The 72089-nt window shown below is 38.6% G+C and overlaps 3 protein-coding genes across 6 annotated transcripts; 1 reads left to right on the top strand and 2 right to left on the bottom strand.

Annotated features, from left to right (window-relative positions):
• The first annotated feature begins 32419 nt into the window (after positions 1 to 32419).
• LOC113298842 (L-type lectin-domain containing receptor kinase S.4-like) lies at positions 32420 to 35032 on the top strand. Its single transcript, XM_026547705.1, has one exon. The coding sequence runs from the start codon at positions 32570 to 32572 to the stop codon at positions 34649 to 34651; it is 2082 nt and encodes a 693-aa protein (XP_026403490.1). The 5' UTR covers positions 32420 to 32569; the 3' UTR covers positions 34652 to 35032.
• A 210-nt stretch (positions 35033 to 35242) lies between these two features.
• Positions 35243 to 36228, bottom strand: LOC113298841 (subtilisin inhibitor CLSI-I-like). Its single transcript, XM_026547704.1, has 2 exons — positions 35827 to 36228; positions 35243 to 35660 (listed from the first exon to the last, which is right to left on the bottom strand). The coding sequence occupies exons 1-2, from the start codon at positions 35876 to 35878 to the stop codon at positions 35464 to 35466; spliced, it is 249 nt and encodes an 82-aa protein (XP_026403489.1). The 5' UTR covers positions 35879 to 36228; the 3' UTR covers positions 35243 to 35463.
• A 139-nt stretch (positions 36229 to 36367) lies between these two features.
• Positions 36368 to 45182, bottom strand: LOC113298840. Of its 4 annotated transcripts, none has more exons than XM_026547700.1 (12): positions 44329 to 45182; positions 43336 to 43685; positions 43033 to 43133; positions 42849 to 42920; positions 42197 to 42269; positions 40782 to 41020; positions 40138 to 40193; positions 39476 to 39585; positions 37472 to 38745; positions 37164 to 37365; positions 36845 to 37068; positions 36368 to 36670 (listed from the first exon to the last, which is right to left on the bottom strand). In XM_026547700.1, the coding sequence occupies exons 9-12, from the start codon at positions 38169 to 38171 to the stop codon at positions 36609 to 36611; spliced, it is 1188 nt and encodes a 395-aa protein (XP_026403485.1). In that variant the 5' UTR covers positions 38172 to 38745; positions 39476 to 39585; positions 40138 to 40193; positions 40782 to 41020; positions 42197 to 42269; positions 42849 to 42920; positions 43033 to 43133; positions 43336 to 43685; positions 44329 to 45182; the 3' UTR covers positions 36368 to 36608. The 4 variants fall into 4 exon arrangements, with proteins under 4 accessions (XP_026403485.1, XP_026403487.1, XP_026403488.1 ...); XM_026547702.1 differs by having other exon boundaries at positions 37472 to 37801; XM_026547703.1 differs by lacking the exon at positions 40138 to 40193 and having other exon boundaries at positions 37472 to 37801.
• Between the last annotated feature and the right edge of the window lie 26907 nt (positions 45183 to 72089).

Raw genomic sequence — 72089 nt, 5'->3', positions numbered from 1 at the left:
AACAGTTGTGAGGTGTATGAAGCAATCCATTGTTAATAGAATTATTAACTGAAAACTCATTCCTTATATGATTACATATTTTCCAAAGTCGCATCCTAGACGGTGATACATTGACAGTCTTTGCTCTGAAAATGTACATATATATACTTTGGTAGTTTATCCAAAATATATTTAAGATTCCAGATTTTTCTAGAACATAATAGCCATGGTTCATATAATGAAAAATTCTGAGAGGAATCTTATGCATTTTCGAGATACAATCTGTCTCATAGAATATTGTACCATTGCTACTAAGCATGTTAGTATCCAGGACAATGATATACAATTATATGATATCCCACTGATTATGTAAGCCTCTCAAGACATACATGGACATAATTCCAATCCCTAAAACATTTAGGAACAAGAGTATTACATATTTCATCCGTGTCTTCCACCACAAATTTTTGAAGTAGTCAAATCCTGCCGTTGCGTTAACTGAATCGACCATTAGATTCAATTATAGGTTGGATCCCACCAAACACAGATTGTTAGATCTTTTCGTGTCTGCCTGCTCTGATACCAATTGAAAATACGATTAAGCTGCTATACAAAATCAAACCAACTTCGTATAGTTGATACCAAGCAAGTAAACCTATAGTTCACCTAGTTCCGTCTGTATTTCCACACCTCCAACTTGTAATAAGTCAATACTTTGAACAATTCCTTTGGTTCGTATTCAAAACAGTAAAGGAACAACAAATCTGTTTCGTAATGTTGATGGTGGTTTTTAGTTCAGGGCTAAATTTGTAAAACCTTGCATTTAATGTGCCGTCACTCTGCAAAGAAACAGAGCCATGCAAAAGTGATGAGTGTTCAACCTCTCCATTGGCGCATTTATTGAGAAACTCAATATATTCACATGAAATTTATTTAGAATGGTGCATGTAGAAACAATCCCAGATATTCTGTAAATTTCGGCACCTTGCCTATATTATCCAATTAATATGAGTTTCTTTGAATGCTTTCTGTGCTATGTTCCCCGGCTGAACCCTTAATATTGATATGGAATGACAATTGTGTTCACTCGCAGCAGAGTAGCACGAATTTCCCAAAAATATCAAGGTTAAGGTCCTTGCATAAAAGTATCCAATCGGAAAGCATACTGCTCTCTGGAAATAAACTTAAACAACTTTGTGTCAACACACATAATTCAATCAATTTTGTGATAATTCACAAGATTCAAATATTAACCTGATTTTCAAAAATTAGGGTTTTGCGCCCTGCGCAGTATATTAGACCCCATTGGTCGAAACTATGCTTAGCCAAACTAGGAAATTAATCCGTCATGGATTAGTAGGTGCAAAATCCTACCCAAAATCAGAAAACAAGGAATAAAAGGAGCCGCGGAATAGGATCAGCAACAAAGAGAGGTGTGGCCATGCTATAGGCCAGTCGGCACCACTTGCAAGTGGCCACACCCCATGTTGCCCGACGGACCCCTATTTCCCATCGACCAATCAGGTCGCTTTTATCCGCCATACGCACTGGAAGTGTGGCCACGCCCATGTTTGTCCGGCCCTTTTTCTATTGACCAATCAGGTCGCTCTAAACCTGCCACAGTATTAAAAGAGGCAAATTGCGCCAGATGGTCACAATGCCAATTGGCTTTCCGAAACTGCGCCAACATGCTAATGGCATGCCAAACGTGCCATACCGCTCCAGCGTGCTAATGGAATGCCAAACATGCCATGACGCGCCAATGTGCTAATCAACATGCCAAACATGCCAAACGTGCCACTTGCCGCAGTAACTTGCCAAACATGCCACTTTGCCGCAGTAGCATGCTGAACGTGTCAACGTCCCATAAATAGCGCGCCTACGTGCTAACCCACCTCCTGTTCGTGGCCAACGCCATGACAAATTCCAATTAGGGTATTCTAATCAAAAACACGACTTTGATTTAGTGGCATTAGTCGAAACCCTAATTTCCAATCGTGGCCCAAATTACGCCACTTTGGGCCCCACAACATACCACGAGCCATGCGGGACCCAGAAAACCCTAAGAATGGCGCCACGCTATGGACACTCATAGCCTCCCTTGCTCCTGTGGCCATCCTCATGTTATGGATCTAATATAATTCCTTTGGAGTGGCCATGGCGCCGTTTGCACAAAAAACGTCACTGTGCGGCAACCACATGCCACACGCGCAAATTAGGGTTTTGATATGCCAAACCCTAATTTAGCTCAGGTTGTCACACCAACCAAGCCAAGTAATGCTTCATAGGTCATTAAGTTTGATATGGCAGTTGAAGCCAATGTTGCCAAAGCCATATTTGGGGCTAACACCAATATGCCAAAATCCTAGCCTTGGCCATGACGCCATGCCCTAACTTTGTCCACGAAACCAAATCCTAGCCTTGGACATGCCGTCAAGCCCTAAATTTGGCCACGATGCCAAATCCTAGCCTTTGACATGCCGTCAAGCCCTTAACTTTGTCAACGACTCCAAATCTTAGCTTTGGCCATGCCACCATGCCACGGGTGCGGCTATGCCACCATGCCACCGACATGTGCCAATGGCTCCACTATGCTATTAAAAGATGCCAACGGAATGTGTCCATAATCAATGTCCACCCTCTCGCATGAATTACAATCTCAGCCATCCAAATTCACCACAGAATTAACAGGCCTTTGGAAAGTTTTAGGCGACCAGCCAAGACAAGCCTATTAGAATCACATGTTATTCTCCTGTGGCAAGTCTCATGACTTTGACTTGCCACGCATGGCTATGTGCTACTTAGTTGGCACACAATTAATAAGAATAGCCAGGTCTTGCATATAAAACCCATTCAGCAATTTGCTGCATATTTTCCACGAAAATACTCGAGACATCAAACATATCACAAACTGGGGGATGTTTATCAGGGTATTGGTCTGGCGGTTTACAACGTGCGGCGTGCAACACGTCCATTATAAGAAAATGTCAGAAAGCAGGGCAGTTAGTGGCGGCAAGAAGTAGTGGGTGTAAACTAATCAGTTTCCTTCATAGTGGGAACGTGGTCTCTAGTATTTACACATTACCCCACTTCTCCATCACTCAATCACTCCCACTTTCTACGAGATCAGGGTGCATTCAATTATGACTTGTATAAATAGGTTTTACTTATTTGACCAGACGGCAACAGTTTGGTTAACAACAACACAGTATCCAGAAAAATACAAAGAACTGATAACTTACATTCTGCAAGCCAGTTCCATATTCTGATACAAGTCATAAAATAGCCACACCTTCAGAATTAACCATTATGGTCTCAACACCTTCTTCGCTTCCCTCCCTAAGACCAACCCTTCTCCTTCACTTTGTGACGGAAGCAAGACTGGAACGACCATTTCTTGGTTTAGGCCAGGATTGTACAGATTGATCTCTCGAATCTAAAGTACTCCCGTGCATTGCATTTGTTTAAGGTTTAGGCTCGTTTCTCATCAACCCACCCAAATTTACCAAAACCAGCAGAAACAATTTTCACCCCAAAACAATTGGCAACCACAGTGGGAGATTATTCTCTCGGTTGCGAAGCCAATTTCTCAATTTTCATTCCAATTTTCCCAAACTCAAGATGGTGGATCTTAGGTCTAAATTCAATCGTTAACCAAATTCACTTCAATCACCAATTCAAACTTTCCGCTTCATGAGGTACCTCGGCCATCCCAAACACTTCCAAAGACGCTGATGCTCGAAATCCAATCACCATGGAAGGTATGGAAAAAATATTAGAAGATGTTGTCGCAAATCAATCTGATATTGTCAAGCTGCAAAATGAGATGTTTTGTCTCTTAAAGAGTATGGAAAACCGGCTGTAGCAAGATCCATCAAACATTTGCTCGGAGAACGCCACCAATTTTAGAGATGGCACAAAAATGTTGAATCCTTGTCTGAGGCCTGTGCCCTCACCAACGACGATGCAGATAGAGTATGTGGACGTATCCAATGAGAGAAAAAGGGAATGACCAACAACAATGTACCGTCCGCAAGCGCAGTCAACACATCCCATGGTGTTACACCCTCTAGCACCAACACCAGCAGCACCAGAAGCATCCCCTCTGGCGTGACGCCTCCTATTACTAGAGCAAGAGCCGCCGCTACTCCTAATATTCCTTCGTGAATGACGCCTCCAATCATCACCAGGGCTACTACCACTTCTTCTTCAAGACGAGAGACTGGAGGAGCTAGAGGAAATCAACCTCCCATTACCATTGTCGATTTAATGGAGAGACAAGAAGTTCTTGCCAAAACTCATATGGAAATGGCCACAACTCAAAGGGAGTGAAACAATGAACATACGAAAGATTATGTCAAGGGATTCGGAATTCGGGCGTTAGATTGTCATGATCCAAATGTGATTGAACATTAATTGGTGGAGTTGTGCATTAATGCTTTCAGGGGACTCTATTCACAAAACCGTGTAATTTATGATGAAGCATATATTTTCAGCCCTCAATCGTGTTTTGTCGGGCAGGCGATTGTCTTCGACTTGTCGACCAACATTATTTGTGTGCTGTCTTCCCATCTGCCATATCGTATCAACTCATTTTTCGAAGTCAAGGGTTAATGGCGCCTTCAATGGAGTTTTCTCCAGGAGCAACTTCGACGTTCTCTCCAGGAGTCACTTCAACGTTTCGCTCCAGGAGCCGCTCCGCTTAAATGCTTCTCTCCAGGAGTCACTCCGCTTCAACGTTCTCTCCAGGAGCCGCTTCAAACGTTTCGCTCCAGGAGCCGCTCCGCTTAAGCGTTCTCTCCAGAAGCCGCTTCAACGTTTCTCTCCAGGAGCCGCTCCGCTTCAACGTTCTCTCCAGGAGACGCTTTAACATTTCGCTACAGGAGACGCTCCGCTTCAACGTTCTCTCCAGAAGCTACTTCAACGTTTCTCTTCAGGATCCGCTCCGCTTCAATGTTTCGCTCCAGAAACCGCTTCAATGTTCGCTTCATAAGCCGCTTTAACGTTTCTCTCCAGAAGCCGCTCCGCTTCAACGTTTCGCTCCAGGCTCCGCTTCAACGTTTCGCTTAAGTATCCACTTCAACGTTCTCTCTCCAAGATGTCGCTTCACCAAAAAAAAAGGGATAAACTCACATATGTGAGTTATCAAATCCCGTCAATGTTTATGGCCGTGGTCAGATACCACTCTTCCCTGCCAGGATTTGTGCCCGTAGTCACCACTACTCCCTGACAAGGATCGTGACCGTAACCATCCAAGCACCAACCAGCTTGTTTTTGTTCCCAAGAAAACGCAGTCTCTTTTGATCACAGTTGCTGCAAAGAATCGTTGCTGCTCGTTTGTTGATACCAGCCAGAGCTTCATCATAACAACAACCATTATACAAAAAGGTAATCCGAACTTGTTCACATTTTAGTTTCCCATGGAGGAAGTAATGGAGCCACCAATGCGGAGGCAAGATGGTGACATCCTTATCATGGTTAACCCACCGACCATACAAGATAGAACCACGAAAACCACACTTGGGGACTGAGGCTCAACGCGGAATCCCTTCACTGTCGAGAACCTTTCAACTCAGAAGGGACAACCAACCAAGAAGTCATAACCGTGACAAGGTCACCACTCTTCAAAGATGTAGCGCAAGGATATCACCACCTCCTTGTCTGGAAGGCGCCTGACCAACAAGCAGTATTTGGCTCAGCCATTCATAAGCGTTGTTGTTAGTGAAGAATCAAAGAGGAAAGTCACACCTCAGCAAGCCATACATACCAACTACACCATGTCTGCCACATCACCTACTCAGAACTCAGCACCGCCTACCCAAGGTCGGCATGAAGCCGCACATCGCCGACAAAGCCAAATTCGGTGTTTATAGATTTCCAATTTCCTATGGAAGGGGTGCATGGGCTGCCAGAAGTTAGATACAATGCAGCGCTGTCAAGTGCGACTCCCGCCCAGTGATCAACAAATGACGAATCCAAAAGATTGTCGCCTTCATCAATTCGTCAACCACCTTACCAACAAATACAATACAAGTACGTCTTTCAAGAGAAAATAGGCTTAGGATAATTACACTAGGGGACTGCCAGTACAGGATGTCCTCACGTCCCTCAACCAGGTTATCTCTGATATCATCATCATCGTCACTGTCAAAGCTTTATGAGCCGCAGGAATTTCTCAACATGAAGTCCGTACACGTGCATCAAAGACTCGAAAGTACGTTGCAGAAATATTTTCACGTAAAAGTACGCTGCAGAGATATATTCACATATCCAGCCACGTCGTCGGATCTACTCTGGTGACCAGACAAAAGTGTAATTGGGGACTTCTCATCGCATCCCATTTCATACAACAGTTCAAGATTCAGAAGATGGTTCAAAGTATGTCTTTTGGAACTAAGTCTTTGAAGACTTGATAGCCGCATGTCGACAACAGAACGCCTCTCATCTCGTCTTCTTCACCCAACGGCTCTGGAAGATTTCAACCATACAAGCATCCATAACATATCATCATCGCAATCAGAAAGGAAAGAATAAGCATGTAAGCAAAAGAGCCAGAATAAACACAATTTCATTCCGGTCAGTGCTCGGGAGTTTAAAGAACATTTTAATTGCGGCTCAGCAGTCCAGGCGCCAAATAACTTAAAGACAGATCAATAAAGCAGCTACACTCCCCAAGATTAGCCCTGACATGATCATTGCCGCACATATATTTCATCCATCCCTTCCAGGAGTGAAATGGAGTTTGGTAAAGTTTGAAACCCACTGGAAAGGTTAGATACTCATTCTCCTGGAGACAGAGCCTTATTACACATTATGGAGAAGATCGATGGTACTGTTGGGTGGATGCATGCACAAAAGAGAAAAGAGTACCTACCTTGAGTTCTACTGGATCACCTTGCTGCTGATTATAACTATTGGATATTGCTTTATTGCTATTTATGCCGATGCTGACAAAGACCGTCATTCACACCGATCTAAATGTCCAAGTTTGATCAACTACTCACGGATATTACACTCACAGCTTAAATACGGAGACAAGACGAATGTACCTTACCGCTGACGATTGGCACGCTTGCAATGGAGCTGCTAACAGTGACGCAGAGGAGCCGATTGATGCATACGAAAGCACATAGCTGGACGAGCATCAAAATCAGAAGAGGGTCGATACCCCTTTTCATACGAATGGAGTTTCTAGAGTTTGAACAGAAAAAGGATTCCTTATTGCTCCATGAACGGGAATAGATGGTTGGGTGCACCGCACTCATACTCCATAGCCGAATAAGCAGCATGCAAATATCACCAACCACTCAGACCTGCAATGCTCCATGACTGAACTAGCAGCGCGCCAATACGAGGATCACCGGCAAAAGGAAAACAGTTGTACCCGTGGCGCCAACACTCCATGGCACCAGAATTCCGTGGTCAAGAGAGAAACACGACAGCACAAAGATCGCAGACCGCTCATGCCTCTTACCAAAGATCAATCAAACTTTTCCTGGTAACCTCTACATGCCTCGCCTTTTCAGTTTACTCTCGCCTGTCACCATCTCATGCTTACCCCACAACAACGCCACTGTTACGTGCTAAGCAGGGGACTTAATGTTGATGGTGGTTTTTATTTCAGGGCTAAATTTGTAAAACCTTGCATTTAATGTGTCGTCACTCTGCAAAGAAACAGATCCATGTAAAAGTGATGAGTGTTCAACCTCTCCACTGGTGCATTTATTGAGCAAATCAATATATTCACATGAAATTTATCCAGAATGGTACACGTAGCAACAATCCCAGATATTCTGTAAATTTCTTCACCTTGCCTATATTATCCAATTAATATGAGTTTCTTTGAATGCTTTCTGTACTATGTTCCCCGGCTGAACCCTTAATATTGATATGGCATGACAATTGTGTTCACTCGCAGCAGAGTAGCACGAATTTCCCGAAAATATCAAGGTCCTTTCATAAAAGTATTCAATCGGAAAGCATACTACTCTCTGGCAATAAACTTAAAGAACTCTGTGTTAACACACAGAGTTCAATCAATTTTGTGATAATTTACAAGATTCAAATATTAACCTGATTTGAAAAAAATTAGGGTTTTGCTCCCTGCGCAGTATATTAAACCCCGTTGGTCGAAACTATGCGTAGCCAAACTAGGAAATTAATCCGCCATAGATTAGTAGGTGCAAAATCCTACCCAAAATCAGAAAACAAGGAATAAAAGGAGCAGCGGAATAGGAGCAGCAACAAAGAGAGGTGTGGCCATGCCATAGGCCAGCCGACGCCACTTGCAAGTGGACACACCCCATGTTGCCCGACCGACCCCTATTTCCCATCGACCAATCAGGTCGCTTTAAATCCCCCACGTGCACTGGAAGTGTGGCCACGCCCATGTTTGGCCGACCCCTTTTCTATTGACCAATCAGGTCGCTCTAAACCTGCCACATTTTTAAAAGAAGCAAATTGCGCCAGATGGTCACAATGCCAATTGGCTTTCCGAAACCGCGCCAACATGCTAACGGCATGCCAAACGTGCCATTCTCTTACAGCGTGCTAATGGAATGTCAAACATGCCATTTCGTGCCAATGCGCTAATCAGCATGCCAAACATGCCAAACGTGCCACTGAACGTGTCAACGTTCCATAAATAGCGCGCCTACGTGCTAACCCACCTCTTGTTCGTGGCCAACGCCATGACAAATTCCAATTAGGGTATTCTAATTAAAAACCTGACTTTGCTTTAGTGGCATTAGTCGAAACCCTAATTTCTAGTCGTGGCCCAAATTACGCCACTTTGGGCCACACAATATGCCACGAGCCATACGAGACCCAGGAAACCCTAAGAATGGCGCCATGATATGGCTACTCATAGCCGCCCTTGCTCATGTGGCCATCCTCATGTTATGGCTCTACTATAATTCCTTTGGCATGGCCATGGCGCCGTTTGTACAAAAACGTCATCATGCCGCAGCCACATGCCACACGCGCAAATTAGGGTTTCTATATGCCAAACCCTAATTTATCTAAGGTTGCCACGCCAACCAAGCCAAGTAATGCTCCCTAGGGCATTAAGTTTGATATGGAAACTTAAGCTAATGTTGTCGAAGCCATATTTGGGTCTAACACCAATATGCCAAAATCCTAGCCTTGGCCATGCCGCCAAGCCCTAACTTTGGCCACGACGCCAAATCCTAGCCTTTGCCATGCCGCCAAGCCCTAACTCTGGCCACGACGCCAAATCCTAGCCTTAGCCATGCCGCCAAGCCCTTAACTTTGCCCACGACGCCAAATCTTAGCTTTGGCCATGTCACCATGCCACAGGTGCGGCTATGCCACCATGCCATCGACATGTGCCAATGGCTCCACTATGCTATTAAAATATGCCAACTGAATGTGGCCATAATCAATGGCCACCCTCTCGCATGAATTACAATCTCAACTGTCCAAATTCGCCATAGAATTAACAGGCCTATGGCAATTTTAGGCGACCAACCAAGACAAGCCTAATAGCATCACATGTTATTCTCCTGCGGTAACTCTCCTGACTTTGACTTTCCACGCATGGCTATCTGATACTTAGTTGACACACAATTAATCAGAATAGACAGGTCTTGCATACAAGACCCATTCAGCAATCTGCTGCATATTTTCCACGAAATACTCGAGACATCAAACATGTCACAAACACGTCCATTATAAGAAAGTGTCAGAAAGCAGGGTAGTTAGTGGCGGCAAGAAGTAGTGGGTGTAAACTAATCTGTTTCCTTCATAGTGGGAAGGTGGTCTCTGGAATTTACACATTACCCCACGTATCCATCACTCAATCACTCCCACTTTCTACGAGATCAGGGTGCGTTCAATTATGACTTGTATAAATAGGTTTTACTTATTTCGACCAAACGGCAACAGTTTGGTTAACAACAACAGAGTATCCAGAAAAATACCAAAGAACTGATAGCTTACATTCTGCAAGCCAGTTCCATATTCTGATACAAGTCATAAAATAGCCACACCTTCAGAATTAACCATCATGGTCTCAACACCTTCTTCACTTCCCTCCTTAAGACCAACCCTTCTCCTTCACTTTGTGACGGAAGCAATACTGGAACGACCATTTCTTGGTTTAGGCCAGAATTGTACAGATTGATCTCTTGAATCTAAAGTACTCCCGTGCAGTGCATTTGTTTAAGGTCTAGGCTCGTTTCTCATCAACCCACCCAAATTTACCAAAACCAGCAGAAACAGTTTTCACCACAAAATAGGTAACAACTCTTTTCAACCAAGTGATGTGAGTTCGACAAAAGGCTCTTCCGTTTATCCCAAGAAACTCCTTTTTCAGGTCCTTAGATCTATCTAATAACAACTACCAAAGTAATTGTCAAGATTTTGCAATCAATACTTTGAATCACAAAGAATTTTATTGATGCCGATATACTCAACTAATCAATCTAATCTACCACAAGGATAAACCGATTATAGTTGGATCCTCTTTAAACGAAACAAGTATTGTGCACACCAAAGATTGTGAATCCAAATCAGAAATCTTCTTCGTCTTCAAATCTTCTTAGATCTTCAATAAACACCTGCACACAATCAACTTGAATCTCTTGTGATCAATCATACACAGAACAGAGTCTGTTAACAATGGATTATCACAAGACGTCTTTTAGATCTACAAACAGTCTAAATATCCCCGTCAAAACTTCGATCTAGTTTGAGTGAATCTTATATCAGAAGAGAAGATTCTCAAGCATAAACAAACTAGGTGCAATCAAAGTTCAACAACCGTTAGTCAATAAATCAATCGAAAACTAATAATAAACCGCAATTATCTAGTTTCCCACCAACGGTACTAATAGAGCTTCTCAACTCCAAAGAAGTCTTTAAACCGAGCGACCGTAAGAGATTTCGCCTAATTAGGTTACTTTCCTTTCCGATAGGCGGCTCCACCAGTAACAGCACAACCAGGTAGTTTTGCTGGCTCTGAAGATTAGTTTGCTCGAAATGCAAACTTTGATATTTCTAGAACAAGGAAGTTTGGACACCAAGGAATTTCCAAAACCGAAAACATTCTCAAGATATGCAATATATTTCCAAATTCGGTTTCCACAATTCCTGGAAATGCTTTGTCCAAACATTGACCGAAAATCTCTTAGAAAATCTCCAACTAGTAAATGCACATTACTAATTTTCATTATCCAAAAATAAAATTATAATCCTTAATTAAAAAGATTCTCAATTTATTTTTCGGTCCGGGATTTTGCTTTAGCTATTAAGGAATATCTTTGAACAATAAAAGATAAGCGTTACTGCACATGTTCAAAGTATGTTGACATCTTTACTTTGTAAGTCCTCTTTCATAATTACAATCTTGAAACCGATTTTCCACACTTCCAAACAAGTTTAGAATCGGTTCATCTGGCTTTCAAGAACTATGTGATTGATTAATAGCACTCAATCACCAAACATGGGTTTCACGGTTCTACCAAAACAAGTTTCGGTTCTACCTCCATGTGGGTACTGGATTTAGTCACACTAGTTTTCCAAAAATTTGGTTGACTAGGTACTAGGATCGGTTCCCACATATATATGGTATCTAACTTGTATTTGTTGCACATGTTCATAGGATTGGTTCCCAATGTTTAAAAATGTGTTGCACATGTTCATAGGATCAGTTCCCAATATCTAGAAACTTGATGCACCTCTTACAAGGATCAATTCCCCTTTGTGATCGGTTGCACCTCTTACTAGGATCGGTTCCCCTTTGCCTGGAGTTGGTCATGCCAATTACAACAAATGGATCATACCATCTCAGATGATTACTTAAGATTGGTTTCACTAATAAAAGTCATACCAATACAAAAGTCAGGCCTTGTGAATAGTTTTACCAAGAACATAAAAAGGTTATGAGCGGTTATACTAATCACACATATTGGTAATTAAAAAGATATGCAATGAATAACGATACCAATAAGCCTAGCGATTTCCCTTTCGATTCACGAAACAAGTTCATGAATTTACTTCCTTTAAACGAATGTAAAACATTGTTTCCTAGGATGAAATCTTCACCTCATACCCATACATAATCACAATAGCATTCAAACGATCATGTCGATGTATTATATACAAAGTTTAACGGTTAAGCAATAAACCTCGTATTGTATTCCTTAATACTATGTCTAACTAGACTATAATCATTCATGCTTCAAAGTTATGTTTTAAATATGCACGAATTGAAAGATACGTTAGGGAATGAAACAGTTCAAGTCAAATATCACTAAACTCAAGTGGAAGGATGATGTTGTCGTTGTATCTCCTTACTTCTTCACTTCTTCAAGTATCCGTAATACTTGTAATGTCTCATATCCTAATAGTTTCAAGCTAACATATACGAAGTTGACTCTAGTTCATAATCAAGCGACTCTTTAAATGATTTTTGTCTCACTAAAATATGACAAACAAACTTGACATACCAACGCTTGGTGGATTCAACCGAGCTATGCTCTAACACCTTTCTCAGTTATAAATTCCCTCCTCATCTTTTTACATCAATGAAAATTATGTTCTCTAGTTATCCTTTGTAGACTGTTGAATAACCTCCTTCACTTAAGTTGTTTAGGGATATAAAGTTGTTTGTTGGTATCCACAACTCTTGAATTGAATATGTGCCGGCTTCAGCAACATGTATGTCATCATAACCTGAGTTTGGTTTTTTCATGCGGAGACATAAACAAATTTTTCTTGGTAACATAAATATGAAAAATCCCCCCAATAAACCAACCATAATTGTTATTGAGATTGATGACTTATCTAATTGCTACAAATAAGTGAAAGGTTTTCTTGGTAATATCTCAGTGGATTACAATCTAATATATGAATGTTATGGAATGTGGGTATTGTATAATGATCTTGAAATCACCTTTAATCACTCAATAGAGAACTTCACAATACAGTTGGTATCACAAGTTAAAAAAAGACTTTCTTGCTAATTAGAACTTGTCCAGAAAAAAACTACGAAAACAAAGGCTTTTTTGTGGTCAACTTTCAATTCTATTTATACAGGAGAATTAACCACAACTCATCAGTCTCCACTACGTATGTGAACTTCACTTTAGTAGCTTTAATAGGTTGTGACCCATGTCATAACGACATGGGATTTGTTTTATTCATACTATTGATGAAACAGTAGGTTCTTAATGTATTCGACGTTTGTCCTATTAAGATAAGTGCTCAAAATATATACATTGAGAAATACATTGTTTATAAATTAAAAAAGAAAAAAGAAAACGAAAGACATTACTGTGTTGATGAGATCACAATAAGTAGGATTCACAATCATATATGTTTCCTTTTGAGATGACCTTGTGATAAGTACAATATACAGAGATAAACAACGACTGATTTATTTTAAGGTAGAGACTATATTCAGCCAGCATTTGGAAAATACAACTGAGAATCTACATTTAAATTTTTTATTTATTTTATTTTAAAAATAACTAAATACAACCTAAAATATCAACTCAAGCCCTATTCATAACCTAATAATGTGATATTTTATTGTAGAACCACAAGTGCACGACTATCGATTGGATAGTGTGTAAATATTGGTCGTCTACAGAGACTAAACAATTTTTACTCTTAATTTCTTATCAAAATTATGCCAAAAAAAATAACTTGAAAAATACTAAAACTAAAGAAACAAAAATTAAAAAAGTAAATAAAATAAACCAAAAACTTTAAACTCCACCATTTTAATAATAGTTATTCGTATTGTACGATTTAGCATGCAATTAATGGCGAATCCAGACCAATAGTTCAATCGGGGCATGCTTAATCTTGAAGATCATATCTAAAATTGTAACGACAAAAAATCTTAAATTGAATATTCAAGTTAAATATTCCGATAAAATTGGCACTTGGGTGTACGAGAATTACTTAATTTTAGGTAAGTTGGATAATGGAATAAACAAGTGGAGTTAGTTTTAAAACTTACTCAAGGACTATATAAAAAGTGTTTGCATTTTATTGCAGTGAAAACATGGAGGAAGTAAAAAGGCAGAGAGGAGTTTCTATTGATTAGGATAAAATGTGTTACATAAATATATTTCTTTATATACAAGTAGGAAGAAGACCCTAGACACTATATTGGGCCGCACATCCATAATATACAAGCCCTACCACACTGCCCCTTGTGCGGTCCAGTAGAACTTCATATGCAGTGCTTTACATTTAGTGCTTCGAATATAGTTCTTCAAATGTCGTCCTCTCCTTGATGACTTGTGCCGAAATCAATTGCCTCATTAAAACTTTGACAAGGGAAAAACCCAGTGGGATAAAACCTTGGTACAACTCTTCACACGTAGTACTTCACATGTTGTCTCGTACTTTACATGTAGTTCATCACATGCAATACGATCTTCAAGGACCGAAAAGTCTAAGTTAATTGTCTCGTTAAAACTTCGTCAGGCTAACCCAGAGGGACAAAACCTGAACTAAAAGAAAAGAGTACAATATTAAGTAAACTTAGGACATAGTTGGATGCGTATACGTTTCCTCATTAAAACCTTGACAAGGAAAACCTAGTGGGACAAAACCTTGACGAAGGGAAAAGAGTACAACGTGACAGATGCAAGTAAAGGTGATTCATTGCAGATGATCACTTTGCTCCGTAAGTTGGTTAGTTGCTTCACAACTCCTAAGGCAGAAAATCCTCGTGGGAAAGATAATATCCTTAGTTGGGAAATTACTAACCGGTGTTTGTTGTTGTCTCATTAAAAACCTTGCCGAGTAACAAAATTCTATGGGAAAAGGAAACCTCGGTGAAGTAAAATAGTTCAACACACCATTAGATTCTACCCCTGATGTCAGATAATTTTCATTAGTCTAATGCAGTCAAAAGGAGTTTATCACACTTTACTTTGGTGACTTGAATGTTTATAAGACCATGTTGTTGATTCTCAGAGTTACGTCGCTTAACAGACTATCACGTTTCATTTCTTTGATTCAGTTATTTTCAGTAATATCAATGCGATATTTATGTCTTCAATGTTCAACATACTTGATGTCTTTAGTGTTGTCTCGCTAAAAACCTTGTCGAGTAACAAACCCCTTTAGGAAAAACTATTCTCGATCGAAGGGAAAAAGAGTGCAACACAGCTTCAATTTTGAAGTAAAATATGTCGGAACATCATACCCTTGGATCCTGCCCCTGATGTCGGCATATCCCCCTGATTACTTTCAGAGTTTCTCCAGACAGTTCATTTAGTCATGCACTTTTCTAAACTAAATATCGGTAGTGACTTAGAAAATAGTCTACCATATCTCCCCCTGATTACTTTCGTTCGAGAAGAGATTATTGTTCTTTCATAATCAACAATTTTTGGATTGCACTTTCACTAGCATTCCTTTTAATGTCTTTGCAGGGATAATTTTTTTTTTATGTCAATGGTTACTTTGAAGTACATGATTACATTTACTATACCATTCCAATGACGTTCCGTCGGCGCTGAGCTATATCTAGCTAACAAGTTCCTTGAGGATGTAAAATTTAATCGAGTACATTATTATACTAAGTACAACAATTCGTCTATTGTACTTAGATATGGGAATTTCATCTCCCAACACATCTTCGTCATTTTTCTTTATACGAAATGGTCACTTACTTACATTTGAACCTCGACTAATCATGAGAGTGCTATCAGGATGCATGTCTTTATTAAATTGTCTGACAACTTTAAACATATGCAAACTGGTGGAATAATATACCACAAGCTCAGAATTCGGTCGAGATTTCCCCAGATTTTTCATCTCAAATTCGGATTGCAAATAACTTTTAAGATCGCTTGTTACATCAAGAGTACCTATCATGTATGTAACATCGACAGAGATAGTTACAATTCCAAATCAGGAACTTTCTTGTGAATACGCAATGAAAAATAACTTACTTGTATATCCCCTCCAAATCAAATAGTCACTTAGACGGGTTTACCACATCCGCCCGATTGCTTCAATATATAAGTGAGCGTAATATCTAACTGTAAACACACTCTGTAGTTTGGAGTCACTTGATTTGGGCAACAAAATGCTATCAAATACTTTGTAAATATTTGCTATCTTTTGATTCTTTCAGAGATACGTAACAACTACATACATATGCTGCATTTCAAGTCCTTTTGAAATTACCGAGATAACTACGTAGCGGAACGTTATAACGTTCATTACAATAGAACAATTCCAGGGCTTTGTGAGAGACCTCGCGCCATAAGGCGAGTCTTTATACTTTAATACTACTTTCTTCTCATTATGCTTTGTGACAAATTAGTCATGTATGTCCAATAGGCTTTACACTTGGTTGGTTAGCACTACCACACCAAATACTTGTATATTAACCAAGTTCTACCTGGATTGTATAGGCCAAATATGCTCTTCGTTGACATTAAGCAACAAGGAGCTTGGTTCGATCTCATATTGCTCTATTTACTTAAGCAAGTGTATATGAAATTAATCATCAATATGCTCGCATGATCTTTCCATTGACTCATGCACATTCTCATAATCCACTTGGGATGCCATTGTTCTCTGGAATCATTAAATTTCGGAGCGTCCTCCAGTTTGATTCATGGACATATTCAGAGACAATCTTATGAGGTGATTTCTGATGATATAAATAAGTTGTTCCTTACTCACCTAATTCCTTTCTAGGTGAGGATTGATAAAACCAAGTGGTCTCTCCAACTTCCTTTATGGAGCCACGTCCTCAACCACACTTCCATTAAGTGTAGTTGTAACACCTTAGTCTATGGTGTATATCCCTTATTGAGGATTTGTAACCTTGCAGGTAGGTTTGCAGCTGGTATATGTGATCTCATCACTTTAGCAACATCAGTGTACATTCTGAAAATCGATTATTCTTTGTCACTTCACATTCACATTTGTGGAGTACAAGAATCAATATGAGACACAATGGGAACACACCACGACAATTCCTGTCGTTCCCTTAGAAAATACTTTTTCTTATATCCCCTTAACGATGGGAGGACTGTCTCATTAAAGTGATAACCCGCAAATATAGTGGTAAGAGATCTCCTGTCAAAAGTTTTAAAATGCGGATAATTGTTGGGAACTCATTTCCAACATAAATACTCAACAGTTTTGAAGGCCCATCATAGTACGATGTGGAGTCGTAAGGGAACATGTATAGTGCAACCAAAAATGCGTAAGAACACGAATGTCAGGATTAAATCCAGTTACCAACTGGTACGCAGAAAAGGTTGACTAATATTGGGTTCTAAAATGAATTAAGTATAAGATGCTCTATATTGATCTTATTAAACATGCAATATTTATCAAGTCTTTTTAATGTAAATTCTATAGCATTAAAAAGAGTGGTGAGACTTTGCACTTTGCATTGTGTAATATGTGCTAGGAGTTTTACAAAAATTAAGCCCATCGTTTGTTGTGAGCAATAACTGATTCAATGCGTCAAATCATCCACCAGAGTCATAAATCACTTGAATGGTCCGCATTCTGCATGGATATATGTTTACTAACAACACTTTATTTCTTTGGAGAATGAGTTATTTACCATTTGCATCTAAGTAAAACAGGATGGTCTCAATCATGTTTTACTAAAGAAAGGCTTTGTAAGATGAGTGACGTGCTTTCTTACTCTAAAGCATAATGGGGAGAGGTAGTGCAAATCTAGTAATTTTAGAGATCACTGATTGTGATAGATATCGTACCTTGGCATTCTATTAGTTCATTGTCTTGTACACTCAAATGAAGTAATGCCCATGTTAGTACTTCAAAACGGAACATCATGTCACAACCAATGTGCCTTATGGTTATGTGAAAGTCTTTATGAATCAATCCCAATTATTTCATTGTTAGGGTTAATATGAATTCAGTAACTCAAGTTCCAGTGATTTATAATTCACTAGATTGTCAAATTAATTTTCTAAGGATATGCTTCCTTCCACATTCATTAGAAATAGTTTATAGATGCAATCAACTTCATTCTCACTGTAAGTTTACAAAAAGGTAGGTAATGGTTCATGCATGAACACCCTTTGGTGTGATTAGCCCTTAGTGCATACAGAGCTTAGACATCGAGTCTTGAGAGATTTAATAAGTGGTGTGGCCTTATTACGTAACAAAAGTCATATTCAACTCAATTACTTTAGAGCGAATATATGTTACGTTTCATCCAGATATATCTCAAATGCTTTAGAGAATTTATGTCTTGTGGTTTCACTCCATAAGTGCAGACATTGGATCTAGTTCAATTGAATAAGATAGTTAATTGGCCAGGCAAAGTTCTTGTTTCCATTAAAGTTGATGTGAAAATTGGTTTCTACTATGATACACAAATTACATTGATATATCAACACCTATGACGAGGTGCATTTCCAACTCTTTCATTTATGATGGGAGCTAGAATTACATCTTAGCTTCATCCCATATTCATCTGATACCTGTACTTTGGTGTCATTACTACTGGGAAAAAAATACATCTTTGTCTTATTATATATATGTCCCTTTTCACATGCTTTATATGAGTCGGTACGTCTAACCCTCGTTACTTCGGAGTTCTTTCCATTTTCAATTTTTGCTACAATTAGCTTAATTTGAGAAATTTATTTATCTCAGTAGGCCAAGAGAATCTCACTACACATGTCAACCAATTACTTTAGGTTGAATATATTACTAAAGATAGTTCTCTTGTTGTCATACTTCAACATATACCAGTTCGTTAGTATCATGGATGAAGTAGAGAAATGGAAATTTTCTGACTCATATCATCTTTTGTGAGTTCTTCAATAAAAATTGGAATACAGGTGATTTTATTTGCAACATATCCTTTGAAACTACGACTCTTTAATAGTCGAGCAAGTGGATTACATCCCGCGGAACATTAAAATTTGGGGAGAAAAGAACAAGTATGCAGTAATGGTGCTCAAGTACTTCTAAACCCCAAATAAATACTTTGAAATCGAGTTGGTACAACCAATTGAACAAAAAACATTATTTCAACTATATCCAATATCATATTCAAGAGAACAAAATCACATTAAGACAAAAATTCTTAATGATCGAGATAACAATCATAATTTAAATTGACCGTCTATGGACTTATCTTAAGAAAAAAATAGAACTAGGCATGTCCTAGAAAACAGATAAATAAGCCCAGTGAATATTCGGTCTTTAGTTACATACCTCACATTTTTTTGGTTCCCACCATATATAGGCAGAACCGTACTGACTTAGTCGCGCACGACCCAAAATCAAAACTGAACAGGACATGACAGAAGAAACAAGCTGCACCGGGTCGGATTGGACGAACCGGGTTGGACCGAGTTGGTCGGACCGGGTTGGTGGATAGACGTAAGATTTTTTCACAGATTCACGAAAAAAAAGCGAAGAGACTTTCTTTAGATCCGCAAGCAGCTTCCATATTACAAACGATTTAAGATTAATCACAGCAACTCCGGATTATTGTGTACCAAATTAAAATAATCAAAACAACTCCTGATTAGTACATACACGGTACGAAAAATAAATCATCAAAATAATTCCTGATCACAAACGATTAATCCAAATAATCTCTAATTCCTAATCAAATCAATTTTCACCGCAGATTTAATATACCCAATGTATATGTCAATATCAAAAACAGTGAAAAGAAGAAAAAATATATAAGAGAAAAAGCAGATCCAACTTAGCTGATTTGATTCCAGCAATTTTAACATTAGCTTGATGATAATTTCATAATTGCGTTGATGTAAATCATCCATGTATAGAAAAAAAATCAATCGATCAAATTAGCTCAGTGGTATAGCTTCGTGCATGATAACGTATTGCAGTAAAAACATGGAGGAAGTAAAAAGGCAGAGACAAGTTTCTATTGATTAGGATAAAATGTGTTACATAAATATATTCCTTTATATACAAGTAGGAAGAAGACCTTAGACACTATATAGGGCCGAACATCCATGGGTTACAAGCCCTACAACAGATTTCCTTTTATTTTTCACAATTCTGTGGGGGTTAGAAGGAAACTTTAAGCACTACAAGAAGAAAAAAATCATGGACTATTACATAAATATAAAATTTTATGAAGGGCCTATGACCCTACATGCTCCCCTTTGGATTCTTCCATTGATACAATTATATGTCTTGGAAGATAAAGTTGTAATAGGGTAAAAATTGATTCTGCTGAAAATGGTAAATTGGGCTTGTCGATGAGAAACGAGCCTGGACCCTAAACAAATGTATTGCACATGATTACTTTAGATTCAAGAGATCAATCTGTACAATTCTAGCCTAAACCAAGAAATGGCCGTTTCAGTCTTGCTTCGGTCATAAAAATGAAGGAGAAGAGTTGATCTTAGGGAGGGAAGTAGAGAAAGTGTTGAGATCAGAATGATGAATTCCGTAAGATGTAATTGTTTATGACTTGTTTCAAAAAATGGAACTTGCTTGTAAAATTGAAGCTATCAGTTCTATGTATTCTCTGGATACTTGATCATGATAAAATCTATTTATAGCAAGTCATAAAAACACACTGATCTTGCAGGAAGTGAAAGTAGTTGAGTAATGGAGAAGTGGGGATCGTGTAAAAATGGTGAGAAACATGTCCATATTGTGAAGGGAAGACTGGTCGGTTTTACATCCACTACTTCTTTACTGCTATTAACTGTCAATGTTTCCTCACAGTTTCTCATAATGGGTGTGTTGTACGCCATGTATGTACCAAAAATCTACTGTGACACGTGGCACAATATTAAGAATGGAGCAGCTTATTAACTACATCTCTCCTTAGGATGCTTAGTTATGAAGCTATCTTCCTCAACGTGTGGCGCACTATTAAAGGAGGGAGTAACAACGTACCTACAATGGAGTACACCAAATCACTACCAAGATTGCTTAGTTATTAAGCAATAGGTTGTATTATAAGAACGTGGGTGTGTCTGTCTGTCAGAGGTAGCTGAGCAATCAGAAAACATATCTCTGTTAAGTTCTATACTAAACTTTTAATTTTAATTTTTTTTTATTTCTGTAATGGGGATACTAGGAATGTATCCTACCCCTTTTTCTCTTTACTTCCAGGAAACGAAAATACGAAGGTCAAAACTACGAAACCTTGGAGCGAAAATAAATCTTATCCTTGGCTCGAGTATATCCATTTACATTTTCAACAGCCAAAAAAAAAACGAAGACTGTCCTCGTACGTACCTAAGTACGAACTGCTAGGGGAAAAGACGAAGGTTATTCTTTGGATCGAACATATCCATATACGTTCTTAGCATCCAAAGAAAAATACGAAGGTTGTCCTTGACTCGAACGTACCCATATACTTTCTCAAGAGTCAAGGACAGTGATAAAAACGAAGGTTATCTTTGGCTCTTCTTAACAGTCAAAGATAAAACGAAGGTTGCCTTTGGCTCGTACGTATCTAAGTACGAGTATCCATGGGAAAACACGAAGCTTATCTTTAGATCGAATGTATTTATACACATTCTCAACAGCCAAAGACTATTATGAAGACTGCCTTTGGCGCGTACATATATAAGTACGAGCAGCCAAGGGAAAATACGAAGCTTATCTTTGGCTCGAATGAATTTATACGCATTCTCAACAGCCAAAGACAATTACGAAGGCTTCCCTTGTCTCATACGTACCTAAGTACGAGTATACATGGGCAAAGATAGAGCTTATCTTTAGCTCGAATGTATTTATACACATTCTCAACAGCCAAAGACTATTACGAAGACTGCCTATGGCTCGTACATATCTAAGTACGAGCAGCCAAGGGAAAATACGAAGCTTATCTTTGGCTCGAATGTATTTATACACATTCTTAACAGCCAAAGACAATTACGAAGGCTTCCCTTGGATCATACGTAACTAAGTACGAGTATACAGGGGCAAACATGGATCTTATCTTTGGCTCTTCTCAACATCCAAAGATTAAAATGAAGACTTCCCTTGGTTCGTACATATCTAAGTACGAGCATCCATGGGAAAAAACAGAGCTTATCTATGGCTCGAGTGTATTTATATACATTCTCAATTGCCAAAGAAAATTACGAAGACTATTCTTGGATCGTATGTATCTAAGTACGAGTATCCAAGGACAAAAAGGGAGATTATCTTTGGCTCTTATCAACATCCAAAGATTACAACGAAGGTTGTCCTTGGATCGTACGTACCTAAGTACGAGCATCTAGGGGAAAGTATGGAGCTTACCTTTGGCTCGAGTGTATTCATCTATATTCTCAACAGCCAAAGACAGAAATGAAGGTTGTCCTTGGATCGTACGTACCTAAGTAAACGAAGACAGGGGAAAAAACGAAGCTTATCTTTGGCTCGAGTGTATTCATATATATTCTCAACAGCCAAAGACAGAAACGAAGGCTGTGCTTGGCTCGTACGTATCTAAGTAAACGAATCCAGGGGAAAACACGGAGATTATCTTTGGATAGAATGTATTCATATATATTCTCAACATCCAAAGAATATTACGACGACTGCCCTTGGCTCATATGTACCTAAGTACGAGCATCCAGGGGCAAAGATGAAGCTTATCTTTGGCTTGAACGTATTTGTATACATTCTCAACAGTCAAATAAAATTACGAAGAGTGTCCTTGAACCGTACGTATCTAAGTAAGCGAATCCAAGGGAAAATACGAAGGTTATGTTTGGCTCGAACGTGTCCATACACGCTCTCAGCAGTCAAGGACTATTACGAAGGCTTCCCTTGGCTCGTACTATCTAAGTATGAGCATCCAGGGGAAAATATGAAGCATCTTTGGCTCGAATGTATTTATGGACATTGTCAACAGCCAAAGACAATTACGAAGACTGTGCTTGGCTCGTACATATTTGAGTATGAGCAATTAGGGACGAAGATGAAGCGCAAGGACAAAGGCTCAAAATACAACTCACATTAGAAGGACAAATCTTTGTTCCTCTAAAATTCTTAAGTTTATCGCTTAGCGAATTTCTGGGGGCAAAGGAATGTCATCAAAAGACATTACCTGCTCAAAGTTTATAGATTTGCATACTCAGTCAGAAGGATTTCATCAAGCAACATCTCTGTGAGCTACTATAAGTGTATAGCATCAACATCACCAACGAAGGTCAATCCTCCGAAACTAGACCTATAGACGAAGGTGGAGGTCATGCTAATTGGAGCCAAAGACATCAGCAATGATTGTATTTTACAACTTAAGTATGAATCCGAAGGTATGCATGGGAGCGAAGCCCCTTAACGACAGACTCCCCACCGTCAGGCATACATGTGAGTGAAGCCTGTTAAAGGCTGACTCACCATTACAAAGAATGGGTTATTCAATCCAAAGCTACGAATGTACAAGTCAATAAATCCCGTGTGCGTAGGTGTATGCATACTCAACGAGGCTACAAACCATACTCAGCTACGAGGAGTCACACGACGACGCATAAGCATACACAACCTTTCAACCACCAATAATGCGATGCTCCCCGTCTAGAAATGCACGAAGCATGTATACATTTGTATACCCACAAGTGCACAACTCAAATGCAACGAAGAACGAAGTCTGTATACATATGATACCCCAACTCTCCAACCTGAGGAACATACGAAGTGCCAAAGACTAATGCAAGAGGTAGTTCGTTGCAAGAAGAAATTATTCAATACTAAGAAGAAGCAACAATTCAATTCTATAGGGTACCCTTTGAATACACAGGGTGCCAAAGGAATTCGTATTTTTATGCAGGAACGAAGCCTATAAGAGCAACTCACTGCAACCATAACGAAGTCTACAAGGGGCAATTCATTACAAGCAAAGTACCCTGTGGCACCCAAGACGAACATGTAACTGACAAAGACGAGGAGGAAACCTCAAATTACACGGACAAAGGCTCCATAGATGCAAATACTTTTCCTTTCAAAGCTGCAAGAACCAGCTTTCAAAAGCAAAAGGGGGAAAACATACATCAATCATGGCGCCTCTATAACATCAATTAAAAACAACAAATACATGTTAAAAGTAATACAACTTTAAGATATGCTATCTTTATATGATATAATTATATACGGAACTGTGATATATCCCTGGAAAGAGGTATTATAAGCCTCAGAAATCAATATAAAGCTTAGATTTCGAATATATCTTTTAAATGTGTGTGAAATGAAACAAACATGAAAAAATAAAGGGTTAGAACTAACACCCACTGTCAGAATTGACGGAAAAAAGAAAGGGTTAGAAATGACACCCACCGTTAGAATTGATGATGAGGCAAGGCACGGCATAATTGCGCATATGTCAATGTCGGATCCTCAAGGAAAATGAACCCCACTAAGAGGCAAATAATAAGCAATATATCCCACAATGAACGCGTAGGGTTACAAGAAAATTATTGCCCACGTAGGGATCCTCGCCACAAGGTACCTTCTGGAAAAAGGATATTCTGGTAGGACTTTGAATGTTCCACCAAGGTTAATCATACCTTCGCACTGAGCGATAGATTGATTGTGCAACAAACTTGATATACTATGACACGCACGTAAATATTGTGCAACAAAGCAAGCAAAATGCTATAACACGCATTACCAAAAGGTGAAAAATACCAAATGGCGTATGTACGTATTTTATTTACGCAGGTACAACAATACGGCGAAAATCTTAACCAACGATAATGGTTCCAAAAGGTATACCTCCATTGCAAATGAGCGAAGTTACAACAACGAAGGTACACCAGGAGACAAATCCATACCAGGAAAGTAAAGAGACATCTTAGAGTCACCTTAGTCAAAAGAAAAACTAAAAGGTAAATAATATACGCCTAAGAAATAAGCTCAAACTCAGGTAAAACTCAGTTGCATGCTAAGAGGGGATACTCTCTCGCCCCGTTATATCTTGAACTAATGATGGCTGGCACAAAAGTTAGAAAAAATACCTAAGCAGCGAGCGAAGGCTCCACTTTTAAAAGGGTGAAAACCACTATCCCGGTCTCAGCTTTCATTAACGAAGGCGTGGACTTCATACATACATACATCCATACGTATGTACATACATACACACACAAGTACGTACATGCATACATACATACATATACATATGCATACATACATACATATACATATGCAAACATACGCATATTTGTGTAATAATATTAGCATCATAATCTATACTTCGAGGGTACCTCAGTAAATTACTTTGATACTTCAATAGTTCGAGGGTACCTCAGTAAATTACTTCGGTACTTATATACTTCGAAGGTACCTCAGTAAATTACTTTGATAATTCAATACTTCGAGGGTACCTTAGTAAATTACTTCAATACTTATATACTTCGAAGGTACCTCAACAAATTACTTTGATACTTCTATACTTCGAGGGTACCTCAATAAATTACTTCGATACTTCTATACTTCAAAGGTACCTCAGTAAATTACTTCGATACTTCTCTACATCGACAAACTACTTCAATACTTCGAGGGTACCTCGGAAAAATACTTCGAAGGTGTCTCAGCAAACCTGTTCGATACTTAGACGATACTTCAGCGAAATAAACGAAAGGGGATCATGATTTTTTCTTAAGGATCGTTCTTCGAATAACCCTCAAGAAAAGGGGCAGACTGTAGATACCAAAAATCTATTGTGCCATGTGGCACAATATTACAAGTGGAGCAGCTTATTATGTTACTACAACACACACTACATCTCTCCTTAGGATGCTTAGTTATGAAGATATCTCCCTCAACGTGTGGCGCATTATTAAAGGAGGGAGTAGCAAAGTACGCTACAATGGAGTACACCAAATCACTGCCAAGATTGCTTAGTTATTAAGCAATAGGTTGTAGTATAGGAACGTGGGTGTGTCTGTCTGTCAGAGGTAGCTGAGCATTCTGCACAGCTTTTAGTAAGAAGGCGCAGTCGTCAACCACGTAGTCTCAGAGTACGTGGCATCCTCTGACTGGCGAAGGTACACGGACAACAAAGGTACAATTTGTACGGAGGTTTCATAGTTCACGATGGCACATAGAGGAAGCTAAGGTGGCATTGTATGATTGGAGATAGTAGGAGGCCAACGAAGGTACAATCTGTACTAAGGCTGGGTAGTTCCCAAAGGAACATGGGTCAGCTGAGGTGGCAGAGTCCGACTGGATAAATCTTGCGGTGAACGAAGCTACCATTTGTACGGAAGATATATCAGGATACGATGGACCCAAAGACAACAAAGATATATCTGGAGCAGAAGAGGCTATAAATACCAAGCTTCACCAACAAAGAAAGGGGAGTTGGGTTGGTTAGGAGTTAGGGAAAAGGCTCTCTCTCTCGCTCTACTCTTACTTCTAGAGCTTCATACTTTCTTCAATGGAGTTCTTCCACTCAAATGTAACAAGATCAATAATAAAATTATCATCTTTACCCGTGGACGTAGGTTAAGATTAATCGAACCACATAATCTCTTGTGTGATCTATCAACTTAGTTGCACTTACATTATGTTCTTACGTAACTATTTACTTACTGAGTTATCTTTGTTCTGTTATCTCTTCTTTATGAGTTATCTCTGTTCTCTGAGTTATCTCTGTTTTCTGAGTTATCTATTCATCTGAGATATCTCTTTATTTAGCTTATTTGCTTACTCGTCTCTGTTTTACAGAGATACCTTTGTTTTCTTAGTATCTTCTCTTGCGAAGTATCTTTATTTACTTAGGATATGATCTTCTGAGTAGATCTTATTTCGAACATACCTTTTATTTACTCAACAGTATCAGCTCAACTGAGGTATCCATACTACTTAGTATTGGATTCTCTAAGCTGTTCATATTACGTAGACTATGGGAAAATTAGTAGTCACACGCCACACGCTGTAAACTGCCAGACCAATACCCTGATGAACATCCCTCAGTTTGTGACATGTAAGATGTCTCGAGTATTTTTGTAGAAAATATGGAGCAAGTTACATGAAGAATGGAACAAGTCCTACATGGTAATTGCTAAGTGGGTCTTTCTTGCAAGACCTAATTATTTTGACCAATCACGCGCAAGCTAGCCGACAGGTGGTCATGAGTGGCAAGTAAAGTCGTATGAATGATACTTGCCGTGATTTAGTACTCGAGAAATAGCATATGATACTTTTAGGTTAAACAATTAAATTATTTATGAAATCGATGTTTATGAAATATCGTTCGTAATTGATGTTTATAAAGTATTGTTGTTAAGCAAGCAACTTAAATATAATCGATGCATGTAAAGCATTGTTGTTCATAGCCTGCTCAAACCAACCGCGAATTTCACGGTCTTATAAAGTAGTATGACCGGCTATTTTTGAACAGTTTCCAGGAGATGTTTGTACAGGTTGGGGATGGGGTGACCGGTCCTCATAGGATAAGGACGACCAGTCGCCATTATGGCATCTCATCGGTCGACTCAAATTAGATTTAAGCCGGTTAAATCAGCTATCCAAGTTGGATGGTTGAGATGATTTGCGGAAGTTGTTGATTATCGTTGAATTTATTGAAGACTTTTATAAGCAGCGTGACTAGCATACTTTGTCCAATGATTCGGAGTGGAGCAGGTAGGTTAGGAGCGATGTGATTGGTCAAGGCCAAAGATGGGTCGTCGGTGAACATAACGTCACCTCATTGGTCATCCTAACTTGAATCTGAGCCGATCAATTCAGCAGACTAAGTTTGACGATTGTGATTAATTTAAGACTTCCATAGGCGGTCTTGACCTAATTATGACCCTTTTTAAGCCGCTCGACTGGCCTATTTTGGTCGGCAATTGTGAACACCGCATGAAGGCTAGGAGAGTTCCGATTGGACGGAATAATAGAGGTCCCATCGGTGAGTATCATGGAGCTTGCCCGGTCGTGCCAGGAGGAGGCCAAGCTTGCTAATCGACCGGACAAGTCGTACGGCCGTGGTCATTTTAAGACTGCCATGAACACTTTAGATTCAATTTCTTATATAAACAAGCCGCTCGATTATCCTACTTTGGCCAATGATTTGGAGCGAAACATGTAGACTAGGAGTGACGTGATTGGTCGGGGTAATAGATGTGTGAACGGCCGCCATAACGGTACTTGTTTGCCGAGCTTACAAGTGCTAGGGTTAGGTATTAGAGCTTGCCAAGTCGTGTGGTCGTGATTAGTTTGCTATTGACTTGGACGGCCAATATCTATTTTCTTAAGAAATTAAACACGTCAACCGACCAACTTTCATCTTTAATTAAAAGCGCAACTTGCAACTTTAAAACAATTTGATTAGTCGATAGAAAAGAGGGGCCAACGGATAACAACACTGGGCGAGGCCGGTCAGCTATGGTAGGCGCCATCTAGGGCAAACTGACCGTCCAAGTGGCGTGGTCGCGTCAGTTTTGTTACTGCCCACTTTAGTCACAGTTTCCCTTTTCTCTTATTTTCCAACTTTTTGTAGGATTTTACTCCTACTAGCTTCATGATGGCCAGGTTTCTTAGTTTTCCTAGGTTTAGTCTCAACTAATAGAGATCGACATATTGTGCAGGTTGTGTTTTAGGGCAAAAATATAATTTTTGTAAAGCGACAAAATTAGGTCAAAAAATTGAATTTTGCGAGTTGAAATAAAATTAATCAATTTTTGGTGAATTTAGGACGTTGATACAAAAGCACTACTTTTCATCTTGGAGAGCAACGTGCAGCTTTGGTCTCACCGGCACAACTCGCGCGCCTCTGATTGAGTACCTTCATGCACATCTAAATTCTGACACTTCGTGAAATTCATGCTACTCAGCTGAAAGTGAACATTAATTGTCATATCATGTCAGCATTAAGAGTTCAGCTGGGAACACAACATAGGATAGGGGTGTAAATTCGGGAAGGCCAGGCGGTTCGACCCAAAAACTAAGACAGGCCGGGCAGGCCAGGCTTAATATTTGCGAGACCTTAAAAAAATTTCAGGTTGGGTATAAGTTGATAATTTGCTACCCAAAGTCCGCCCAAAGACCGCTTTTTATACGGGCAGGCCAGATCGGGCCGTACAGGCCACTATTTTGAAAATATTTTTTTGTTAAAAAAGTTTGAATTTTCAAATGGATGATATTAAATTTATTTATTTTTAATACAACATCCTTTTCTTTCTATCATTGCATATCATAAGTGAGAGTATTATTTTATATTTAAATTACAATGACGAATTTTTTATTTTAGCCTATAATAAATATTTAATTAGAGTACAATAAACTTTCTAAATAAAAAAATATATTACTCTTATGTTTTGAAAAGGTTAATTATAAGTAAATATAATTACAGATTTTATTTTTCTAGATACACAATTGACAATTATAAAATGGTAACTTTTAAGTCTTTTTAAGAGGATACTTAATGATTGATGGCATAAAGTAGGCTTTCAGGTCGGGCACCAGGCCGGATATCAGGCCGGGCATCATAATTAATTGCAAAGCCTGAGACCGCCCAATAAATTAATCTAGGCCAGACCAGGCGGCCCGTGTCGGGCCATAACAGGCTTTGGGCTACTTCAGGTACAGGCAGGCTCAGGCGGGTACAGGCAGGCCGAGTATTTTCGGGTATTATTTACACCCCCAACATAGGATAAATACTCAGCGGGTCCAGTATTAATGAATAATGTGGCTAGGAGCTTTAATATAATTTATAGAATATTTGGGATTGTTGCAACATGCACCAATATTATTCTAATAAATTTCGTAAATACTGAATTACATAGTAATATGTTAGAAGGGAGGTATAGATACTCATCAGCTTCTTGACGGCTCTACTTCTTTGTAGAAAGCAGACATACAAATATGGAGTTTTACAGTTTTAGCCCTGAACTAAAAACCACCATCAACATTAAGTCCCCTGCTTAACGCGTAACAGTGACGTTGTTGCGGGGTAAGCACTAGATGGTGACAAAAAAAATAAAATCAATGAGAAAAGGAAGATCGGATGTTACCAGGAAAATAACAGTTGACTTCACTTCGAAGTATTGAGTCGAGCCAGGAAGCTATCAATCATCTTTTCTTTCCTGATATGCTGATATTGATTGAAATGTGAGATGCAACAACCAGCACGGCCAGTCAGGGTCTTGAACTACGTTGGGAGTCCCTCTTTTCAGCTGGCTAAGAATCATTTTTCGTCTGAATACCTAAACGATCTTCTTTCAGTTCTGGTTAGGATTTCAATCAAGAATATGACTTGGTCGACGTTGAAACCCCATTTGTAGGATAAGTCCCGTTGAGGTTGTTCAGTATTCGCACCGCTTTTCCCTAGGGTTTCTGTGGCGCATATGTATGTACATAGGGTTACATCAAATCATTATATGTTCTTCTTGATTTGTAGAGGAGACCCTCATTCCAAACCCAGATTATTTTATCATGTCAGAGAATAGTACATCATCTCCCACTCAACCAGACTCTTCAACTAAGCGCAGAAGACTCGTATCCAATGTAAGATTTAGTCGGTTCTTGATTCTGAAATAATAGTTTTATTTTCTGTTTCTTTTAAACGTTGACATTGTTCTTTCAGAGTGGTCGAAGCTTTGAGTCCCGTGATAATTCCCCTATCAGGATCATCAGAGTTAAGAAAGTCATACCGCTATATTTTCTCAATTGGTTGATAGATGTGTGCATGTCATGGCCGGGAGATAACCACATTTTTTTTGTAGAGGTATCTTGGGATATGTGTGACAATAGTTGATAATAATGATCTTGCTACTCCTATTCCTTCGAGATCAAACACGCCTAATGATCTGGAAGACGCTGATTTAGGTATCTCTTCTTATGAGTACCCTAACGCAGGCTTTCTGTTTGATATTCGTATGAAGTGTTTATCTTCTATCTATCGGTCTGTTGGTGAGTTCCTAGTACGAAAAGAGTTTGTGCCCTTGTGCACGAAGATATGGAGAAGGTACGGCCATATTGCTACTAGGAATGTGGTGCAACACTGCTCGTCTGCCTTGGTTACTACAGTAAACTGTCTTCTCCCCACGATTGCGGATATGGAAGGTACATCTATTCGGGATGTTGCCAAATCAACTGTTGAAAAGTGGGAAAATATGATATCTATATGTGAATCCATGAAGTTCAATGTGAGCTGGCTCCGGCAACGCATTGATATCATCAAAATTGATCGAGCAGATATCATTGCCAATGTTGTCCCTGCTGCAAAGGCTATTCTGGAGGAAGAGAAGGCTCTGGATGATGAATCAGAAAAAGTGGAGCAGGCGATCCAAAGTTTGAAGAGCAGGACTGTAAGGTATCAAAATAGGCTGAAGATGATGCTACCAAGGGACTACAACTTGCTAGATGGTCTTCTTTGAACCTCCCCTTTCGTTTTGTTGAATAAGTAGGTATGAGAAAGGTTGATTGTTCAGTTATAATTAAAAGTAAATACATTGCACGTTAATCCAACACTTGGATTGATCCTCATAGTTGTGTTAGGTTTCGAACTAATACTATATGCCAAGTGAATACCTTGTGGTTTGTTGTCATTTTGATAGTCTCCATCTATATGAGATCAAGCAAGATATCGGGTTTATAGGTTGATATCGAAAAGATTGTGGTGTACTTGGTACCCTCGTCATTTTAGAAACTTATTTCGCTGTTGAAAAAGTGATTCGGGATCTATTATAGGGTTAATCCCGATTTAATATCCAGGAACGATCCTAAAAGAAATTGGCCGAATTTACACTTTCGATTAAAGGTAAATTTATGTTGGTGTTATTCCAACATCTTGTGATATATGAAATTATAGGTCTCGATTGTTTTTCTTTTTTTATGGGTTAATACAGTGATTAGTTAGTGGCTAATAAACACGACTAACAATTACAAGGTCCAGCGATCAAACCACTACCTCCTCCAAGGGAAGAAGGATGAGAATCATCATGCCACTTGATGATTTTTGGTAGGCCCCAATAAAACTACTAACTACGGGGTCTATGAGGAAAAAAAATCGATGACCTTACACTGATCGCGTGTTGGGCTCCAATGTTTTGTCCCTCAAGAAATAACGGGATGGGCCCACCCTAAACCCACCCGTGTTAAACCACTGGGTCGGATAGGTCTAATGACACTGTACTAAACTCATTACTCACCATTAAAAACCCAAATCAGTTTCTCGAATGGGGGCAATTTATGATATGAAAAAATAGATGACAGGTGTCAAAGCGCTTTTTTAGTTTTTTCTTTTTAACATATGTCAATTAAACTAGATTTACATAAAAAGAATATTTTATGAGATCTTCAAACTTGTAAGTGGAAACTCGATCCACTATCTCCTACTTGAAAGTCAGGTTTCTGGTCGACTGGACTAATCCTCATGGTTAAAAGTGATGACAGATATGTCAGTGGGCTTCTTTGGTAGTGGGTCCAATACATGACTGATTGAAAACAGACAATATGTACCTGGGAAGATATTTCTGTGTTCATTTAAAACATCTCCAGATCCTGCCATCCTGGTCTTCTTTTTTAGAGAACAACTGTACAAGGGAAGTCAAAAAGCCATTGGAATATAGTTGAGTTATTAAATTCATCCTACCAGTAAACTCTGGTTCTCCTCACCACCTAAAACCCTAATTTAGCTTCGATCGTGCTACTAATGGCTAAATTTCTCTTGTTTATTCTGTTTATAATCACGAACCCATTTTTAGTTTTCTCTCAATTTGATGAATTCTTCTTCAATGGATTCAGTGAAGCTCATCACAATAACAACAAGATAAGCTTAAATGGTTCATCAGAGATCAAGAAAAATGGGATACTTCAATTAACAAATGATACAAGTAGATTAACTGGTCATGCTACTTATCAAACTCCATTACAATTTAAGAATTCCACAAATGGAAAAGTTTATTCATTTTCAACTTCTTTTGCATTCGCAATTGTTTCTCAGTTTCAAAGATTAGGTGGTCATGGATTTGCTTTCACTATATCACCAGACAAACTACTTAATGGATTTCCAAGTCCATATCTTGGTGTATTCAAACCCAGTGATGTTGGAAACTTATCAAACCATGTATTCGCTGTTGAATTTGATACAGTTCAAGATTTTGAGTTTGGAGATATTGATGATAATCATATTGGTATCGATGTCGATGGTTTGAACTCCACTTCTTCTGTTTCCGCAGCATATTTTTCCGAGAATTCGACGAAAGTAAACATTACTCTCGAAAGTGGTAACATATTTCAGGTATGGATTGATTATGATTCTATTGAAAATGTTGTTAATGTTAGTGTCTCACCATTTTCATGGAAACCAAAACAACCAATTCTCAGTACTAGTAGTATAGATCTTTCTTCGGTTTTCGAAGATTCTATGTATGTTGGATTCTCTTCTTCTACTGGTTTACTTGCTAGTTCACATTATATACTGGGGTGGGATTTCAAAATGAATGGAATTTCTAGAAATCTTGATCTTGGCTCGTTGCCTTCACTTCCTGGACCTAAGAAAAAACATGTTGCAGTAATAATTGGTGTTTCTGTCTCCTCTATTCTTCTTCTTATTGTTGCGGTTTGTTTCGCCATTTACTTGTTTATAAAAATTAAGAATGCGGATGTTATAGAAGATTGGGAACTTGATATTGGACCGCATCGATTCTCTTATGAAGAATTAAAAACTGCAACAAAAGGTTTCAAGGAAAAGGAATTACTTGGGGTTGGTGGATTTGGTAAAGTTTACAAAGGGAGGTTGCCAAATTCGAAAGCTGTGGTTGCAGTTAAGAGAATTTCTCATGATTCAAAACAAGGTTTGCATGAATTTGTATCGGAAATCGGAACTATCGGACGCCTTCGTCATCGGAATCTAGTTCAACTACAAGGATGGTGCAGAAGAAGAGGTGATTTGCTTCTTGTTTACGATTATATGCCTAATGGAAGCTTAGATAAATACATCTACCGCGAACCCAAATTTGTCTTAAGTTGGGAACAAAGATTTAAGATCATTAAAGGTATTTCTGCAGCATTACTATATCTACATGAGCAATGGGAACAGATTGTGGTTCATAGAGATATAAAAGCTAGTAACATATTGCTAGATGGTGAATTTAATGGACGATTAGGTGATTTCGGTCTTGCTAAATTGTATGAACACGGTTCAAATCCAGGTACAACTCGAATAGTAGGTACATTGGGTTATCTAGCACCAGAGCTAACGAAGACAGGTAAAGCAACGCCAAGTTCAGATGCGTTTGCATTTGGTGCACTTTTACTGGAAACATGTTGTGGCAGAAGACCCATCGAACCGAAAGCAGTTCCAGCAGAACTGACTTTGATTGATTGGGTTTGGGATAAATGGACAAGTGGATTGATTTTTGATGTAGTTGATCCAAGACTGAAAGATGAATTTGATGAAGATGAGGTTCTAATGGTGTTGAAACTCGGGTTAATGTGCTCTAATTGTGCACCTGCCGAACGTCCTAGTATGAGACAAGTAGTAAGGTATTTGGAAAAGGAAGTAAAAATGCCTGAAGTATTGAGCGCACCAGGTGAAAATGAAACTGATAGGAATGATATCGGGTTTGATGATTTTATTCATTCTTATCCTTCACATTCTTTCGACAAATCCGTACAATCTTCTAAGGAAGTTCGAAATGATGCTATCGACGATGACAGTGATCAAGATCAAAGTGCTGCTTCTTCTGGTTCTCTTTACCTTCTCTCTACTAGACATAATAAAGGTAGATAGGATAGCCAACCGCATTCTTGTCAAGCGTGGCTTACTCCTCAATCCTCATAGGTCACAGTTTCCGAGTCTGTTTAAGGTTCCCGAGGGTGGTTCAGGGGTTGCTAATGTGTTTGGGCTCCAAGGTTGTATCAGGCGCTCACCGAGGCGCCAAGCCTAGCGCCTAGGCACCAAAAAGTTTATTTTCTAGGCGACTACTCGCCTTTCACAACATAGGTTTCTGGGTTTTTTTTTTCTTTCGATTTTCTTCTTTAAGGATTAAGAATGTGTATAAAGTATATATAAAATAAAGTAAAGAAGAATATTAGAATAGAATTATGAACTTTAGTCTTTGAATGAGTGGAATCAATAATAGGCAACATCATCTTTTTGATTTGTGGTTAATCATTCAGTCATCCGATTAAAGCGTCCAACGACTCCCATCCAGAAGGGTTGATGAATTAATACAAAAATGAAAAGAAGAGAATCTAATAAAAGCAAGTGGCCCGTCTCCTCATTCTATTGTCTGTACTGTGACTAGATTGAAACCACAATTCAGTTCATATATACAATGTACATTGAGGTCAGGTAGTGGAGGGATATGGTTACCGGTAAGCAGTGGCCCAACGGTAAAGTCTGAGCAGCTTAGAGTATAAGTGTATAACACTATTAACACACGCATCAGGCTTTTCTATGCATCTACATAATTTATACTGGATATAAGCGTTAAGGATCTTTTAGTATTGAGATAGACAAGTTATTAAGGATGCTAGTTCTGGAAATTAAAACATGCTATATGTAGGAATTGGGAACGCATAGATATTTAACTAAGCTTTTTAGCCGAGTTGGGGTGTCCTTGAGACCTTGTCTGAGGAATCCAAATATAGGCGAACACGGCTTTGGTTGAAATCCATGGTGACAAAGTGATCAGGTGGAACCACTTGGATCTGAACTGCATGCATGTCTTCCTTAATCTTGTTTTGAGCTTCTTCTGCACTCAAACATACCAACTCTGGCCAGTTTGTCTTTTGACCTACAAAAGAGTTCAAAATAACAGCAGATACATAACTCTGCCAAAAAATTGTATCAGCAGGCACAGGAAATATTGGTGACAGGCTGCAAATTCCAGCAATGCCAAACCAATTCCTGACTGTATACCCCCGATCAGTAAACCACGCTAGTGAATGGCTTGGTTTTACCTGAGGAGGGGATTGGTCCTGCTGGTTGTTGTGGATGGTTTACTTCAGCCATGAGCAAATATAAAAAGCAGGCAGTATCAAAGAGAGAAGAGAAGACCAGAGAAAGAAAAGTAGAAAAGAAGATGAGTGTTGAAAATGGCTGATTATAATTACAGAAGCTAATAACATTCACTTAAATATTTGAAACTATCACTGCAACAAGGGAGGTATACAAGTTTGATGCTTGGTGTGGACTCATCAATGAGACAAAACCTCACCATAGGTTTTGTCAATTCGTCTAATTGATACCAAATGGCATCAAAACCAAACTGGCTGGCTGACGCTACGAATCACAACAACAAGATCACAAACTCTACCAAGTACCAATGCATCCACATTCATAAAACAAACAAACCATCTCAATTTCGATGAAATATACTCCATCCATAATCGCATCAAGCATCTTCAAAAAGCATGACAAACAAAGAAAAAAAAACAGATAAAGTGATAGGGTCACCTCATGCACATAAAAGCAAGTTTTTTAGTTGCCGGCACCAATTTGTCTCAAAAGAATTCAGGTCTACACATTTCAAAATAAAATAAAACAGTACAAGCACTAGCTCACCTTTGGTTGATAAAAAATCAACACCAACTGATCCTTAACTACATCTCGTTGACAATAACTATCATTTATGTTAGTGCACTAATCTCTTCCTAAAACGGTTTTGCCTACTTACAATACAATCAGCTTCACATCACCTGTCATCGATGTCGATTTTTATTGCCTTCAATTGCTATCTTCATTACTTATCATCATCATCGTCGTCGATTCCCATTCCATATCTTTTATCTTGATACCTGAAATCTGCACCATATGTTTTCAAATTTATATTATAAGCACTACATTCAGGGAAACATCCTCACTGGTTTTGTAACATCGGATAGCCACTGACCTTGAACATGGAAAGACCAATGACCATCTAAGATAGCTTATCAGAGAGGACGACTATTTAAGATAAAAAATAAATTCAATAATTACCTGCAAACAAGTCTTCAAATAAATCATCTTGAATGTCCTGGTCAACATTTTGAGTTACCCACTCTAATGGCATAGTGTTGCCAACGGGCTGCTTTAGTGCCGCCCAATTAGAATCCCCTTCTTCAAAGAACTCTTCCTTCTCCGCTACCCACTCTTGGGCAAAATTACAGCTTTCTAAGGAGATAGGGTCCATAGCTCCTGGCTCAGTATTTTTCTGAAGTTTACTGTAAATAATCACACAAAAGAAAGCTCCTTCAATTGTCATTGCAATTCATCTATTAATTAAAGTTTTCCAAAACAGACCCAGTTTTTGACTTACATTTGTTGCAAACGCAAGTTGTACTGGACGAATACAAGGTCCGACAGCCTTTGATGCTCAAGACGGTTTCTTGTTTTATGGATTTGTTCAAAAGGAATAGGATCCCGCTTGCATCCAGTAGCACTACAGTTCTGGCTTAAAATACGGATAGCTACTCGTGCTAAATTTGGGCAATCTCCAGCATATGTAGACCACCATTCAGCTATAAGCATTAAAATTGTTGCCATAAATTAGCTTAATTCAAATTCATTAATTTGGAAACTGAAAAGAAGGCCAGCCTCTAACATTAATATGTGCAGAAGTCTTACCAGGGAGCAGAGTATGTCTTGCTCTAACAGCCATATTACGTCCAAAATCGCCTGCGACATTCCTGTATCGTATCATCTCTTTGTTAATTTTGTCTTGGACTTTAATATCAGGCACTAATCTCTCAATGCAATCTAACATTCCTGATGGGATCTTATCATGAACATCACCTTTGAGACTATAATAGTACTTCGGGTTGAGGAAAAAACTGGCCTCATGAAGAGGGTGCTGAAGTAGCTGGTCCCACCTATTATCGATAATTTTCCAGTACAACATGTACTCTTTCTTCTCAACCAGCACTCTCTTGATAGCTTCCTTGGCCCGATAAATTCCTGCAAGAATGTAACCAACTGAAGGGCGCTCATGACTGTGAACCATTCTCAAAACCCCCACAAGAGGATCTGTTAACAGAACAAGGGTAGAACATGAAGACCAAAATGATTGACTAAGTATGATGTCCATCATCACAATTCCTTCTGGCGTCTTCGAGAGTACACAGTCTACCCACTCCTGCGAAGTAACCATCCCCTGCAAAGTATCTTTTAGACTAACCATGGTTTTCAGCGAGGTAAAGTCTGTGGCAGAGCGGGTGTGACTAGGTTGCACTAAATCCACTCCACCTGTATACCTTCTCATCATATTTAAAATCACACCATGGTTGTAGATAAATCTAGTGACTCTTTTAGCATACTCAAGGACCATATTCACTCACTTGACTTTCCCAATATCTTCTAGAATCAGATTTACTGGACGAGCTGCACAAGGGGTCCAATACATAGTGGGGTAAGTTTCAGTTAACCTTTTCCCCGCTGCTATGTAGTGATCTGCACAGTCACTAATCACTTGCACAACATTTCTTACCCCAACTTCTTCCACTACTTCCTTCAGCAGTTCATAAAGAGCATCCACAGAGGTAAATATATTAGACACATCATAGGTTTTGAGAAAGACGGTAGCTTCAGCACAGTAAACTAATATATTTATCAATATTGTACCAGTTGCTGTCATCCATTCATCGATCAAGATAGAACATCCAGTCTTTCCCCATGCTGCCTTATGTCTATCCAAGAAGCCACTCATTTCTTCACCCGAATTTTTCAAAATCCAACCTCGAAGGTCATGGTACGAAGTTGCTTGAAGTCCTAACCATTTCGATGCAATGACATCAATCATGGGCTGGAAGTAAGATGAGTTTACCGCATCTAAAGGAGCTCCGATATCATATAAAAACCGCCCAATTGCCATATGCACTTGATCCGTATCTACTGTGGACACCCTGTTAAGGTCATTCGTTATTGGTGGACATGTATCAAGAGGCAAAGGGGCCAGAGTGGAACTAGAATTCTCCACTCTTCCTTTCTTCTTTTTATCCGAAACTCTACTTCTCATTCCTTCATCTTGTGGCCTGATAAACCCTGGAGGACTTTGCTCAACCAAATTTTGAGGTGAATGCAATTGTAAACCAGTGTTTAAATTCAAACGTGAAGCAACATGCAAATTACCCAGAGGACTTTGTTCAACCAAATTTTGAGGAGAATGCAATTGTAAACCAGTGTTTAAATTCGACTGGGAAACGACATGCAAACTACCCAACTCGGATTGTTCAAGATTCTTTACTCCATTAGCATCTTTTTGTTTTTTACCACTCTTGACTGCAATAACTTCTAAACTTTGTAACATTTGGTTTTTAACATCTTGAGGAACTCTTGGACAACAAGGTGCATTCCCTTTCCGATTAGCTAAATGTTCTTTAATTCTATGAATTCCACCACCTTTAAATAGTTTTAGACAATATTTACATTTCAGTTGAACTTTTCCTTCATCCTTAAACATTTGTACATGTTTCCATGCTGGGTCCTGTTTTAATGGACTTATTTCTATTGGTATTGGTTGTGACCTTGAACCCATTCTAAAATTCCAAATCGAAACAAGCACCAAATATGAAATCACAAAAGCTTACTTACTGAACTGAAAATTAATTTAAGTAACGGAAAGTAAGAACTTACTCAGAAAGATTCTCCAGAAGTTTTCGAACCCTGTATGATTTATAGGGTGGAGATCTTAAGAGTGAAAGGAGCCGGTTTTGTATGCTTTGAACCCAGACGGCCGCTTTAATCTGATGAACCATAAAGAAAACCGGTTTTAGGGTATTGGTAAATTTTATTAAACCAATTAGGGTTACCGGATAAACCGGTTGATACCAAGTCAAAGTTTTATGAGTAACCGTTTCGTTACTGAAATAACCCCAGCGTTCCCGGTTGCCAGAGATAGATAGACCGGGATATACGGTTTGAGTTTGAGCCGGTGATCTTGCATTTCTTAGAGATTGTGTACAGTTTTGTTATGTAGCTACCAATGACTTAGATAAAATGCATTTATTTATTTTTATTTGTGTTAATAATGCATCTTTATTTCCTAAAAAAACTGCAGCTTAACTCTAATAAATACATGCTAGTACAATATGATGACACCATTATTTCCTCTTAACATAAGGGGTGCCAAACCACATTAATTATTCCTCTTTAACATAAGGGGTGCCAAACCACATTATTTGAATTAATTTGTGAAAATATATATAAACTGGCCGGGAGTCGTTATAATAAAGGTAACTATCCCATTTTGCTACCGAGATCTTCATAAACACAAATAATCGGAAATAAAGATCTACCTATTTTTCTTGGATAATTGAGATGTACCATCAATATTTGATCTTCAGCATTCACTCTGACCAAAGTGTATAAAACGGTTAGATGGTGCTCATGTCAAAATCAAACCTAAGCACATCTCTTGCTTAGTTGCTACTGAAATACTAAGAATTCAAGAGGTCAAAGCGGATATGGGATGGTCAAGGTCATCATTGATGGGTTGCACATGGATAATGTTGGTTAAAGTATAGCAAACACGATAATAAAAACGTGGTTTATTCATCAGGAAGAAATGTAGCAAATACAATAATAAAAAACGTGGTTTATTTAGCAGGAAGTGTAATATGTACGACAAATGAATTTTAATTGTGTACAACTGTACATAGATTTTTAAATTTCTATTCAAAGAGAGGTATTTGTCACCAAGCTTTTGCACTATTCTTTTTGAAATGCAGCTTATCGACCCACCTACAAAATTTGAATTACCTGCGAGTTCTCTAAATTGCAAATTTCATAGCATACCAAACATGGCTATGATGAACTTGGCAGACTATGATGTCAGTCTTCCACTCTTCCTTTAAATGCGAAAATGCTAGAAGAGGGATAAAGCAAAGGCAAAAAAAGTCTGCTAATTATAGGACTGAGAGAAAAGTTAAAGAGAAATAACCTGGTGCTCATCCGTGGTTTCCAAAAAAAAGTCTACCACCTCCTTTCCCGAATTTGACCGATGCTTTTTGTTTCGCTTCTAGTCATGTTGATTTTTAATGTCAAGGTTCACTTTTTAATGTCAAGGTTCACTTTTTCCACCATTCCTCTTGGTTGCAGGTTTCTCTTCTGGCCACTACTATCATTGTCAGAACTTCCTGGTGCTCCCCTATCTTAGTTTCTTGCCATGGTTCCTACTTCCTGCATTTATCCGGTTTTCAAACATAATACAAATTATCCATCTAGCAAGACAAGCGTTACCCCTCAGTTACATGGATATGTGCCTGAGATTAACCGTTAACAATTCAAAATCCATAAAAAAGGAGATCAACTGGGATGAAACATAAAACTTCTATATCCAGCAAGTAGTTGAAAGGGAGAAAAATAAACAAATAAGAAGGCCACTTTTAGGACATTGGCAGCAAGATTGTTCAAAACTGCTCTTCTTCAGACGTCCACCTAAGCTCTTCTTCAGGTGTTACTTACAAAGAGAAGAACTTCATAGACTAATAATGAGTGGTGATCAAATAATGAGTTCAAAGTGCAAAAAAATTATTAAGAACTTTAAGAAAAAAATTGAGTAATGGCGGCCTACACCTTACCAAGGGAATACTTTCTACCGGCAATAATATGGATTAGTCAGATTGCCGACTGAAAAAGGACAAAAATCGTAAAAGTTCAAAAAAAAAAAAAAAAAAACAGGGAGGACTGCAATATGTTGGTACAAAATCTCATCATTAATTTAAATTTTCATAAGCTGACCAATAATATGACTATTCAATGAGTGAATCTGTAGAGCTAACCAAAACTGTCTAATGTTGGATACGATGTTAGACATGAATATAATTAACTGAGCTGTTAGGAAACCAAGTTTCAAATTCGACCCACATAAATATGCAACGTACTACTCTAAGAATAGCTTAGCTTAAAAGACTCGTAATGAATACATATCAGTAGCAGTTATGTAACCATGCTAGCATTTGCAGGAAACTAACTTACAAAACAATAACCATCTAATAAAAAAATGATGTACGCTCCTCCTTACCCACATATGTAATACTATACGTATCAGTATTCTATACTCAGTTATCGATACTCACATGATTTCCTATCTTATGTACTGTGATTAACATCTTAAGTACTACATAAAATTGCGGTAACACATTGTTGTAGTATCAGTAAACATATTAATGATTTAGCACTTGAATCATTTCATGTAATACCATAGGAAACTGTAGCATTACGATGTTGCCTCTGTTGGCTGGCCTACTTCAAATAATTTAACTGTGTAATACAAAGCATTGTAATTTAGAATAACCATCGTGTGAATGCATGTGACAGAGCAAGGGGGTGTGAGGAAGGAGAGGAGTTACTTACTTCACAATGTAGGCACCACCAGCTTTCACTTTACCGCAACCTTTGCATCCCCAAATCTACACTGCCTTCCTTACTGATAGTATAATGCAAAAGTTACAAAAACCCAGAACTTTATCTTAAATCAGACTTTTGTCAGAAGCTAGCCCTAGATTTTTTTACCATAATTTGAAATTTTCTGCGTCCCTTTGGTGGAACATGACAACAAATATCTAAGAAAATGGTAAAAATGACCAACAGTTGATAAAGGCGAAACACAACAACGTCGATCGGTACACAAATACAACACATTCTAAATAAAATTTTATTGAAGTTTAAGGAATTACCAATGCAGCTCTTATGATAAGGGTTAATGTTTTCCACTTCATTTTTAAAATGCATTGTTATTTTGGGTGTTAAATCTCCTCCTCTCTTTTGCTAGTTATATGGTTGACTATACCCTAATGCATTAATCTACTCTAGCGTATCGGCTCCTTGATTGCTTGTATGGGCCATAACACCAAATTATGATGGAAGCATAATAGCACCGCTTGATTCTATATGTGCAGTAGCACCTCTTCATTTTGAAAGTGCAACGACTTTTGTATCTCTCCCTTTCAAAAAACTCAAAGGTTCCTCAAAACTGGGAAGACATAGTATAGATAGTAGTCCTTACCTTAGGATAGGGATGCCTGCGCCTTAGCATTATTCTGAAACCCGTTACACACAAATTCCATCAAAAATGAAGCTAAAAAAGAGACAACCAAAAATCAAACACCCGAATAAGTTAGCACATTGTCAGGTACACAGAGGTCATTATATTAAGATTGGAAAGAAAAAAATAAAGAGCAATTTATTACCCTCAATTCTCTATATTGTATCTCGAACTCTTCAACTTCGTTTTGCAGTTATGGGGGATACTTGAAAGACAGTTTAAGAACAAAGTTTAAAACTTGAAAGCCTAGATTTAAAGAAGAAAAAAAAACTAATGATCAAGTAGTTTCTAACATCTATAACCAAACCATCCAAAATCGTCCATGTAAGATTAGCAAGTAAATTCAATTACAGATGAGAAGACCCAATGTAACCAACAATAGAATACCAAAATCCAAAGCATATCATAAAGTTCAAGAACCTCATTATTAGCTCGAAAAGTGAGGTACCTTTTCTCCAATTTCTTCAAGTGTAATGAGACAACTTCTTTTATGGTGATTGTTTGTCCGAGGAGTCTGGTCCATTTTCGTTTTTACATCTATGACATGTTTAATTTCTCACTTCAATACACCAGCTTCTTTGAGTTTTAGTTTGTCCTCTTCGCATTGGCCGACTCTTCGCCTATAAATTTTGTTTTCATTACCATCTTAATTAATCAATAGATTGTGGGCTGGGGTACAAAGCAAATGTTGATTCTCTGAGTCTCCGCAACAACAGTATGAGACAAATCATTTCTCTGCAGCCCTGAAGATTCACCGGTTCTATTTCTGTTGCTAGCAGCGAAAACGAATCTCTCATCCTGGATTTACAATAACAATCCATCAATATTTTCTACAAACTTTTATCATTAAGTCTTTTCTTGAATCAAACAGTTGAAATACAAATCAATCCCTTAACTAATTCATATCAATTGAATTCTATTGACATATTGAAACCAATATACAATATGTGTAGGAGCACAAAATCTGCAAAAATGCACACGATACTTATTCCCTTTGAGAGTTTAATGTAGACTCTCTTCTTAAATCAATCAGAAAGTTGAACCAAAATTACATCAAAGATTTTAGAAAAACAACCAAATCACGGAAATCATTCAAATAGTATAGCTTAAAATGAAACCAATGCAAAAGCTTACATGTCTATCACTAATAAGAATATTTACGTGGTGTGGGTTGTTGAGAGTTTGGAACCCATATGAAACACATGAAAGAGTATGATCACTTACTCAGCAAAAGTCTCTTCAATAGTATGGAACCAATTACAAATGATATGAATCCAAATATAGGAAGGACTCTATTTCATTTGTTTGTGTTAATTTTGGGTACTTTTGATTAGTGAAATTGGGCTTTTGTTGTTGATATGAACATATAGATAATCATCAAGGCAGAGGAGGCAAGAGTGCCTGGATCCTTTCAAAGAACCAATACAAAGTGAGTAATTACCTCATGAATCTGGGCACTTTTCCATGATTAACCATCTCCCTTATGAGCCATGATTTATCCCTTTCATATTCCTATATTTGAGAGCAAATGGTGGCCGTAGACAGAAATAAAAGACCCGCACACAACCATCGGATCAGGTCAAAATCATTTGTTTTTGTAAGAATGAGGAAAATAAACATGATAATACTAACTCTGTCGATGTAACCGACGATAATAAATCTGTCGATTTAGGGTAACGCATGAAGAGTTTGATCTTGGACGTTGGTTGAGGGTGGATAAAAAGGGTGCATTATGAGCCATGATTTATCTCTTTCATCTTCTTATATTTGAGAATAAATGGTGGCTGTAGATAGAAATAAAAGACCCGCACACAACCATCGGATTAGGTCAAAACCATTTGTTTTTGTAAGAATGAGGAAAATAAACGTTTTGACATTGAATGATAATCCTAACTCCGTCGATGTAACCGAGGATAATGAATCTGTCGATTTAGGGTAACGCACAAATAGTTTGATCTTGGACGTTGGTTGAGGGCGGATAAAAAGGGTGCATTATGAACCATGATTTATCTCTTTCATCTTCCTGTATTTGAGAGCAAATGGTGGTCGTAGATAGAAATAAAAGACCCGCACACAACCATCATATTAGGTCAAAACCATTTGTTTTGTAAGAATGATTGTTATTGCAGGAAACTAGTTGGAAGCCTGACAAGTTAAGCTTCTCTCTTACGGTAAGAGAAAAGTTTCTCATTCCTTACTCCTCTCTTGCGATAAGAGAAATACAAATACCCTAAAGCGCTGCTGCTCCGATCTGCCTACATGAGAGCAGATCAGAGCAGTTCTTCCTAAATAATCTCTTCTATTTCATTCCTTTGCTTGTTAGTTAAATTTTAAGGGTCCTGTTAACTTGTATACCCGTATAAAAATTAACAGTGGTATATTTGGCAATTAGTTACACTGAAAAAAGAAATTTGTTACTAAATTAATAGCTAACCTAAATTTGAGGAAATTTTTCTATAATTGAGATTTTGTTCCAAAAATATCCTTGGATGTTATCGATGAGAGAAATAAATTAATAATATACAATCATGGTCATATCTCCTCCCGATTTTTCTCTTCTTCGTTCTTTCCTTATTTTCCTATCTTCTTCTTATTCTTCTCCATTTTTGTTATAGTAACTGTGATAGTAAAAAAATGGTATAAATTTCTTTTGGTTGTCAAGGTTAAGGTGGACTTGATTCTAAAAGAACTGATTTGATTTTTCTGCCATAGTAATTGTGACATGAGAAGAGAGGAAGAAATAAACGGATTAAGGAAAGGACACAGAAATCTCAGTCAAAAATCTTAATTCCAACAGTAAAGATCTCATTTAGTGAACGGACTGTTTCTGTGTATTACCTTAAACAAGTCCATGCACAGTTTCCTTTTTAAACAACATCCTCTTGATCGAGCTCATAAGAATCCTCCCTTTATTCCATTAATATTTTTGGTTGCTTTATGACAAGACTAATTATCTTGTATCCAATTTCAAATCATTTCATCAACACATACTCAAATCATTCATCCTTGATTTTTGGCTAAGATTAACAATTTTCACATTTGGTATGGAAATCTACTGTGGCAGTAATATAAGGATGGGATCATGGGAAAATAAAGAGAAAAAAAATGAATAGGAGATAAAAATTAATCGCAATTAGTTTCTACTATGGACAACATGATTCTTTTTTTAAAGATTTTGATGAGTTTCCGACTAGAGCTGGCAAACAAGCCGAAACCCGCGGGTTAACCCGTGCCCGGCCCGTGAAAACCCGAACCCGGCTTGGCTGGTTTTAAAACAAGCCGGGTTCGGGTTGGAGAAATCTCGGCTTGTGTAAATACGGGTAAACCCGTCCCGGCCCGTAAACCCGCGGGTTTAACCCGTTAACTTGTCTCCCATATCCATATTCCATATCTCCCAAAAACTGATCGAGACTCGAGAGTAATTCATTCTTATTCTCTCTTCTTCTTTCTCCTTCTTTTTCTTCTGGTCTCAAGTTCTTCTGTTGCTCCTTGAGCTGAGATTCATGCATGATAATTATGAAGACATTAGTGAACCAGATGAATCAAGGATGGCGTTGATTGGGTTTGGGTTGATTGAAGATAATAAATCAGAAAAATCGAGGTTAGGGTTTTCTCTGTGGGTCGACGATTATAATTTATAAGGTTGACATCAAGAGAATAATATTAGATCAAGTAAGGGTTGATAATGATGCCGTGGATGTGAGTAGTCGATCCATATTCCAGACTCAAAGAAGAAGGTAATTCAGAACTCAGGTATTAGAATTAGGGTTTGTGGGTTTTGTTTTGAAATTTATGAGAGATTGGAGATGAGATCGGGTAATTAGTGATGGAATTTAATCAAATGTGGGGTAGAGATGATGTATGAAGTTTAAATTCGATTTTACAACAAATTAGTTTTCCGTTCTGTTCTTCCCCAAAAGAGGATTTAGGGTTTTCCGTAGAAATTGAACTGTCTACGATAATTAAAGATGGGTGTTGAACCAATCGAACGGATGAAGTTGAAATTATTGCTGCAGTTAAGTTTCTGGTGATGATGGAAGTAGTGAAGGAGATCAATAATTGGAATTTCAGGGGAGTGAGTATGAATCTGTTGGAATCGAGGGTTTGAATAAGAAATTGGGTTTGCAAAGAGGACGATGTAAATTGGTGTAGTTGTGGTGTTGTTAATGTTTGAGAAGAAGATGGTGGTGCAGTTTTGGATCTGTGGGGTTTTCTGCTTTAGGAAGACAGGAAAGATGTATACAGGGTTTTATTCAGATCTAAAATTGGGCGAAAATTGATGCGAATTTATATGGGGTTTGAGCATAATCGAGAAGAGAAATGAAGAACAGAGAAGAGAGTTGTTGTCGCTGCTCAACAGATGAAGATTAAGGAATTGAAGTTAGGGTTTCAGTGAAGAACAATTTCAGGAATTATTTGAAGTTTGAACGAGTTGGTGGTACTGGACTAGAGCAGGTGTTAAATGGTTGCAGCTGGAGTAGTGGTGTGTTGTGAACATGAGGAAAGAATTTGAGAGTATGCAGCTGAAACGGGCGGGCTAACCCGTGAACCTGCGGGTTAAACCCGTTACGGGTACGGGTTGAAAAAATGACAACCCGTGAAGAATTTCAACCCGCGGGTTTCAACCCGTACTAACCCGAACCCGTGGGACCCGCAACGGGCAAGTCCCGACCCGCCCGTTTGCCAGCTCTATTTCCGACGATAGCTACGAGGAGAAAGATGCGGCTGGTAGAAAGATACGTATATTGGCCGTAAGTGGACTAAGCATATTCGTCACGTTGGGCCCACGAAGGGTAGTTGTGGCAAAAATTCCATAGTTATCAGAGGAATTTCGAAATTAAAAAAGTTATCTTTCCGATAAGGAAAATTATAAAACCGATAGAGATCATAAATGCTAAGCGTGTTAAAATCACCCAAATTTTAGTATTCGATTTAGCTAGCTTTATTGTTTTCCAATTTCCATATCTACAAAGTCTGCAACTGTTTTAGAGTTTGATATTCTTCTTAGATTCAGTAGCAAGTTTGTAAATCTAGTTTTATTTTTTGATTTTTATCTTAGGGTTTGTGCTTGTTTTCCTTCATTCATAACTCAAGTGTAAGAACATGTGTTTATATGGTGATATATCATTTGCAACAACAACGACAACAACTTCAACTCTATCAATGGAATTAACAACAACAACCTCAAGATCATCATCAACAATCTCATCAACTTCAACAATAGTTACCAATACTCCAAGGCCGATTCAGACTGATTTCAACCAATACAGAAGACTCCGGTTACCTTAGTTTTAGATTTAGTTTATGTTACTTTGATACTTTGGATTACCTTGATTTAAAAGGTGTTAAAAAACCCTGGTTGGATCTTTTGAAGATCCCATGGATGCTTTTGGCAGTGATGTAATGCTTAGTTTGGTTTTAAACAAAACAATATTGGCCACCTGATGTAGATTTGTCCTCTAGGACAATTGAGAATTCTGATTTGGTTGTAATGTGTGTAATGGTAGGAGTGACAATCAAGAACTGGTGGAGAAAATATTTTATGATTGTAAATGATCTTTGTAAACTCTGTAACGATTTCGATCTCAAATTGGCTTTATTAATCGACCTTTAAGGCGTGCTTCTTTTATGGGGGAAAAAAAAACAAAACAAGCTAAGCTAAGCTCCAACAGCGAACTACTACATTAATTTGACAGAAAGAAGTTTTCATTGGATTAAGAAACTTATACACTCCTACTTCAGCTACTAAGGATGAGTGGATCTGAAGTGGAGGTTTAGTCCACCATATTCTAGCAAGGTTATTTATCCTTACATGTTTGGCTATAATATCAGCTACCTGATTACATCCTTGGATAAAGTGCACTTCTTATTAAACACTAAAAGAGCCCATTTCCTGATCTATTGATGTTTTTTTTTTGGAAAAAGAGTGGACTACATATTATGTTGAGAATCATACCTAGTGTTTGCATTAGGCTTACTCTAATGGGGGAGTAAGATTAAACTTTCTCCCCCAAAAGTGTCGTTCTTCCGTCGAAAAATACTTGAATTTAACGAGTTGTCTTTAGTTTGCTTGAACGTGAGATGGAATCAACACTGGGACGCCATTAGGTTGGCGTCTAGAAAATACTTTATAGAAATTCAACCATCAGGATCATATAGACCGTTGGATTTATAGTCTTATTGGTGATCTAACGGTCGATACATCAGAAACCATTTCAAATGGCGTCTGATGCCATTTCAAATGCCATCTTTGTTTTGAATCTTGAATTCCCACTACGCTTGGACGTTGAATTTTGATGACATGGGTTCTCCAAGAATGTTGAATCTTGGAGAACCATTAGAGTAAGCCTTAGTGGTATTCAGAATATTCAAAGTTTCGGACACTCAGCTCATACTTCCTACTTCAAAGATTGAATTTCTGAAGAATCCCCTTTTCGCGCCATCCTTTGCGACATTTCTGAAATGACTAGCACTTCCTTCCCAAGTTATCATATCCTGGTTATTCCTTTCGTCGCCATTTTTGACATTATCGAGATGACCCTGATCCATAACCTTAGTGCAATAATCATTGATAACCATATCCCCAATTTCATTTACTCCATTTATATTATCTGATCGGTTTTTACCCTGCATAGAGAAACCATATGTAGAACTTGAACTAGACTTCTGATTCTGATCTAACCTTTCCAAGACTTCAAACCATTTCTTCATGTTTCTCACTTCCATTTGTGACTACATTCAATCTCTACCAAAAAGAACTTTTAGCCTATACATATTACTAAACATTATATTATCTTTCATAATATTACAGAAACCAACTTTAAAGGAAATAAAGTTTTATAAATCTTCTGAAATTATGCATCCCTGATGTAATCTTCAAGATTCATGTTTCGTATCCCAGTACTTGAGTCTCCAGAGGACCCCTTTGCCTGCCATATAAATGTGACTCTATTACATTTTAAACCAATCAGCCACCGCATCACAGTTATCATGGTATTTTTATTTCTACAGTCACTCCTCGTGGTGCTCCACTGCACCTGGCACCTTTGAACTTGCCTACCTGTAGATGGGGAAAAACGATTTGCTGGTTTCCTAGGAAAATGGAGAGTCGAGCATGCTGTCGAGACTCCTCAACCGAGCGAACTGCTGAACCTCACACAGATGCACCGCTGCAAAGGGGGTGCTTAGGTTGGGTAAATCGATCTGTATGACTCCGGCCTAAACCAAGACAATGGCCATTCCAGAGTCAATTCGGTCACAAAGAGGGAGATGGGTTTATATGTAGGAGGGAAGCTAAGAGTTGTGTGGGATCAGTGATGATCAAGGATTGTAGGTGTGTTGAAGGTTTCTGCAATATTACTGAACTGCTGAAGTTGAATTCTGTGAATAAGTTTATATCGGGTTGTTGACGGATAATGATGATAATCGATGGTTGATGATATCCCGATGTCCTCGATTTAGACTTATTTATATTGCTAGAATGATGTACCACTGATTCATGTATGTGTGACGGTTTCTTGAGTGAAAGAGTGGGAAAGTGGGAGATCGTGGTAAAGTCAGTTCCATGTCGTTCGGAGACTTGACTGATCGTGCACCCACTTCACGACTTACACACATTTCTCGTTGTGGATGAATCCACGTGCCGTAGACCGCCAGACCAAAACCCTAAGTGATATCCCCCTATTTATGATGTGATTAATATTTCACGAATCGTGGAGTCTGCAAGGCAGACGTGTATTAGTTAGTCAGTTGTTGAATAATTTAGACTGTGAGTCTAGTTTTGTTGAATCGAGCATAAGTGGTGAATGCTCAGTGATTCATGGATTGAACATGTAGTTCTCTTAGATGTCAATGAATTACTGACTAGAGCGACTGAGAAAGTATTGCTCAACTCGACGAATTGCTGAATATTGAGAGTTTGTCGAGCAATTGAGCAAGTATTGCTCAATTCGACGAATTTGATAATTTTGGCGTGCAACTAGCAAGTGTTTCTCAATTCAACAAACTACTGATGAATTACTGAACATTGATGGTTGGATCAATATTCGAGCAACTGAGCAAGTATAGCTCAATTCGACGAATTATTTACTGGTGCCATGACCCAATAAAATATTAATAAAAAATATTGGTGAATTACCGAACATTATTAATTTGTATGTTGATTGCTGAATCAACATTATTTTGTGTTTGAACTTGCTCAGAATGATGATTCGTGGAGCGTTTGTTCGAAACCCTAATTTTTATCGATCCTTCATCAATTGGTGAATTGCTGAAAATTTGTCATGAGTGAGGAGGGCCGACCACATGGGATGATGAGCGTCCATGGGTGCCCAGTGCTCGAGTGAGCACGCACCAGGGTTCTCAGTTTAAGAGTTGGTGAAAGAACGATGATTAAATGCAGGTTTCATCATTTATTGAAATATTGCTGGATTCAGCATTAGGTGATAAAACCTAGGTATGAGAGATGAGGACCGACTAAGAGAGCATGGGACCGGCTCTTGGTGGTCACGGGACCAGTTGTTGGTCATTTGGAGAATCCCCCAGTTGGTTGGAGAGATTTCGGGCCCAGTATGAGCAATTGAGCAAATTAGGTCAGAATTATGAAAACATGTGAGACCGGCTTTGTGCAAGACCTAGGAATGACTCTGGTCGGTCATGAAGGCATGCACATGTTTCCGTGGTTTCCTTGTTTCCATACTGAGAGTTTCAGTATTTTCTGATGCGACGTTCGAGCAACATAGTGAATTTTCAGAAGAGTTTCATCTTGACTGAGAATTCTCGATTTTTGTTGGAATGAGCATGTATGCTCAATTCATCAATATTTTGAGAATACTAAAACAAAAGTGTTTTAATATTTAAAATTTCCTTGAGAGGCTAGCCATTCGTGTGACTATGTTGGCTTTTGGTTTTTCGTGATTTGAGCAATATTCGAGAAAATATGGAGAAATCATGAATTTTGCTCAAACCCCGGGAGTTTCATGAATTAAGGAAAATAATAATTATGAAAGATTAGGGATCGCAAGGTGTGGGACCGTCCATGGCTAGGGCATGGCCGGCCGACTAGGTTGCCCGGTCCCGCACACATTTTTCTATTTTATTATTTTTCATGAATCCTTGAAGTTATGGAAAATCCTTGAAGTTATGGAGAATCCTTGAAGTTATGGAGAATCCACGAGTTTTTGTTGAAACGGAGGAGTTTCGTGAGATTAGGGAATAATAATTATAAAAAGCTAAGGATTGTGAGGTGTGGGACCGGCCACGACTTAGGCATGGCCGGCCGGTTAGGTTGCCCGGTCCCGCAAACCTCTCCTTATTTTATAATATTATTTCGTGAATCCACCAAATTATGGAGAATTCACGAGTTTTACAAAAACAAGGAAAGTTCCTAAAACCAAGGAGTTTTCGTGAGTTCACAAAATAACAAAAAATAAGGAAAATAATGGGAGAGGCACGGAACAACCATGGCTAGGGCACGACCGGATGGTGGGCCCGGCCCTGAGCGTCTCTTATTATTTTATTAATATTTATTGTTTTCTCCTGTTTTGCGTTGTATTCCTCATTATTTCATATTTTTGGACACTCGTTCGTGCATCATTGTCGAGTACACTCGCACCATTTTTGTGGGGCTTACTCAGTGATGGTCCAGATGCCCGGTTGTTGAGTATCTATTACTAATCTATGAATTCAGTGGAGAATAATCCATGAAACTGAGTAATAAAAATGAATAGTTGTTCATTATTAATTCGCAGGATCAGCTGTGGATTCGACTACGAATTCAGAATAATAAAATAAGCATTACCATCTTATGGGATCGTGGACTCGACCATATAATCGGAGTAATTAAGATTATCTATTACCATTTCATGAGATCAGTGGATTCGATCATGAAATCGGAGTAATGAGATAGCACAGTTTTTTTTATTGCCATTCTATGAGATCAAGCCGTGGATTCGACCATGGAATAGGAGGAATTGTTATTTCCATTCCATGGGATCAGGCCGTGGATTCGACCATGGAATAGGAGCAATAATAGATTATTCTGGGAATTCAGTAGTGAATGTCACGGCAGGATTAATCTATTGCAGAGAAGATATTAGCCAGTTAAAGCATCACATCTATTCTGAATGGTGCATAGTCAGGGAGTCACGATGTTGTTTACGACCTGAAGGAATTAGTGTTCTCAATCTACGGAGAACCGCCTGAATCTGTGCATAGTTTCTCCACATAATCAGGGAAAGGTGAGTGTCACCGACGTCCTGAAGGCGTCCGCTGCCCAACTATTCTTCTAAGTGGAGGTGGGTCTCTCTCCTGCAGTCAGGGAACAGTGAGTATCACCGACGTCCTGAAGGCGTTAATCTCTCAATCTACGGAGAACCGCCCAAATACTTTATTATGCATAGAGGTCACGACGAAAATGCCAGGGATCGAACGTTCAGCTGGTGGAGGCTTTTCGAAAACATATTCATCATGGCTTCGTAAAATATGAATCGTTGCATGCCTGAAAGCCGTGTCAAAAACATGCCTCATGATTTTACGGTTTTTTCCCTTTGTTGAAAATCCACCATCTACATTATGTCCCCTGCTTAGTGAGGAACAGTCGTGTTCCGCAGTAAGCATTAAATGGTGATTTTCAGTCAACGAGATTAGTGGTTGAACTCGGTTTACCAAGGTATCTTCAGAATCCTCGATTTGCTCCAATGGTGTCATGTACGAGCAAATGTTTGGGTGAGGACCCTGTTGGTATGACAGAGTGTGATTCCGTGAGCACGTATATGAAGCATCGCTGATTTGGTCTGTTGAAAGTCCAGTTTTGGTCAGTTTAGCGTTTATGGGCTCGGCCAAAAAAAAGGAAATCCTTGTTTAGGAACAGACGTTCGTTCGTTAGTTTAAGAAACAAACAAAATAGACCTGAGTCTAATGACATAAAATTTTGTCTATGAGCTTTCATGAAATTTTTTATTTTTGAAAATATGCTCTTGTTTCAAAGACGGATGCTCGCACAAGGGAGCAAAATATATATTTTCAAATTTACGTGAGTTTCACGTTAAAAATATTATCTGTAAAATCAATGTTTTGATTTTGAACAACTGTTAAAAATAGAGAATCATACATGGTGAAATAGTGTCTGAGTTTTCACAATTATAGAATGGACATTTGTCCAATTTTGGAAAATCAGTGGATGTTCACACAGTAAAATTTACGTGGGTTGTTCATGGTTTTATGAAAATCAATTTATGATTTTTGAGCAATTGCTGAAAGCAAACAATTGTATATGTGATGAAATAATGTATGTATGAGTTTGGTGATTTTATAGTGTATGCACACATGTAGAAAATCAGCGAATGTTCACATGAAAGGTTATGTGAACTATTCATAGTTTTGTGAAAAGTCAGTGTTGACTCTAGAATGATAAGTTTTTCTCATCTTCGCAGGTTTGAAGGAGTGAGTAAGTTTTCGAAGTTTCGTGTCATCACTAAAGTCTAGTGAAAACGTAAAATAGGTAAGAGTTGGGGATTACCATTTTTGCAGACGCTGATGTGAGCATCTCTATTCCATGATTCATTGTTTTGTTGAATCTTGCGCTTTGTATGAATGATGCGCTGAATGTTATGCATCTGTCACAACCACTTTGAAAGAATGACTGACTCCCATGATGACACTTTCAAAGACGACGTTTCCAGGGATGACATCCCTACGGATGAAACTTTAAGAAAAGGTACTCCTGAGACCTCTGAGTGATGGTGAGAGATCCTTCATACCGAGTTGTACTTCTGGTTATTTTATTAGCTTTACCGCAGGATGATCGTATAGTGAAATCCCGGATCAATGTAGACTCCACGAAAATGGAAGAAAGTCTATGAGAGCGGAGAACCCAGAAGTAAGGACTACAAGAGGTTAGCAAATGACGTGCAGTCCCCGGCCGTTTCTTTGGTGAGTTGTTAGCGCTCCTTGTGTCATGAATTTGACCGTGCAATTAGGATCACGAGACCAAGGTTTTTTATTTGTTTTCAAACTTTTTCTCCATCGATCGAAGGTCTTCAACTTGTTCCCGGGAAAAAATCAGGAATCCAGCACTGATGAAGAAGTCGATGTAAGTATCTTTGTTGTGCGCATCTCCTTGAATGAAATAATAATAATTGTTGTTGATGAATCCAGGAAGAAATCATTGTAGATAAGCAGCATGTTGATGAAGAGTGCTCTTCTTTGGGACATGGGAGTATGGATAATTCCCGAAATCCCGAACCGAATGGAGATAACGGCATTGCCAATGGAGATCCCGGTATTGCCGAGCCTTCAAATGATTTAGAGACTCCCTTATTAAGTATATCTCCTGTAATTTCTTTATAGAAGTACGAAATTGTTGATTTGTGAATGAATGAATGAGATCCATGTAAATTTATGGATAACTTTGCCGAAATACGTCACCAGAAAATTTTAGACTTCAGATTTTACTAGAAACGCTGTAGAATCCTCGTTCGAAGTCGTATTTTCGCGGTCTGCGTATGTATCTTCTCAGGAAATTTCCAAGCTTTATCATAGAAGATTTTTGAATTTTGAGCATTTTTAGGGCCTGAAAAAGGAGAAATAGTGAACTTCCAGGAGACCTTCAGAACTTTTCCAGGTTGCATGTTGTCCGATGTTTTAGCCACATCTGTTATCTCGTTCATCCGATTGCTATGAAATTTTGATATGTTGTAGAAAACATCCATACGAATATAGTGGTATATGAATAAAACTTAAATTCCTTACCAATTTCTCCCAGTTCATCGTTTAATATAGGGCAGTGTAGAATCTCTTCAGATGAGCTTGTTTGAAAAACGTGTTTCATGGATTCTACACTATTTGCTCATGTTTTAGATGCATAGTAAAGAACTTAGATGATGTTAGTTCACTTAAATGCTGGATTTTATGGTTGTTTTTGGTTTCCACGCTTGAATCATTCTAATCCCATGTAATCTTTACATTAGGTGCCAAATGCTGAAGTTAGGAATAATGGATCCAACAATGATGACTTGAGCAACCATGGATCTGTTGATAACGAGACCTCCATCCCTATACCTCAAGGTCATGTAACACTTGTTGTTGATGTCGTGGAGGTGACTAAAACTCCAATTGTGCATGAGATGGTGGAACCCGAATCGAGAATGGAAGAAGCTGCTCCAACCGAAGTTGTTCCTATGATTGTCGACGCTGTTCCAGCGACTGAGAACTGGATAATAATGCATGAGTATCCCAACACAGGGACTGATTTTACTCCTCCATTTGATGAGATACTCCTATATCACAGGTTTCTTGGTGGATTTAGCCTTCCCATTGGATATGCTGCTATGTACAAGAAACCGTGGAAGATGTATGGGCACATCATCGTTACCAAGGATCCGGAGCATAGTTATTTCTTGACGAGACAAGTAGAAGTCATCTTGCGTGTTATAAATGATATTTGTATCACAGCTAGAAATACTGTCACCCGGGATGTACTCTTTGATTGGGAGTACAACTTGAAGAAAGCTGAAGAACTTGGCTTCAATCTGAAGTGGCTTCGTAAAAAGATTGATGCTATCAGTAAAGCAGTGGAAGGTGACACTCCTTTCACCATCAGTGATGTCGTGTTGAAGAAGATGGATGAAGCTGTTGAGCTGACCAAGAAGCTGGAGGCGGAGAAAGCTGCTTTGCAAGTCTTGGAGGATGCGGAAAAGCAGAAATCTTATTTTGCTGACTTTTGTTAGTTTTCTTTCCATGATATCTTGAATCTTGGACTTCTGAGAGATGCGAGGTTTTATTTTGGTTTTGATTTCTTGATTGGTTTTGGATTGTGAAATCGATCGTCTTGACCAGTGGACCGTCAGTCCCCCAGTATTTTGTTAGGTCTCTCCCTTTCGTTTTCCCTTCTTTTGGTGAGACCTAGATAGAGGACCGAGGTAGAAAAATTCATGTAAAGACCTAGGTGGTCGAAGTTGGAGGTACCTTGATGAAGGATTTATCGGAAGGACCTGGTGGACATCGACCGACTGTGGAGGTTATGAATCCCGTCTAAGAATTGCTGCTTGCATGTTGTATGCTCTGGAAGCTGTAGGAACCTCATACGACGTCGGAATTCGATGCTTGACCCCAAACTTTAAATATAAGAGACTGAGTTATCACATGAGCAAAGAATAACTCAATTTGGAGTTGCATAGGTCAGCCAACTAAGCATGCACATTTGTAATTTATAATCTCGTACAAATTTTTCAGATGTCGTAGACCTGACGGTGAAGACCATATCTTTCAACTCGTATGCCCAATTGATGCGCCCTTTTGGTATGTTCTAGAAGAAACATAGAAGAAAATCTTTCATTGAGGAAGTATTGTCCCATTCTTCACCCATTGGTATATTTTTGTAAACCCATGGCCTGGAGCATGTCGTATCTCACTTGTAGAGGCGATGAGAACATCTTGTAGAAGATTTTGGTTTTGTGCCCGTCTTCCGGGAAAGCTTTGGGAAGACGTTCATGTTATCATGTTTACACATCTTGATATGAATCATTAGGGCTTGAAGAAGTATGATCCATGGAGAATGGATAGTTGATGAAGCCGGATGTTGCGCCCGAGAGTGATGTTGAGATTACAACTGGAAGTTTTCCATAAACTGTTGTTGATGCTGAGACCATGAATAGAGGTCCTCCACATGCTGATGCCGATGCTATGATTGAAGCTGATATAGAGACCGAAGATGATAGTCTTTGCTCTTCCGTCCAGTGAGCATGCACGAACTAATTGGTGAGTTGAGCATTCCTAAGATGAAGGTGTATTAGGATTTCAATCAAATCCTCCTGTTATGACTTTACTGTGAAGTGGCTTCGTCATGGAATCGATGTTGTTGGGCGGTAGATAGCAGCAGCAGTCTTCATTCTGGATATGATTGGTGAAGAGAGGAAGTTCCCCAGTCGTGCAGGGGCTTTTGATGTAGAGAGGTTCCGTTTGACGACGTTTCATGGAATCACATTAGTTTGCAATGACTTGTTATGTGGATAACATTTTTTGAAATATATTAAATTGATATTTCCAATAAAACCAAGTCCCCAGTGCATCCCTCATTCACTTAGTAGAGTTGAAGGAATTTGTAGAATCCATTGATGAAATGCGTTGCATCTACTTCAGAAGTATTATCATGGGATAGTGAAGGCTTATCGATTGTAATTCAGCTATACTTTGATCGTGTCGGTGTTGAACCGGTGTGTCACTGATAGGGTGTAGAATACATCCTATTATTATCTATTGTTTATGCTTTCTCTCCTACTTTTCTTGTAAATTATGTATTTTATGCATGTTTTTGAGTTATTAGGTACTTTGGAGTCGCACGGAGAAAAAGAAGAAGAAATCACCCAAATTGAGCCGAAAGAGCAAAAATGTCATTTCATGGGCGAACACTATCTGGAGCCCAGTCAATCTTAAGGGGCAACTGTTGGGAGGAGTGCTAAATACAGCCAACTATGGTTAAGGGGTGGCCACATGTTATAGGATATCCACTGGGGTGTTCTCCTAGCCTGCAGTGTGGTACCGTTATCCATCCCCAAACCACCTAACCCTAAAACCGAGAGTTTATTCTCTCGTTCCTCATTTTCTCAATCATTAGTTACACCTGAAACAAAGAAACGGAGGCACAAACATGGTGGATTCAGATCCAGAAAGAAACCAAAAAGAAGATGGTTGAAGGTGATGAAATTCAGAGGTACAGAAAATGGCGATGCTTAATGAAGTCGAATTGCAGTAGAAGATTTATGAACCAAGGAAGATTGGGTTTGATTTGAAATCAGGAAACTAGGTTTTGATGGCTGTAGTGGAATTGAGAAGAAGATGGGTTCGATCTATTGATGTTCTTGAGATGAAATTCGAGATATCAGAAAGGGGTTATTGTTGTTAATCGGATGGGGAAGTAGCTACTGTTGTTGTGAGATCGAGAGAGAAATAGGCAGAGGAATTGAAGAGAAGAAGCTGCAACTGTTAAATCGAAAGATTGAGATGATGAGATCGAGAAGCAGTTCAGATGAAGTAATACGGAGTTTGAGTCTATAATTGGTGATGACTTGAAGCTCTTGTCGCTGCTCAACAAACGGGTCTTGAATCTGTGGTTTGTAAGAGTTTCGATTGTTTCTGCAGTTGAAGAACATAATTGGGTTGGAGACAGATTTGAATCCAGAGGAAAGAATTAGTGATTTTCTGAAGATGAAATGGGTTGACATTGAGGTCAAGACAAGGTGTGAGGTTTGATGCTCAGACATGGTGGTTTTGCAATGGGGTTTAATCTGAATTCAAGGATTGGCTGATACAATGAATGACCAAAGATATGAAGACATGTTGTTGTTGACGAAGAAGAACAAGGATGTTATCGATATGCAATTGTGGATGGAATTAAAATCAAGTTCTACAGGAAGATGGGTTTTGTGTTGGTGTCTGCAGTGAGTTGAGCTGAGATAACAAGGGAAAAAGCTGAATAGCGATGATTGCTTCCATGAACCTCAGATGAAGAGTTGGTTGAGTTGCTGTTACAGGGAACAATGAATCTGAATCAAGAATGGGTGGTAGAAAGTCTGTTACTACTGCTGTAGATGAATCAATTAGATGTATGTTAGGCTTAATACAGGGAAGAACAGCTGTTGCTACTGTTGGTTTTGGAGAAAAAGAAGAATAAAGCAGAAAAGGGAATTCAAATGTGCTAAGTCACCGGATTAGTGAATGGAGCAGGAACTGGTGGTGCGGGTTCAATACTTGAGCTTGTACAGAATTGATGCTACTGTGTGCTGCAACAATGCAGATGGAATGTGGTTTATGGCTCAGATGCAGTCAGTTAGCCATTGTTGGTGGTGTATTTCAGTTGGCAGTGGCTTGGTTCTGAAGGTGAAATTGCAGGTGATGATTTAATGTGAGATGAAGATGATGGCTAGAGCTGCATTTGAGTGCCTGAGATAGAAGTGACTGGAGAGGATCTGAAGGCAATGTCTAATGAGAAGATGGGTATGAGCTGGGATTGCAGGGATTGTGACCTATGTTTGGCAAATGCAATGGTTGAGTTGCAGTGTTGGTGCTGACTGGTGCGCAAGAATGAATGCTTGAGTTGTTAGATGAATGCAAGGAAATATTGCTGGGAAGGATCAATAGAATGACGAGAACTGTAGCAGGGAACAACAAGAACTCGGTCTGAATCTGATTCAGACGAGTCAATTCAGTGATCCAGGTGAGTTGACAAGATAACGACGCCGTCAGTCGGACCGTTAAAGATGACGGCGACCCAGAAAGACTGTTAGTTTGACTCAGGTAGCCGGCGACAGAACTCAGGTGGCCGACGGTGACTTTTCCTTCCAAATTCCGGTGATCCCGAGAACTTTTCAGACGACCAAAATTATAGATTTTTGTGTGGATCCTTCTCATAGGTGTAAATACTTAGATTTGGAAGTTGGATGGAAAGTTGGAAGATTTGGAGAATTGGACTTAAAATTGGAATTAAGCTCAAATTGGGAAAGTGGTGTTATTATGGAATGAGGATTCTTTTCCTACAAGATTTGGAGAGCATTGAAGCTTATAAATAGAGAAGTTCTCTACTACTTTTTCTACCTCTCTACACACACAACACTTGTGTTTTTGCTTGCTTTGAAAATTCTTCTTTTAATTATTTGTGTGAACTTTAAAAATTCTCCTTTTAATTTGTGTAAATTTCAAAAACATGAGTAGATAATTTTCTTATTGTTTGAGGATGAATTCCTAGTTCTTAACATGTCTTGAGTTTTGTTTTTAAATCTACTTTGAAGTTTTTCACATGATTATCGTTTGTTTTTACTAATAGGAATGTTTATACGTTCATGGTTGATTGATAGATTGTTTAGGAGGCCAACTAAATTGATTTGTTAATTGATCTAAAGCTGGTGAAAGTTAGGGGATAAGTAATTGTTTCTTGACTCTTTACACAAGTAGCAAACACGAGACCTTGCGGAGGGATTCCGTGGAGCAATTGTGTGTGAAAACAACGTTAGCAAGTAGACCTTGACCTAAGAGTCTGACTACTAATATCAACCTAATAAATTCATAAATCTTAATGCGTTTAACTAAATTACATCTTGAGTGAGCTACTACTAGGTGGTTTGGTGAATAGAATCCGGTAGTCGAGAACTTCCGTATCCGGTGATACTAGGGATTTAGGGGTTTAGCACTGAGCTAGCTGCTTTACCTACGGTTGGTGATAATCTGTGACTAATAAAAAGTGGAAAAGAACATAACTTGAATCATTGTTTTGCAACGAAGAAGGATTCCTTGATCTAATATCTCTTTATTGTTTCAAATAACTTTTAATTGCTTTGTTATTTTCTTTTGCTTTTTAAAATCAAAACCCCCTTTTTGTGACAACTTTACAACTAAAACCTCTTGCTCCTCGTGGGAACGAACTTGACTACACTATATTACTTGTTAATTAGGTGGAAAAATATTAATTAATTTGTTGTGGTTACGACACGCATCAAATTTTGGCGTCGCTACCGGGAGCACGGACGATTTTAGTTGTTTTATTTTTCTTTTTGCTTTATTTGCTTTGTTAGATTATATCGTATCTAACTTAGTTTTCGAGAATCTTGTTTCAGGTACTATATCTTTGGTGAATGCTTAAAGAGGCAAACGAGTCCAATTGGTATACGTCTTCGATCCGGCACTCAACTAAAGGACCTTTCGAGCGGTTAACACTCCGCTTCCTCCTTCTTCATCTAGTGAGTTCGCAGATTCCGATATAGACGAAGAAGAAATGGCTGATCGTACACTCAAGGATCTAGCTTCTCACAAGCTCGATACACAACAATGGTGTATCCAAACTAACTCAACCTTCGAGATCAACCGGGGTTGATTAGAGAGTTACCAAAGTTTCATGGCATGGTGAATGAAGATCCAAACAACATCTTATGGACTTCCTACCATAGTCATGGCTATGCTTCCACCGGAACTAATGCGGATGGAGCAATGTTGAAAGCTTTCCCGTTCTCTTTGGCGGGCAATGCTAAGGAATGGTTGTATTATTTCCTTCCGGAAGTATCACCACATGGAATGGGATGAAGAAACTTTTCCTCGAGAGATATTTTCCTGCATCAAAAGCTACTCAAATTCGCAAGGAGATTTGTGGGATGAAGCAAAATGTGGGAGAGATTGTATGAATGTTGGGAGCGATACAAGAGATTGGTGGCAAGCTGTCCACACCATCAATTCAGTGACGTCATGATACTCCAATACTTATACGAATCTCACCCAAGTGATAGATCTTTCTTGACGCCGCAGGTGGTGGTGCACTAATGAACAAGACGTTGACCCAAGCTAGAGAGTTGATTGAAAGTATGGCTAAACTCGCAACAATTTCACAAGAGAAGAACCAATGGTTAGGCGAGTGCATGAAGTTAGTGATTCATCATCACCTTGACAAAGGAGGAGAGCATGGAAAGGGTAATGCAACGAATGGCCGCGGTAATTATTCGGATGATGAGACCGAAAAGTAAATGCTTTATATCCAAATCAAAGGCCAAGGTACGATCCATACTCCAATACTTACAATCCCGGTTGGAAGGATCACCCTAACTTTAGTTATGCCAACAAGCAAGGGGCTCCTAATCCATATGTGCAACAAGGTGGTTTCCAACAATCACGCTTCCAACCTCAACAAAATTCCAACCAAACAAGTCAAGGAGCGTGATTCTTCGAGTGATGACAAGCTCAATGCGTTAATGCAAGGCATGCAAGGTCTTACTTCTATGTTACAAAACAAAGCCAACAAAAGAATGAATCGCCATTAAGGCTTTGGAAACCAAATGGGACAATTGGCAACCGATGTGCATCTATTGAAATCTCAAGCATCCACAAAGCTTCCTTCAAACCATTTGTGAATCCAAGAGAGAATGTTAATGCGGTTACGTTAAGAAGTGGGAGACAAGTGGAGAGTCCAAGTCATCATGAAGAAGCTAGTGAAGAGGTAGTCAAAGACAAGGAGGAAGTCGCACCAAAGGAGAATTCAACACCAACCGACCAATCCAAGGAACCGGTTCCTAGTTTCACTACTCCACCTCCTTTTCCTAGTCGCTTTGCTAAGTCCAAGAAAGAAGCTCAAGACAAGGCACTCATGGATATCTTCAAGAAGATAGAAATCAACATCCCATTCATAGAGGCCATCAAGACAATCCAAGGTATGCTAAGTTCATGAAGGAATTATGCACAAGAAGGATAGGTTGCTTGATAATGAAATTACTAAAGTTGGCGAGAGTGCGTCGGCTATGCTATTGAAGAAGATGCCTACAAAGTGCACGGATCCGGTGGTTTCACGGTGCCAATTACTATGGTACAAAAAGGTTTGAACATGCTTTATTGACTTGGGAGCTCCATAGTGTGATGTCGGCCGATATATATGACACCTTGAATCTTGGACCTTTGAAATAGACAAGAGTGATTATCCAATTAGCAAACAAGTCTAACATATATCCTAAGGGACTTGTAGAAGACGTGCTAGTGCAAGTGAATGAGCTATTTTTCCGGTTGATTTCTTCGTGGTGGATATGGAAACAATGAGAATCGGTCATCTACTTCTTTACTTCTTGGAGGCCATTTATGAAGACCGCAAAGACGAAGATTGACGTTGATAAGGGTACACTTACTATGGAATTCGATAAGGAATAATACACTTCAACATATTTGAAGCCATGCGCTACCCAAGTGGTGCATTCCGCTTACTCCATTGATGTGGTTAGTTCGTTAGCACAACAAATGGTGGAATTGAGTCAAAAGGACGAACTTGAGGTGGTGTTGCAAAAGAGCATTGAATTGGACGTCCACGGCTTGTCTAATTTGGATGTTGAAATCTCCAAGGAATTGGTGGAGATGTGTGGTGCCTTGACGGCATTGCAAGAAGCTAAAAAGGGTAATGTTTCATATATTTCTTTACCCATGGATGATGAATTACTTGTACCATCTATTGTGAAGGCGCCTAAGCTAGAATTGAAGCCACTTCCGGACATTTGAAGTATGATTTCTTGGGAGATGAAGATGAGCTTCCGGTGATTATTGTAAAGAACCTCACACCGGTACAAGAAGACCGTTTGCTTAGATTTTGAAAGAGCACAAAACGGCTATTGGGTGGACAATTGCGGACATCAAAGGCATTAGTCCATCCGTGTGCATGCATAGAATTCTAATGGAAGAGAACGTAAAGCCGGTACGTGATGCTCAACGTAGGCTTAATCCTCCCATGATGGAGGTTGTGAAGAAATAGATACTCAAATTGCTAAGTGTGGGGGTGATCTACCAAATATCCGATAGCAAATGGGTTAGTCCGGTACAAGTGGTACCAAAGAAGTCCGGTGTTACGGTTGTTAGAAAACAAGACGATGAACTTGTTCCTACAAGAGTTCAAACCGGTTGGAGAGTGTGCATTGATTATAGAAAGCTTAATTACGCCACTCGAAAGGATCACTTTTCTTTACCTTTCATTGATCAAATGTTGGAGCGGTTAGCGGGGCATTCTCATTATTGTTTCTTGGACGGTTATTCGGGATACAACCAAATTGTTATTGCACCGGAAGATCAAGAGAAGACCAATTTCACTTGTCCGTTTGGAACGTTTGCATATAGACGGATGCCATTTGGTCTTTTCAATGCACCGACTACTTTCCAAAGATGCATGGTAACTATATTCTCGGATTATGTGGAGCACATCATCGAGGTATTTATGGATGATTTCAGTGTTTATGGAAATTCTTTTGATAGTTGTTTAGATAACCTTGAACTAGTTCTTAAACGATGCATAGACACAAACCTCGTCCTTAATTGGGAGAAATATCACTTTATGGTAAACATTGGCATAGTACTTGGTCACATTGTGTCCTCCCGAGGGATCGAAGTGTACAAGTCAAAGATAGATTTAATAAGAAAATTACAATATCCCACTTCGGTGAGGGAAATCCATTCATTTCTTGGCCATGCAGGTTTCTATAGGCGGTTTATCAAGGATTTCTCCAAAATCTCCATGCCGATGTGCAAGTTATTACAAAAGGAGGTACATTTTGACTTCAACAAGGAATGCAAGGATGCCTTTGACAAATTAAAGGCAATGTTGACAAGTGAGCCAATTATCAAATCATCGGATTGAAATCTTCCATTTGAATTAATGTGTGATGCTAGTGATTATGCGGTTGGAGCCGTTTTGGGTCAAAGAGTGGACAAATTGTCCCATGTTATCTATTATGCATCGAGGACCCTTAATGATGCACAAATCAACTATTCTACCACGTAGAAGGAGTTATTGGCTATAGTTTTTGCATTAGAAAAGTTTCGATCATACTTGGTGGGCACAAAGGTTATTGTATATTCCGATCATGCCGCACTTAAATACTTAATAAAGAAGAAAGAAGCTAAGCCAAGGCTAATCCGATGGATCCTATTGCTACAAGAGTTCGACATAGAAATTTGAGACAAGAAAAGTGTGGAGAATACCGTTGCGGATCATCTCAGTAGACTTGTTATGTCTCAAGAAGAACTTCCATTACAAGACCGCTTTCCGGACGAACAACTTTTCTCCTTTGAAAATTCTACACCTTGGTACGCGGATATAGTGAAATACTTGGTAACAAGGAAGGTACCTAATACAATTTCTAACTTCCAAATGATGAAACTTAAGAAGATAGCCAAGAAATATGTGTGGGATGAACCATACTTATGGAATATGGCGTGGATCAAATGATACGAAGGTGCGTGCCTAATTCCGAATTTCAATTTATTCTCTCTTTTTGTCAAACTCTTGTTTGTGGTGGCCATTTTGGTTCTAAACGTACCGCTCTCAAAGTTCTCGAGAGTGGATTTTATTGTCCCATATTGTTTGAAGATGCACATGTTTTTTGTAAATCGTGTGATAGATGTCAAAGAACGGTCCATCTAGGTGCTCGAAATCAAATGCCACTCACACCAATTCTTGACGTTGAGATTTTTGATGTGTGGGGAATCGATTTTATGGGCCCTTTTGTCAATTCAAATGAAAATATTTATATACTTCTTGCGGTGGATTATGTTTCGGAATGGGTGGAAGCTAGAGCCACCAAAACTAATGATTATCAAGTTTTTTGTGATTTTGTAAGAGAAAACATATTCACTAGGCATGGTACACCAAGAGTGGTGATAAGCGATGGAGGCTCACATTTCAAGAAGGCTTTCCACGCTCTCCTCAAGAAGTACAACATAACACACAAGATTGGTACGCCTTACCATCCACAAACTAGTGGACAAGCGAAAATTTCAAACCGGGAAATCAAGTCCATTCTTGAGAAAACGGTGAATACTACAAGGAAATATTGGAGCTTTAAGCTTAATGATGCACTTTGGGCGTATAGAACGGCGTACAAGACACCAATTGGAATGTTTCCATATCGGTTGGTTTATGGTAAAGCTTGTCATCTTCCGGTTGAACTTGAACATAAGGCTTATTGTGCGATAAAGAAGTGCAACATGGAATATGACGAAGCAGGGAAGCAAAGAAAGTTACAACTACATGAGCTAGAGGAGATACTGATAAGCATGTAAATGCTACATTTTATACCCCTATTTATATTAGCTAGGATACAATATTTTAGTTGCTAATACTATTTTAGTGCTTTTGTAGAAAGTACAAGTGAATTCGATCATCCGGCGAATAAACAGCAAAATGTGAGACTTAATGGTGTTTGCGACGAAAATTGCAAAATGTGGTTGGCCTGGTATTTCCATGTATCAACAACCGCAATGATCAAATTTGCTGGCCTGGTATTTCTATATATCAGCAGCACTTATTATGCTGGCCTGGTATTTCTATATATCAGCAGCACTTATTATGTTGGCCCGGTATCTCGATATATATTAGAATCATAGAATTATTTCACAGCCGAGGTCACAATGTGCAGACAAGTTTTAATTTGCTCTTCAATTAATGCATAGTGAAGCGAGTCGACGTCAGCACACTAATGCCACCTAAGATTGGTCAAGAGTGACTTTATTATTATTAGCATAAGAATGGAAGAATATCACCTCCATGACCACGTGCAAATGAAGTGCAAATGAAGAAAAAGGAAAGATTAACATATCTTGTCCTTACATAAGTTCTCTTGATATATATATATAAAGAATATGAAGGAATGTTTGAGACCAAATGACGTCATTTGTGCAAATACAATTAAGGTGGGACCATCACATGCAATAAAATATCATGCTTTTTAAATGAAATTAATTCATTTCCTTGGTAGTTTCATAGCGTGTCGCACAATATTATTGGGCGGATTGTATTTCATGACATGTGGTAGACTTCTATTGGGAGATGATGTGGCGACGACGTGAATTCATCTGTGGGCTATATTTATGTGTTGTTTCAAAATGAAAAAGGGTGAGGCGGCCGCAGAGCCGTTGACAGAGAGAAGAGGCGACAAGGGTTTGGTGTATTTGAGTTTTCTTTTCTCATGGTTTGCTAAGTTGTTTGTAGGGTTTATATTGAAGCCAATTTATTTATATGAACTCTACGATGATATTTCTAATAATGATTCATTGATTAGTGATTTCTCTTTATATAGCTTGGTGTTAATCGATTGTGTGATTTTCTTAATTACTTATACTTTTCAATTGATATAGCGTGCTTGGTTAAATTCTTTGACGCAATATGCTTTAGGATTGATATGTAATACTTTAGAATCATTACCCGTGAAACGAAGGAAATTACAGCGGAGAAACCATATTTTAGAATTTAAACATATTATCTTCCGAGACATGAGATTGATTTCGAAATTTGTCTTGAGTAATAAATAGAGATTAGTCGAGTTTATATGATTGAATTGGTGGAAATCGAAAACCTTAACAACCTGTTACCCATTTTGTTTATTGTTAAAATTATTTATTATTTCATTTTGTCCCGAATATCTAAAAAATTGTCAAACATCACCTTATTGATTTGTTAGTTTTTGGTATTAGTTAGTAGTAGTATTTTCACACTCCTCGTGGGAACGACCTGTAATTTCCATTGTTCTACTAGTTAGACGCGGTGCACTTGCAGTATTTTATTGTAGGTTTCCGAGCCTACCATATACGTAATGATGCTTACGAGAGTGCCCGGATTTACAAGGAAAAGACCAAGCTTTTTCATGAAAAGATGATTTCTCGGAAAAGCTTCGAAGTGGGATAAAAAGTCCTTTTATATCATTCTCGCCTTAAACTATTTCCTGGAAAGTTAAGGTCCCGTTAGATTGGACCATATGTTGTTACTAATGTTTTTCCTTATGGTGCAGTTGAAATTACTAGTCTTAGAGACAACTCGGTTTCCAAGGTCAACGGCCATAGATTGAAGCCATACTACGAGAACATCGCATATGTGAATCTGGATGAACTTTCATTTGAAGATTCACTCCCTCTGGAAGAGTAATGTGAAGCAAGAGCTAAGTCGGGCCGTCGACTTTAAAACAAGCGCTTAATGGGAGGCAACTCATAGGTTTTGTATTTCTTACCTTTTACTTTTACTTTTTTGTTTTGTTTATTTATTTATTTTTGTTCCATATCATATTAGGATTTCCCACCTTCACTTTACTTGGACGATTCAATTACATTGAGGACAATGTAAGGTTTAAGTTTAAGCATATTAAAAAACAAAAAAAAAATTTGCATAAAACCTCCAACTTTTAGAGATTTTAGAGTCACTAGCATAATTCTAGGTATGTTTACATAGAGAATTCTGACCGATATAACTGAACTTGGAAGTGTTAGGGAGCTACGTTCGGATTTCTTGCTTGTTAGGGTGTTAAATAATGGATTTAATCATGCAGATTAGGAGCAGGGAGACATGCATTATTAGAGTTGTTGATCAATCATTAGTGGAGACTACCCTATTTATATCATGCGAGGCACCGACCAGATTTCTTTATAAGTAACTAAAGAGCTTTCTTTTGAGTATGTGTCACCGTACGTTAATTCCAGGTAGAATGGTGATCTACCCAACCTCCCACCAATAGAAGCACTACTCTTTTATCTCTTGAGTGCTAAGTGTGTCAATCATGAGGGTGACGTCTATAGATGAAAGCCTCCTTCTTGTAGTTCGATTTGCAGTTAGCACCATTCTCTCTCTCGACAACAACGGATCCATAGAAACACCATCATCATCAACAAGGGAGCGACATCAAAATCTACAAGGAAAGTTGAAAACGTTCAAGGTTTACAAGCAACGGAACAAGAAAAGAGTAAATTTCATATCCAAGTAAAGCAACATAAAATGAGCGGATTTTTATATGACTTACATAGCAATGAGCATAATTTTATATCCAAGTTGAAGACTTATTTACAAGAGCAAAGAAAAGCAAAAGGTGAGAATTATTGAAGTTTATGATTTCGAGACGATACAAGTTGTGAAGAATCAAGCGGTAAAGTACTTTTCCCACGGCCATGGTTTGTTTTTATTTTCACCTTGTTTTGTATTTTATTTCTCTTGTCTCTTTAAAAAAAAAGTAAAATGAAAAAAAAAATGAGACAAGAGAAAAATTTATCATTGTTTTTAATATTTATTTAATAAGTCGTGGGGAAGGAAAAATATATAAGGAAGTTTCAAGCGACAAGGATTTAAGGTAAAGAGTTACAAATTGTCAAGGATCTACGAAGTTCGAGAGTTTATCATCAATAGTTGAAGCCGAAGACGAAGACCAAGAAGATGAAGACGAGGAGCGGAATATGTTTCTATTGGATGCCGTGAGAGTGTTGTTATCATCATTGCAATCGGATGTGAAGGTGAGTAAGTAATCTCATCCTCAATGATAGTGGTTGATTTCCTTTCTTATAGATCGTCAGAAAAATGGTTTTTCAAAATGTTAAAAGATGTGGGTTTTTAAAATATTTCGGAAGTTGTCCTTCCCACCATTCAACGTGTTGCAGGATTTCTCTTTTCATTCCTACCTGCACACATGTGAGAACCATAAAAGTACGTCTTTTGAGTGCAATTTCATAAAACCTTTTTTTTTTGTGAGGTAAAAGTCGAGGAGAAATGCTTATTGATCGCTTCTCAAACACGCATTCTCTCATTATGGTGTGGTTATTTCTCACTCAACATTTAAGAATGAGAACATGTTCTTTGGTATTTCTAACTTCTTATTACTAGCATGCAGAAAATTTATGTCCTCATAACTCTTTGGATGCTTGGGACGCTGGAAAGCTTTGAAATTGGAGTAGGTTTTATTTAATTTGCTCGAGGACTAGCAAAGTCTAAGTGTGGGGGAATTTGATAGGGTGTAGAATACATCCTATTTATTATCTACTGTTTGTGCTTTCTCTGCTATTTTTCTTGTAAATTATGTACTTTACGCATTTTTTGAGTTATTAGGTACTTTGGAGTCGCACGGAGAAAAAGAAGAAGAAATCACCCAAATTGAGCCGAAAGAGAAAAAATATCATTTCATGGGTGAACACTATCTGGAGCCCAGTCAAGCTTAAGGGGCAACTGTTGGGAGGAGTGCTAAATACAGCCAACTGTGGTTAAGGGGTGGCCACATGTTATAGGATATCCACTGGGGTGTCCTCATAGCCTGCTGTGGGGTACCGTTATCCATCCCCAAACCACCTAACCCTAAAATCGAGAGTTTATTCTCTCGTTCCTCATTTTCTCAATCATTAGTTACACCTGAAACAAAGAAACGAAGGAACAACCATGGTGGATTCAGATCCAGAGAGAAACCGAAAAGAAGATGGTTGAAGGTGATGAAATTCAAAGCTACAGAAAATGGTGATGCTTAATGAAGTCGAATTGCAATATAATATTGATGAACCAAGGAAGGTAAGGTTTGATTTGAAATCTAGAAACTAGGTTTTGATCGATGTAGTGGAATTGAGAAGAAGATGGGTTCGATATGTTGTTGTTCTTGAGATGAAATTCGAGATATCAGAAAGGGGTTAGTGTTGTTAATCGGATGGGGAAGTATCTATAGTTGTTGTGAGACCGAGAGAGAAATAGGCAGAGGATTGAAGAGAAGAAGCTGCAACTGTTAAATCGAAAGATTGAGATCGAGAAGCAGTTCAGATGAAGAAATATAGAGTTTGAGTCTATAATTGGTGATGACTTGAAGATCTTGTCGCTGCTCAACAGATGGGTCTTGAATCTGTGGTTTGTAAGGGTTTCGATTGTTTCTGCAATTGAAGAACAGAATTGGGTTGGAGACAGATTTTAAACCAGAGGAAAGAATTAGTGATGCTCTGAAGATGAAATGGGTTGAGATGGAGGTCAAGACAAGGTGTGAGGTTTGATGCTCAGACATGGTGGTTTTGCAGTATGAACTCAAGGATTGGCTAATACAAAGAATGGCCAAAGATATGAAGACCTGTTGTTGTTGACGAAGAAGAACAAGGCTGTTATCGATATGCAATTGTGGATGGAATTGAAATAAAGTTCTACAGGAAGATGGGTTTTGTGTTGGTGTCTGCAGTGAGTTGAGCTGAGATAACAAGGGAAGAAGCAGGATAGTGATGATTGCTGCCATGAACCACAGATGGAGAGTTGGTTGAGTTGCTGTTACAAGGAAAAATTATTCTGAAGTAAGAATGGGTGGTAGCAAGTCTGCTACTGCTGCTGAAGATGAATCAATTAGATGTATGTTAGGATTAATACAGGGAAGAACAGCTGTTGCTACTGTTGGTTTTGGAGAAAAAGAAGAACAAAGCATAAAAGGGAATTCAAATGTGCTAAGTTACCGGATTAGTGAATGGAGCAGGAACTGGTGGTGCGGGTTCAATACTTGAGCTTGTACAAAATTGATGCTACTGTGTGCTGCAACATTGCAGATGGAATATGGTTTATGGATCAGATGCAGTCAGCTAGCCATTGTTGGTGGTGTATTTCAGTTGGCAGTGGCTTGGTTCTGAAGGTGAAATTACAGGTGATGATTTAATGTGAGATGAAGATGATGGCTAGAGCTGCATTTGAGTGCCTGAGATATAAGTGACTGGAGAGGATCTGAAGTTATTGTCTAATGAGCAGATGGGTATGAGATGAGATTGCAGGGATTGTGACCTGTGTTTGGAAAATGCAATGGTTGAGTTGCAGTGTTGGTGCTGACTGGTGCGCAAGAATGAATGCTTGAGTTGTTAGATGAATGCAAGGAAATATTGCAGGGAAGGATCAATAGAATGGCCTGAACTGTAGCAGGGAACAACAAGAACTCGGTCTGAATCCGA

Source organism: Papaver somniferum, chromosome 7 (genome assembly GCF_003573695.1).
Source record: "Papaver somniferum cultivar HN1 chromosome 7, ASM357369v1, whole genome shotgun sequence".
Taxonomy (NCBI): Eukaryota; Viridiplantae; Streptophyta; class Magnoliopsida; order Ranunculales; family Papaveraceae; genus Papaver; species Papaver somniferum.
This window is presented reverse-complemented; position numbering and strand designations above follow the sequence as displayed.

Coding starts and splice junctions, on each gene's coding strand:
- LOC113298842 (XM_026547705.1), top strand. CDS start 32,570: ATGGCTAAATTTCTCTTGTTTATTCTGTTTATAATCACGAACCCATTT.
- LOC113298841 (XM_026547704.1), bottom strand. CDS start 35,878: ATGGCTGAAGTAAACCATCCACAACAACCAGCAGGACCAATCCCCTCC. Junction 35,661..35,826: donor AGGACCAATCCCCTCCTCAG/GTAAAACCAAGC, acceptor ACTCTTTTGTAG/GTCAAAAGACAAACTGGCCA.
- LOC113298840 (XM_026547699.1), bottom strand. CDS start 39,377: ATGGGTTCAAGGTCACAACCAATACCAATAGAAATAAGTCCATTAAAA.